This window comes from Cynara cardunculus, assembly GCF_001531365.2.
Source record: "Cynara cardunculus var. scolymus isolate 2C chromosome LG 10, CcrdV1, whole genome shotgun sequence".
NCBI lineage: Eukaryota > Viridiplantae > Streptophyta > Magnoliopsida > Asterales > Asteraceae > Cynara > Cynara cardunculus.
In genome coordinates, this window is record NC_037537.1 from 24444670 (window position 1) to 24516758 (window position 72089).

The 72089-nt window shown below is 35.2% G+C and overlaps 5 protein-coding genes across 12 annotated transcripts in view; 1 reads left to right on the forward strand and 4 right to left on the reverse strand.

Annotated features, from left to right (window-relative positions):
- Positions 1-5814: 5814 nt before the first annotated feature.
- On the forward strand, positions 5815-7044 carry LOC112519908 (LOB domain-containing protein 41-like). Its single transcript, XM_025128227.1, has 2 exons — positions 5815-6127; positions 6216-7044. Exons 1-2 carry the CDS (start codon positions 5938-5940, stop codon positions 6857-6859), a joined length of 834 nt encoding a protein of 277 aa, XP_024983995.1. The 5' UTR covers positions 5815-5937; the 3' UTR covers positions 6860-7044.
- Positions 7045-13021: 5977 nt separating this feature from the next.
- On the reverse strand, positions 13022-24300 carry LOC112519226 (RNA-binding KH domain-containing protein RCF3-like). The gene is made up of 8 exons (XM_025127233.1): positions 24165-24300; positions 18961-19594; positions 16781-17251; positions 15983-16228; positions 15673-15876; positions 15056-15252; positions 14871-14952; positions 13022-14552 (listed from the first exon to the last, which is right to left on the reverse strand). The coding sequence occupies exons 2-8, from the start codon at positions 19579-19581 to the stop codon at positions 14205-14207; spliced, it is 2169 nt and encodes a 722-aa protein (XP_024983001.1). The 5' UTR covers positions 19582-19594; positions 24165-24300; the 3' UTR covers positions 13022-14204.
- Positions 24301-31941: 7641 nt separating this feature from the next.
- On the reverse strand, positions 31942-37010 carry LOC112519448 (39S ribosomal protein L54, mitochondrial-like). Of its 2 annotated transcripts, none has more exons than XM_025127568.1 (2): positions 36837-37010; positions 31942-32643 (listed from the first exon to the last, which is right to left on the reverse strand). In XM_025127568.1, exon 2 carries the CDS (start codon positions 32632-32634, stop codon positions 32245-32247), a length of 390 nt encoding a protein of 129 aa, XP_024983336.1. In that variant the 5' UTR covers positions 32635-32643; positions 36837-37010; the 3' UTR covers positions 31942-32244. The 2 variants fall into 2 exon arrangements, with proteins under 2 accessions (XP_024983336.1, XP_024983338.1); XM_025127570.1 differs by lacking the exon at positions 36837-37010 and adding an exon at positions 36106-36190.
- Positions 37011-38883: 1873 nt separating this feature from the next.
- LOC112519850 (probable dolichyl pyrophosphate Man9GlcNAc2 alpha-1,3-glucosyltransferase) lies at positions 38884-45740 on the reverse strand. Of its 5 annotated transcripts, none has more exons than XM_025128157.1 (8): positions 45592-45725; positions 45444-45491; positions 44153-44608; positions 43714-43894; positions 43498-43605; positions 42453-42614; positions 41270-41522; positions 38884-39649 (listed from the first exon to the last, which is right to left on the reverse strand). In XM_025128157.1, exons 3-8 carry the CDS (start codon positions 44548-44550, stop codon positions 39201-39203), a joined length of 1551 nt encoding a protein of 516 aa, XP_024983925.1. In that variant the 5' UTR covers positions 44551-44608; positions 45444-45491; positions 45592-45725; the 3' UTR covers positions 38884-39200. The 5 variants fall into 5 exon arrangements, with proteins under 5 accessions (XP_024983925.1, XP_024983926.1, XP_024983924.1 ...); XM_025128158.1 differs by having other exon boundaries at positions 45444-45509; XM_025128156.1 differs by lacking the exon at positions 45444-45491 and having other exon boundaries at positions 45592-45740.
- Positions 45741-48025: 2285 nt separating this feature from the next.
- The window catches only part of LOC112519225 (protein SWEETIE), a 30760-nt gene continuing 6696 nt past the window's right edge, over positions 48026-72089 (reverse strand). For all 3 annotated transcript variants that reach the window (XM_025127230.1, XM_025127229.1, XM_025127231.1), the window contains 36 exons: positions 70813-70916; positions 67159-67291; positions 66984-67090; positions 66256-66366; positions 65993-66157; positions 65787-65873; positions 65529-65622; positions 64150-64218; positions 63938-64060; positions 63776-63844; positions 63566-63670; positions 63286-63374; positions 62356-62512; positions 61615-61764; positions 61424-61473; positions 61125-61224; positions 60990-61046; positions 60476-60543; positions 58560-58653; positions 57734-57924; positions 56085-56229; positions 55929-55997; positions 55265-55321; positions 55057-55143; positions 54852-54980; positions 54469-54669; positions 53887-54351; positions 53109-53174; positions 52673-52770; positions 52468-52564; positions 52194-52329; positions 51319-51629; positions 50242-50373; positions 49990-50154; positions 49508-49633; positions 48026-49137 (listed from right to left, as the gene is read on the reverse strand). In XM_025127230.1, the coding sequence (XP_024982998.1) occupies positions 48415-49137; positions 49508-49633; positions 49990-50154; positions 50242-50373; positions 51319-51629; positions 52194-52329; positions 52468-52564; positions 52673-52770; positions 53109-53174; positions 53887-54351; positions 54469-54669; positions 54852-54980; positions 55057-55143; positions 55265-55321; positions 55929-55997; positions 56085-56229; positions 57734-57924; positions 58560-58653; positions 60476-60543; positions 60990-61046; positions 61125-61224; positions 61424-61473; positions 61615-61764; positions 62356-62512; positions 63286-63374; positions 63566-63670; positions 63776-63844; positions 63938-64060; positions 64150-64218; positions 65529-65622; positions 65787-65873; positions 65993-66157; positions 66256-66366; positions 66984-67090; positions 67159-67291; positions 70813-70916 (5130 nt within the window). In that variant the 3' untranslated portion in view covers positions 48026-48414. The remainder of the gene's footprint in view (positions 49138-49507; positions 49634-49989; positions 50155-50241; positions 50374-51318; positions 51630-52193; positions 52330-52467; positions 52565-52672; positions 52771-53108; positions 53175-53886; positions 54352-54468; positions 54670-54851; positions 54981-55056; positions 55144-55264; positions 55322-55928; positions 55998-56084; positions 56230-57733; positions 57925-58559; positions 58654-60475; positions 60544-60989; positions 61047-61124; positions 61225-61423; positions 61474-61614; positions 61765-62355; positions 62513-63285; positions 63375-63565; positions 63671-63775; positions 63845-63937; positions 64061-64149; positions 64219-65528; positions 65623-65786; positions 65874-65992; positions 66158-66255; positions 66367-66983; positions 67091-67158; positions 67292-70812; positions 70917-72089) is intronic.

The window sequence follows — 72089 nt, forward strand, 5'->3', positions numbered from 1 at the left end:
AGTAGAGTTATAGCAGTAGGTGGTGGAACTTGATGATCGTGTGAGTTATAGCATGGGTTTCAAGCTATAAACCTTGGATGGTTGAACTTGATGATCGTAAAGCCATAGATATTATAGTTTCTAGTGAACAAGCATATCTAGGATCATTGAGAGTCCCTATGCAATAACCAGGACTGGTTAAACTTGATTACATTGATCCATAGTGGGATAATTAACGTTGATATGTGGCTTACTTTTGTGTTTGTCACATTCGATGTATATTGGTCTCCCCCGTCTTTGGAAGGTGTTATTACTAGATAACATGTTATTCATGTTTTCAGTGTCGTTTGGACATGAGCGTATTCAAAATTTATAGTTTTGGCATCTTGGAACTCATCTATGTTTTTGGTATTGGAATATTTAACCTTATTCACGTTTTGGGTGAATAATGAGTTTTCATTATGAAAATAATAGGTTTTGGAAAGGATGTTTCTTTTATACTAGATGCATTTCATTTTTGAAGTTGTGATTTGAAGAACATTCTTGTAGTTGTACCATTATATTAAAGATGAAAATTAAGCCTAACCCTTTTTATTTGTCGGCATGTGCATCAGGTCCTCATTGGGGAATGGAACTAGTGGCATTGCGAGTTGAGTGCTAGTTAGAAACACAAGAAAGAGTTATCTTTTCGAGGACGTCTTCTGTATAATAGAGATAATGGCTATCGTTCAGTTTTAGTAACATGTGTCCATAATGTAGACCTTATGTACGGTCTGGATTATTTGTTGATATTAAATTTAGATTTGTTATTTGAGGTAATCAAGTATTGATTTATAGGATAGTTTTGGTCTATTAAGTGATCTTTTATTAACAAGTTTAAAGTAGTAGTTCTTTCAGATTTGAGGTTGTTACACCTTACCGAAAATTCAAAGACTTTTCCTAAAATATGGTGAAACATATTTTGGATGAAATCATTATCAAATGAAATCTATTTCGGATGAAATATTTCTTAGATGAAAGCAGTGTTGGATGAAGCCATCATTTAATTTGATGGTTTCACTACTGAAATAAGTTTGGATGAAACCATTATTTTATTTGATGGTTTCATTACTCAAATGGATTCATTTGACGGTTTCATTATTGACAAAAACAATAATAAAAACAAATACCAATTCCATTATTGATGAAAACAATAATAAAACCAAATACCAATTCTAACTGCTCCCGATTTCATTATTGACGGAAACAATAATAATAAAAAAAATACCAATTCCAAGATTAAAGGGTTGCCTTAAAAACCATTATCAATATCCCAATATATCAGGTAGGTTAATTAGAAGATAAATATCTCAAACATGTCGTTAACAAGTAAAAACAATATCACCCTAAAAAATAAAAATAAAATAGGAAAACATTGAATAATTCGGTTTGGTTGAAAGAGGGTTGCAAAGTTTGTATGGATGTAAAGGTCTGTATTTGCTCTTTCATATATATATATATATATATATATATATATATGTGTGTGTGTGTGTGTGTGTGTGTGTGTGTGTGTGTGTGTGTGTGTAGGGGGCTAATAAAATGAGAACCAATTAATTTGTGGTAACTATGAAATCCTATGTGAGCCAATCATTTAAGATAGTATTTTTTCTTAAAATAAAATAGAAGGGTAAATTAGTAATTTTTGTTGATTATTCAATTTACTTTAACTAGTTTAATTGTTTTAATATATGTATACATACACACACAGACACACTGAGACCAAATCCGATGACCTTTTTCGGCACCCACAACCACTCTGGTGACCTCTACCGGTCATCTTGTCTGACCAAGACGTCGTCTCCGACGATCGACCACTAAACACCCACATGTGAGCATCCCTGACAGCTAGCCCCATCTTTGTCCCTGTGATCCCCTCACTACCTATCTCCTTTCCCTCATCCCTGCACTGACCACCATATTCATCGACACTTCCCTCGATCCCTCCCCCCAAACACCCTCATCGATCACCCTCCATCTGGGAGAACCCTCCACTCTGGTGGTCATCTCCATCTCAACCTTCTTCTCTAACCCAACCTCCAGACTTGCAACACACATACATACACTTCACACATACATATTGCATGCACACACTGCACATATATAACACACATTATGCACATTGTACACACACATACGTATACAACGTAGGTATCATAATGGTACCACAGTTAGTATCACAGTGGTCTCAAAGTTTACTTTGTATGTTTTGGGTTTCACATTGTATGTATTTTGGGTATCACATTGTGTATTTTGGGTATCACATTGTGTATTTTGGGTATCACATGGTGTTCTATAACATCCCCATAAAAAGAACCATATGGGTCTAACTTCAATTACCAAATAAGGAATGTTTGTAATTAACCCACCTTATAATCCACGTAGATGAAGATATGAAGATGAATAACAACTAATCCAGTTAAGTAATCACAGAATCAACTCCCTTATTTCCTTCTTCTTTTGGTTTTCTTTTCCTCGGGTTCAAAGAACACACACAGAGAAAATTCTCACCAACTTTCGTTTTTCATCATATACCATTCCAATGAGATGAACAAAATTATCTCATTATATTATGCTATTAAAGGAAAGAGGTGGTGGTATGATTCAAAACATTTAAGCATATTAACCATAATAACCCCTTAACTTACTACCACTTTTCAAAAACAACCCCGAGCTTTATAACCGATAAACCCATTTATCACAATACCTTTTTATTATTCAAGTTTCAAATGATGGGTCGTGGTTTAAAGGAAACATATTTGTTTTAACTGTTTTATGTTTTATATGATAAAACTGATTTAACTCACTAAGTGTTAAACCTAACACTTTTTCTTATCGACATGTATATCAGGTCATAGTAGAATCTGAGAGGAGTTTAGAGCTTTGTAGAGGATCGGGTAGGATGGTTGTACGGGCGTCATCCGGTTTTGAAGACTGCAAACTTAATGGTTTTAGTAACCCTGAAAATATTCTAATTCTGTTAAGGATTAGACTGCCCAGTTAGAACTCTGAAATGTTCTTGTTGTCTTTCTTATGCAAACTTTTAGCATTATGTTATTAAAGTTATTTTATTTTGATGAAATTTTGAAATTTTAAATTGTATGCTATTTTCAAATTTTAGGGGTGTTACATACGTCGTTTAAATGTAGAATTGGTATTTATAAAGATATTATATAGAAATGTTAAATTTTGTAAACAAGGAAAAATCCCCGATTCCCTGGTGAGACTAGGTAAGAAATCTTGTTCACCGATAGGGATGTGGATGGGGATTGTGATCCCTCGTATCCTCGATCTCATTGGCATCTCTAATAATAATATCTGATTGGTAAAACGACCTAATTTAATGGTTAATTGGGTGGTATCATATGTCAAACGTTAATTGGAGTAGAATGATTGTAAAAATCCAATATGCATATAATTATTGGATTGAATCAATTATGTCAAAAATACAGATCCAAACATATCCTATTGATGATCAGAGTAGATAAGTTCAATCAGTTGTATATTAGTATTGGTTGTTTATCAGAAGGATTTGATCAATTCAATATTGTGAATCAACTATTCAGACAGTTTATGATCCTTATCACAAATGAAAAGCGACAAGCTAGCTTATCTTTAATCAAATGATACAGTTTGATAATTCAGCTAATCAACAAATCACTTATGATCATTATCAGTGCGCACTTTATGATATTTGTCCTCGATATCCTGATTGCACACTCATCCCCTTTATGTTCAGTCGCTAAGTTATTGATTTTCCTGAATGTATGATAAAATAAATGTCAAAATCACATATTGTTCATTTAAGCATGCATGCATTTTTCATCATCATTCAACGAATGGACATAGAGACATCACTTTTGTTGTACATGAGTGACAAATCTTATCTCGATACATGTTTGTACTACCATATAAAACGTTACATATCAAACTACATTTACGTTACCCACATCTTAAGTGATTAGAACCAGTGTCAAAGTACATCATTTCACTACAACAAAATTGGGTTTATAGGACATCTTCAATCTCTAATTAATGTCCCAGTAGACCGCTTTATAGAAAACTTAACTTATAGGACCCAAATATAAAATGTCATATCTAAAGGTGTTGTAATAAGTTTATATGACGTTTTTGGGAGTCTTAATAAGTTTTTAGGACATTTTTAATATAAAGTGTCGCATTAGCAACTTTATATAACATTTTTTAGAAAGTGTCTTATAAACTCAATTTTTATAGGACATTTGTTTTTATAGAACAGTTTTTCAAATAATGTCTTATAAAGTTGCTAATGGTACGTTTTATATTAAAAGTGTCCTAAAAAACTTATTAAATAAAAAAAACATCATATAAACTTATTACAACGTCTTTAGATAAGACATTTTGTTTTTTTGGTCCTATAAACTCGATTTTGTTGTAGTGTTTACACAACAAACTCCATGTTCTTAAATCAAAAGTATACATATCTAATCGATCAGCATACAAAAAACAATCATGACATTCATATGACATACAATAGAGTGTTCTGTCTGAAGTAATATTCGACTAAAAACATGTTTTGTAACACATTTTGATTTTAATCCAAGATATAGCTTTCTTTAACTACTACAATTTTTTGACTTAATGCTATATTTCTTATAATAAAACTATACGGAGAGTAACATCCACGCGCTGGATCTGAAAGTGGAAGTTATATTTTACTAGTTTTGAAAAAGAGTGGACCCGGTGATGACGTGGAGTTTTCTAAATTCAAGAAGCATCAAGACCGACACCTAAAAATGTAGTTTCATTCCATGAATATGGAAAAAAAAACCTGGTTTTCCACACTAGGGGTGTTCAAAAAAACCGTTGGACCGCTCAAACCGGCCGAACCAAGTCAAACCGGACCGTTTTTGGCGGTTTGAGCGGTCTGGCGGTCCGGTCTGGTTTGGAAAATAACAAAACCGGGCGGTCCGGTCCGGTCTGCGGTTTGGAACATTTTTTGGGCGGTTTGGACCAAACCGACCGCCAAATATATATATATATATATACATATATTTATTTATTTAGCTATCTATTTGAATATTAGCAAACCCAACTTTTTTAACTTATTGACTATGACCCAAATATATCCCTAAGCCTAAGATCTAACATAATCAAAATCGACGACTAAAACCATTAAACCATTGAACATATCGACACATTTGATATTGACGGTCTCCAAATATTGAAATCCCTCAAGCAATCTATTGATCTTTCTAATCCATGATTTGATTTTGGCGCACATCATCAAGACATCAACCAAGTGATTCAACCAACTTAGATTTGGCTTCTATTTTGTTTGGTCAAGAACTCAAGACTCAAGAATTGAACCATTGAAGGTTGTGAGTAGAGTTGTAACTTTGTTAATTTGTTTGTTTTCTAATATGTTATATATTTATTTGTTTCTACTTTGAATTGCTTCGACTTTAAACTCAAGAGATGCTTAACTATTATATTTATTTGTTTGGATATTTTGTTTTGTTAAAATGGATATTTAATCTAAAATTCTAAATTATATATGTTTTTTTAAGTTTAATATTTAAAGTCCATTAAAGGCCCAAACCGCCTAAACCGGTCAGACCAGACCGCCTTTTCGTGGTCTGGTTTGACCGGTCTGGKCACTTGATGTCAAACCGCTCGGTTTGAAAATTTTATAAACCGCCATTATGATTTGGTTTGTGGTTTAAGGGGTTAAACCGCCCAAACCAGACCGCGAACACCCCTATTCCACACCTCCAATACCAGCCTTTTGAAACAGCTGCGGCCTCCCAAAACCCAGCGGCTCGCTTCCTCCACGTACCCCCATCAACCACCGCCAACCCAACTATAAATCCCACCATCCCTCTTCATCCATCTCTCTAATATCACTCCTTTCTCTCTCTAGACTCATAGATTCCATTAACAATGCGTATGAGTTGCAATGGCTGTCGAGTTCTCCGAAAGGGTTGCAGTGAAAACTGCAGCATCAGGCCTTGTTTGCAGTGGATCAAGTCGCCGGAATCTCAAGCTAACGCCACCGTGTTTCTTGCCAAGTTCTATGGACGTGCTGGACTCATGAACCTTATCAACGCCGGCCCTGAACACCTTCGTCCTGGTTAGTTTGTTTGTAATTTTATGTGAATCGAGTATGGTTTGAAAAAAAGATGGAGTTTTGATTGTTTTCCGGTGGTTATATACTACAGCGATATTCAGGTCACTTTTATACGAGGCTTGTGGTCGGATTGTGAACCCGATTTACGGGTCTGTTGGGTTGTTGTGGTCGGGGAGCTGGCAGCTTTGTCAGAATGCGGTGGAGGCGGTTCTTCAAGGTTCTCCGATTACCCAAATCGCGTCGGACACGGCGGAGACGAACAACGGACCGCCGTTGAAGGCGTATGACATCCGTCATATTATGAAGGACGAGAACTCCGGCGGATCAAACGAGCTTCACCGAGTCAGGACGCGTTGCCGGTTCAAGAGATCTGCGGCGAAAGGGAAAGCGAGCCGCGTCTGGATCGGGTCCAGCGAGGAGGAATCTGGTGTGATCGAGCATAACAACGACTTGTCGAGCCACGAGTCAGCCCTGAGCCATCAATCGGAGGCGGCGCATGCGGTGGAGGGCGAGAGCCGTGAGATAGTAGAGGAAAGCTTGGCTTCCGTCGAGACTCCACCGTCGAAGAAACATGTTGAAACTGAAGCCGAGAACATCGAACTAGAGCTGACCCTTGGCTACGAGCCGGTTGATAGGTCTAAAGGCAAAGAAGTAACTGTAAGTGCAGCTTTTGATAACTCCGGCACCGGAGTTGGCATCAGCAGTGTTGATCTGAGACTAGATTATCCGGCGTAATGGTATGATACTCCGGCGACTCAGTTTTGACGGTGAAGATGTAGGGTGGTCTTTTCTTTTAGTTTTTTAATTTTTCTTTTTGGCCTAATCAGGAAAGTTATGTACAATTGTGAATGGAAATGGGATGAAAAAGGTCAAAATAGGCCATGTTTGGTTGTTTCGTGTATCTTAAAATGGCTTTTTTTTGGGGGTATATATGTCTTTTTTTATAATTACAATTAATAATTTTCTAAATTTAAATCAACAATTTTGCTCTATTGGATACAATTTTCCTTTAGTTGGTTTTTTTTTATGTTAAAACATTTGGGGGTCAATTTGAGAAGAATGAAAATGGATTGGTTGTTTGGGATTGCTTATAAAAATAACTTATTGGTAATAAATATTTTTTAGTGTTTGGATAAACAGTTTATATCAGTGTCAAAATGGTAATGAATAGTTTTTGAAGAAGTTAAACTATTCTAATTTATAATAAGTTGATAAAGACTTTTTTTAAAAACACATAAGTTATTTCAAATAAGCAATCCCAAACACCCTTTAATATAAACTCAATTAATGTACAATAACGGTTTAAAAAATAGTAACGACAGTAGGGTAAGGATTATTCTATTATCGTATTTATTTAAAATAACAGATAATAAAATGGATAATTATCCATTTCATAGAACCCTCTTCCATATCAGTAACCTATCTATTGAAATAGTAGATAACAAAACGGATGATAGATAAATAGTAAAAATAGTCATTTTAACATATAGAAAATATTATTAAAACTTAAACATATAAATGAAACATAAATTTATAAATACATTATTTGTTTTATATAATGTAATATTCCAAAATAAAACATAAAAATTGAGAGAATACTTTTTGTTGTATTTATTTTTTAAACCCCGTATTATTTCTCATTTAATTATATCATGAACCCTTTATTTTAAAGATATAAAAAGGAAATTAAATTACACAATAACATATAACATACATAAAAACATTATCTATGATATATATACATATATACATATATAGAGAGAGAGAAAGAAAGCGTTTGGTTCAAATATTAATCAAAATTTTTGTGTTAACTTTGTTAACCAAACTCAACCAATAAAAATTTATTTTTTATCTAGGTTCATATTCATCTTATAATTTAATGACAAGGGTAAATATGTAATTTTAGTTTATATGTAACTCTCATATCATTAATTGGGAGTTACAAAATAAGAAAATATTATAATTGTTGTTAATTTACAATTGATCTTGATTTTCTATAATATTGATTTATTTATCTATAATGTTCTTGAATTTGTAATTGCTAAAGGAGACTCGATAGTACAGTTTTCGATATCGTTCAAGCTAATATGGATAAACTCATTGGAAAACAACTCGACAACAATGAGAAGATTATAATGGTTTACAACAACAATCGAACTTCGAGTTCCGGAAGTGAAGACAATAATCAAAGCGTTTGTATTGGTAATTGATTAATATGTTATTGTATTTGTTTTAATCGAAATTATGTTGATTATGACATTTTTGTGTTTTTTTATAGTTCATATTGTGTTGGTAGTTTTTTCTTTAATTATTACTACGAGCCCAATTCATATGATCAAATGGAAATAGTTCATTGTCAACTTAATTTGTTATGCAATCCAATTCTGATAATCATTCGGCTCCATCAACTACTTGTGATGTTTGMCCTGCCATAGACTGCAACTAGTGTTCATATACGTTCAGGTGTGTTTATATATATTCTACTAGGGACATGAATCAAGACATCTAATATTGAATTTTATAAATTTTGTTAATTTAATATTGATCTTGTTTTTTCATAATTTTAATTTTTCTATCTATAATGTTTTTGAATTTGTGATTGGTAGAAGAGACCTGGTAGTAAAAATTTTGGTATTGTTCAAGCTATTATGGATAAACTCATTGTTCATAATGAATGAACTATTGTTCACAAGTGTTCATATTGTGTTTATATGTACACTAGCTGCATATCTCAACATTGGTTTGCTCCTGAATGTGTTCATACTGAAGGAACTATTGTTCACAAGTTGTTCATATTGTGTTCATACATGTTTTTTTATTTATTTAATTTCGTGTAGCAACTATTCTTATTATGTTCATATTGTGTTCATACCTGTTTTTTTATTTATTTACTTTCGTGTAGCAATTATTCTTATTATGTTCATATTGTATTCACAAATGTTATACAGTCCAAGTTCATATATATGTCAATTTTTATTCGTATTTGACATAATGGTTCATATATATATATATATATATATATATATATATGTGTGTGTGTATGTCTTCATATGGTTCTTACATTAACAAAAATAATGAGATTTTTTGATTTTGTAACTCCTAATTAATTATATGGGAGTTACATAAAAAAGAAAATTATCTAAATACTTTTTTTCCTCTTTGTTCACATATTTTCTTTGAAATTGTAAATTTAAAAAATTAATTTTTTATCATTATTAATCACAACCGTTTATTGTAAGAATCAATGGCCAATATTGATTAACAAAGTTACCACAATAATCTTGGTTAACATTTGAACCAGCCCATATATATATATATATATATATATATATATTATATTAGGGTAATGGGTAAGTGAATAACGAAAAACCATTTATCCATACCTCCCTCACTAAAACATTGGGTAAACAGGTGATATATATAATATATATTGTATTGTATAGTTGCATAATATACACACAGAGAGAGAGATATCAAATAAAAATCAATTTTTCATTTGTGAACTAATGGACAAATCTTGGTCTTTTATCTCCACTTGATTCAATAAAATTTTAATTAAAATTATTTATTAAGGTAATTAGGAGTAAAAAAAAGAAATAATTATATGAATTTTCCTTTTATTCTTTAATTAAAAACTTTTACTCCCTTAATTTATAAATTAAATTATTTTAAAAATTACTAATATTTTATTAAACAAATTGATTCATTCTCTTTGATATAATATCTATCTCAATATAGATTTTTCGTTTTAACCCTTTTGTACTTGAAATGATATATATGTGTAATATTCAGTATTATGCTTAGGCACGTAAAATAGCTCGACACCATAAGTCGGTAACTCGACATCACATTTTTCAACGTCGTAAGGCATCACATTCTTCATCATCGTAACCCAACACTCATCGAGATCGATCGAGAACCTATCGAGACTAGAGGTGTGTAAAACCCGAATTATCCGACATCCGAACCCAAACCCAAACTGAAAATAAAGTATTTATGTAAAACCCGAATGTCCCGAAATTCGAAAATCCAAAAACCGATTTTTTGGAGAAAAATGGGGTTTGAGTTTTCACCACCCGATCCATCCGAACACCCGAATTATATATACATGTATATTTTAAATACTTTATAAATATACTTATTTATCTAATTACCTCTTGAAAAAATTTAAACATCTTAGTCATTCGTGTTTTTTTCTAATTTCTAAACATACTATTGATTTATCAATCCTTGATTGAGTTCATCGCCAAAATTGATTGGATATATATATATATATATATATATATATTGCATTATAACTAAACTCGAACCCGACTGACCTCAACCCGAAACCCGACCAACCCAAACCCGAAGAAAATCGAAATCCAAAATCCAAAAATTGGGGATCGATTTCCATATCCGAAATCCGATCAGATTTTGATTTTCCCACCCGAACTCGTCCGACCCGCCTGATACACACCCCTAATCGAGACCGATCGAGAACCTATTGGAACCGGTCGAAAATCCATTAACTGACTTGGTGTGTGTTTATGTGTGTTAAACCATAACCTACCACCTTCACTTCCATTGAGAATCTATCGGTTGATTTATTATGTGTTTCTCTGTGTAAAATCATAGTCTACCACTTTCAGCTTTTATCGAGACGGATCGGGAACCTATCCAGACCAATTAAGAACACATCAAGATTTATCGAGAACCCATTGGACCAATCGTCACCAATTAAGACTAACCGAGACAAATCAAGAACTCATCCATTGACTTCCTATGCGGTAAAATCATAGTCTACCACTTTCAGCTTTTATCGAGACGGATCGGGAACCTATCGAGACCAATTAAGAACACATCAAGATATATCGAGAACCCATCGGACCAATCATCACCAATTGAGACTAATCGAGAACCCATTGAGACCAATCGAGACTAATCAAGAACTCATCAATTCACTTCGTATGCGGTTGTGTATGTAAAATCATAGCGTAACTCCATTTTTTCATCAAGACCAATTGAGAACATATCGATTTTCATTTATTATGTGTTTGTTTTTGTAAAACCATAAGCTACCACTTCCAGCTTTTTGTCGAGATGGATTAGGAAGCCTATAGATACAGATCTGGAACTCATCGAGATCAATCGAGAACCCAATGAAGAATAAGAAAAAAAAAAAAGGTAAGAGTATATAGAGTTAGAACTATAGTATATTGATGATGAAGACTATATATATGCATGATGAAAATTATGGTAAAAATTGATATTCATGATAAATATCATAACCAATATAACTACTAGAAAATGATGAATATCATACTGATGTATGAATATTGAAGAGTTATTGAATACAAGTGAACACACACATATTAGAAGGGTACACGGACAATATAGCAAAATACATCTTGATTTTAATGTTTTTTCATATTCTTTGTCTCAGTCGATGTTATAATGTGGTTTTATATAGTTTTGAGAAAAAGATAATGTTTTCATTTTGGAATAAAATATAAATTGAAGATATCATAAAAAAATATCGATATTAATATCAAATTAACTATTTAAAATTTCTCGTTTTCTTTGTGTTTTTTGGTTTAACAATATAATTTTTTATAAAAATAATAATTAAGTATTTTGTTAGAACTCAATAATTACCCTAACCATATTTTACATTTTTTAAATTTATAGTGAGATGTTAATCATCCATTTAATTATGTTTATCAGCAATTAGTTACACGAATTCAAAGATGAGGCGCTAAAAAGTTGTACTTACGAATAATTTACTTGTAATCTCGAATTTTAAGTAATATGCATCAATAAACAATATTTCATGCATAAAAACAGTTTTTAATAATTTTTATCAAATGTATTATAATATATATTCATGATAAATATCTTATTGATATATGTGAGTAATTATATTTTGTTAGATTAATTTACAGACTTGGGGACACGGAGAGTTAGAGTTCCAAAATTTTGATTTTATATCAAATGTTTCAAAAGTATTACTCTTTTGCTGAACTTTTTATCAAAAGTATTACAAACAGTTTAATGATATTAAACGCATACAAGAGTTTTCTCAAGCCATTTTCATGTTTTTCATTTACAATTACCCGTTCACCTAACTTTGTTGATTGTGTGTGTTATGAGAATTTATATAATTGTATCGAGGGGTTTATTAGATTTATCAATAACCCCAAAAAAGTGATAAATATAGGGCTTGTTCTAATTGACAAAATGCACGTTATTGATTTTATTTGAGTGATTGAAGAATAAGACAATTTGCCCAACAATCATACTACACTCAATTTTTTTAAAAATTGGTGGCTTTTGCACTGCTTTTTCCCTCTAAACTGCGATACAAGAAATTGAAGCACTAAAAATTTTAACAGATGCAACCTATGATTTGGGACAACAGTTCAAGAAATTTTAACAATTCGAGGTTGCATAGGTAGTTCTTCAAAATATCATATAAATAGTTATACACAACTAAGTATAGTTCGAGATGGAAATTTTACCTGTTGGAGCAATCCCAATCCTAACAAGGCAGATATTCCATGTTTGACTGGTACTGGGGAGGGACGGGGATTTGTTTTCAAACCCGAAGCAAGGTCTCAGGGATAGCATTAACCTAAGCGGGGGCAGAATCAATGACCCAAGGTTTGGGAGTCAAGGAACTGGAAGACAGACACGCGATGGCCAAATCAAGGATTTGGGGCTTCTTGCTACGCTACTTCACTATAAAAATCCCCCACCCCTAAATTAATGACGATTCGTTGTGATTTTAATTTTAAAATACATTGTTTTTTACTAAACGGTACTCAACGGGTTCCTGAAACCACCATGGTCATAAGAACAACGTAAAGATCCGTATATTCGAACGTGATACATATACATATACATATACATATATATGCAATATAAGCAGACCACACATACATATATAATACATCACACAGAATACATCCTTTTAACCGTTAGAAAAAGTAAAACAAAAAAAAAAATCATTTTCAATAAAACTACATACATGGGCATATGGCCGGCTCCTTGTATAACCTTAAATGAGATTTTAATTAAATCTATGACATCCCGATGTGTATCAACCCATTTTTCTCGGTAACAAATCCAAATCCAAGAGGTAGAAGAAACGTTTAGAGCCTATTTACTATTATTTTTTACTGGGTAAAGAGGTACCGACCCGCAATCCACAATGTCATTGACCGAGAATTTTGTCCTCGTAAGGATCAAGAGCCTCACTTACTCGGTTAGCGCTTATCCAATTTGTGTTGGTAAACAACTCCATATTTTCTAGATGGAACTTAAGCACCCTAAACCGGGAAATCTTACAGCCCAACCCAGTAGGGTGTAGAGGTTTTTTATAATTTGAAAGCTTACATTCGATCCCGTTGATTCAATTTCTTGACAGAAAGAAGAAAAACCAACAGAGGTCATTAACCCTACTTTGAAGATCAAGGAATAAATCTCTCAATTTGGTTGTTTGCATACTTCTTGTTAAAGCCTGGTGTATGAAAACCTTACATCTACCTGAACTAGTCACCGTTTTGTTTCCATACTCGGGGGAGGGTCGTGACTCGGTCAAAAGATATCAAAACCTATACGGTGTCATTTATACTTATTTAGCCTGCTGCTAGCTGTGATGTTTTAGACATGATATTGTTTGATTGGTTTTGCTTACATTTTCCGTAAGCCCAAAATAAACCAAAGAGGCAAGACCATACGAGCCCATAGGAACCAAACCTATAGGACCAAGGTCAAAGCCCTCAACCCAACCCAGAACCTGACATTTTAAATTTTCATGAGCCAAGCATGTGGGTCATATTCAACCTAGGTTTGTTGGGGGAAATTCAACATGAAGGGAGTCCAAACCAATTCAGTAAGGCTGAAAATAAAGATCCTAACACTTGTCCAAGCAAAATAAGTCACTTGAGTTGTAGGCAACAAAAGGCTCAAGAATGTGTAACAATTATCTCTGGTCAGTCAACATTCTAAAGAGTCGAGTCGAGTCGAGTAGACAACAGTACTAGTCATCACATTGGGTGTCTCATAAAAAGGTGTGGTGAATCATGGTACAATAAAGCTACTGCCCGTACTGATATGAACCTTCTGGGTAGTGGCCTTGCTGAGGCTGAGGCTGAGGGGCATAGGGAGGGTTGGTGCTAGTGCCGGTGGTCGTGTTGGTGTTGTGATATGATGTGTGTGTAGAAGAGTTGATATCGGAGAAGGGACCTTGCTGAGTACCGTAGTTGTCATGGTAGGCGGCCTGAGCAGGAGGCCGGTTTTGTCCAATATATCCTTGGTAGCCCTCAACACCTTGGGAGGCAACGGCGGCAGCGGCGGCAGCACTCAAATGCTGCTGCATCTCACTAACAGCTTCCACAACAGCAGCTGCATATGGATCTTGGACTCTCTGCCTTGTTCCTGGAACCTATATATATACACATATATGTGTTTCACAACAATTCATAAATTTATCACCAATCTCAACTATGCCAGATAGATGTTTATCTGATTCTATTTTGAGCAACCATTGGAGGTGTACAAGCCAGCTTGTGTGTACCTCAAATAATCCCATGTGCTATCGAATAAAATAAGTTTTGATTCTTTACTAAAAACCATTTTTTTGGCGATCATATAACACCATTTTCTGGCAATAAAAAGAGTGACTTCACAGGGTAACCTTGATAGAGAAGATTTTTATGTTGCTGCTCATCACAGAAATAAGAAAGTGGAAAAACCAACTGACCTCGCTAGTGTTGTGAACTCCAGGTCCCATACCAGAAACCTGTCCACCGCTTGGCATTTTCCCGTCCACCGCACCTGGGTATCTGACAAAAAAACATAATGTTGTAACTAATGCATAACCAAAAGAAAAGTAATAAAGAATTCCATATATAGCAATATCAAATGACTAGTATATTGCTATATTACCCTGAGGCACGTGGAGGAACCGGGTAACCATGAGGTTCATATTCCCTTGGAGGGGCAGGATAGCCATGAGGTTCATAGTCCCTCGGAGGAGCTGGAAAGGTACGCTGCTCATGGTCTTTCGGAGGAGCAGGAAAGCCACGAGGGTCATAGTCCCTTGGAGGAGCTGGATAATTAGGTTCATACTCCCATCCACCACCCTTTAAGAATATAGACAATAATTTAGCAACATAAATGAAACAGCTCTCCAGAATCACAATAATTAAAGAAGAAATGATGATATTTTAGGAAAATGAGTATAATTGTTACAGTACTCCTAACCCCACAAGGTTCCGAGACGGAGCTGAACCTGAGTCTACAATAACAAGTACAAGTATACATTTAGCAAGTAAAGGTTATATACAGCATTTAAACCGCTGATTGAGTATAACCTTCGATAATTGGTCAAAGTCCAGCCGTGGAAACTCACCTTAATTTAGGACATTAGTTAAGCTATCAGAAATTTTAGCTGCAGATGTTCCTTACATTTGTGTTTCAATCAAGCTTGTCTAAAAAAACACCACACTTCCTATAATAAATCTTCTAGAAATAGAGAACTTTGATGTCCATATTAGACTAACCTTAAAAGGTTCATAGCCTCCTGAGCGACCACGTCTTATGGCACCAGAAGGGGATGGTCCTTCACCAGGTAAGTTTCCTCGCGGCCCAAATCCTGGACCTGGAGCAGTATCTGGCCCAGGTTTTGCATCTCGAAGAGCTCTTGCTCTGAATCTTGATGCAATCTCAGCCAAGGCATCTTTAGCGACACCGTAGCTCCCAGACACCTACAAAGTTCAGAACTGTTAATAATACTTGGCTTATTTGAGAAAATTGAAGAGAAAGGTACATGATATGATGCTATTGGTATCTCGATTCGTTCTTATAGATCACCTGCACAAGCTCTTCATCTTCACCAGCGCACTTGGGCTTTTCTTCCTTAGAGTACACACGGATGTCTGCTTTGGTTCTTCTCCTCATCTCATTGATTACTTGACCTCCTTGTCCAAGGATGCAACCAACCTTACTAGACGGAATGAGAAGTCTCGTAGTAATAACCCCTTTCTCGTTGTGGTCACTTGTTTTATCTTGAAGAAAAAGTATTGCATCAATTGTTCGTGACCTTGGGTTCCATAGAGCCTGAAATGATTTCAGCACAAAGATTAATTGCTGATTCATTTGCAGTGTTGAATTGACAAGAATGATTCACTCAGATGTAGATGCAACATAATTAGGGTGCATTTGGTACACAAATAGGACTGAACGGGCAAGAGTGAGGTAGGCAGGTGAAAGAATTGTTCAAGGTTTTAGATTTTTTTTTTAATTAACCTGGATATCCAACACGCTATGCGAGCCGACTAATCCCAGGGCGACCATCTGCTTTGCAGATAGCCCAGAGTCACCTCATTTGAACCTCCGAGGCCACAAGGGGATTTGTATTCCCCCTTGGATTTGAACCTGGGACCTCCAGGTACTTTTGACCTTTGGAGCCAAGCTCAAACCAATCAGGCACCACCCTTGTGGTTTAGGGTTTTAATTTAACATGGAGGGTTTAGTAATTTAACAACCCTATTTTTCGTTCCACCTATTTTGGTTGTCCTGTCCCAGTGGGACAAGTTTTTGTCCTATCCTGCCCCCATCTTGTCCCTCGTGCCAAAAACACCCTTAGAGTCGAGATCAAAGGTAACTGACCTCAATGGCAGATACACGAATCACTCGCTCATCCGACTCTACAGATGGATCATCCACATGTATGTTGGTCCCAGTCTCTTGTTGCAATTGCCTTACATTGCAGCCCCCCTTGCCAATCACCCCTCCAATTTTAGCTGCAGAGCAAAGAATTTTCATCGAAAACTCGGCTGGGATCTCCTCACCGTGTGCAGCAGCACGATCACCATCAAAACTATCACGACCGAATCTGGAGGGCTCATTACCATATCCCCCCATCCATGGAATCGGTGGTGCACCACGGGCATTTGAGCGACGCTCGGGCCGCATTAAATTTGGAGGCGGCATATTTTCCATGGGGGGACCAGGACGATATCCTTGGCCCCCAACAGGCATTATGAAACTTGATGGAGGTTTGTCCTTGCGTGGATTCTGATGCAACAATGTAGACACTTCATAGAGAGCTTGTCTTACAACAGATGGTTTGGCTGATATCTGCAAAATACTACAAGTGAGATAGATCCATACACTACAAACATGATAGAACAGATTTCTCCTGATTTATGTGTTATTTGATGGTTCATCAAAGGCTATGCCATGGATGAAATCTTATTCTGATAATCTGATGGCAGTGTCATATTTTCTTGGGCAAGAACAATTTATTTCATCATCTCTTCTACCAAGACAGAGTTTTTCCTTCTTTATAGTACAACAACTATTATATTCAGGCCAAGATACATACCTCTTGTAGACAAGGAAATCATGCTTCAGAAAAGCAAGACATTTTCTAGATGATTTTTGAGAGAAGTAATCCAGTGAAGTAAAACAATTCACTTCATTCAACTCAATAATCCTTCTACTGAGTCATGCCAAGTCACATAAAGATACTGGAAGCATAGTGGGGGAAATCCATGAAGCTTAAGAAAAAACAAAACAGATGCACTGTTTTGCTTTTTGCAACTATTTTAATTAACAAATTTGTCTACTGTTCAATCTTGTGAGGAGTATTTGTGACAATGAAAATGGAACAGAAAGAATACCAAAACCTTTAGCCACTAGTCAATTTAGCACACATGCAGAGTAGCTGTAGATTTGAATTGACATCATGATAATTGCAAAACAAACAATGGTCCCTTATCAGTTGATTCTATATAATCATGTAACAATCTGAATCTAACCCAATCAGATACATATGTACATACCATGACTTCAGAAGTCATATATATGTACATATGCCAACAGAGACACATACATGCAACTACACACACACAGAGCTATATATACACATCCCTACTCACAGTTGGAAAAGCACAAATCGTCAAATTGAACAAATATTTTTGAAAAGAACTCATAATATGATTGGGACAGAGCTTAATAAAACATATGATTCTTTACGCTGTGAACTGAACGTAATTTGTGCTGCTCAGTCCTTGATAAGTTCATATCATATAGTTGAAATGGTAACTTACTACACAAATCACTTCAAAAAATTTATGCATACGATGACACAACCTTCCTCCAATGTGAATCGTAGACCAGTACACTATGAGTCAAGTCTGGAATTTTTGCATTCTCAGGTTGTACCCAAAAGACAACTTGAACAGAATTCACAAAGGAAATATATATATATACACATATAACTCTAATCTGTTGTGTCCAATTGATTAAGTTCTCTAGGCCATAGTACATTTAGCAATTTGAACAAAACTTTACCTGATTCTTATAATTATAAATCATAGCTCAAGCCATCAGTAGTTTTCACAACCGTAAAAAATATAAAAAAAATTAAATGGCAGAAGCACAATTGCATCAAACAATAATGATTAGAAATGTGAGACTGAAACTGAAACAGCCAAAGGACACCATTAAGTAAACAAACATAATTACACTGCTATACTATCACGTAACAGAAGCATACAAAGTATATCTATTTGAGCAAGCCGAAAGGTAACTATTAACGTTTACAAATAGAGTTACCAAGAAAGAGCCTTTCTAACCAACACTACAAGACATAAAAGCTAAGCATGCAATTGTAATATGCTGTATGTACATAAGTACCATGAGATCCATGCTGATAATGCACCATAAAAATTTCTATATGTTGATTGCTAAACACCAGTATATAGAGTGTAAACCAAATATACTCGTCATGTGTCTAGGCAAAAATACAAATACATTATTGGCCAGAGAAGTTAGAGCATTACCTGCACCAACTCATCAGTGCTCATAGCACATGCCGGAAGTTGATCTGCAGGCAGAACACGTATGCTTGCACCAGTCTCACTCCGTAATCTCTGAATGACATCTCCTTTTTTTCCCAAAAGGCACCCAACTGTATTGTTTGGAACAAGCAGACGTGCAATTACCACAATTTCATTACCGTCACCATCCTCAGTTCCACCCACTATGTCTTCCTCAACAATCTTATCATGAACTTTTAAAAGAGCATCTTGGGCTGCACAATGCAGCTCAGTAACATTTTTCTCAGCACCCATGTCTTCATTATCATGATCATCACTGGTATTATTTTTTACTGCCTTCTTTGTAGAAGGACTATATACCATTATTACTCTTTCCTCTGAACCAGGAACTGAATCAGCAACTGTAATCTTAGCTTGGGTCTCCTCTCGCAAGGCTTTGACTATCCCACCACCTTTTCCAATTACACTACCAATTTTTTTAGACTGACATAGTATTCGGTAGACAGTCTCTGAAGCATGAGAGCTTTCTGAAGATGGTTCACTAAACTTCCCTCTTTTATTACCGCCCTTCTTAAAATGGGGGTTTGGGCGTTTCTTGAAGGAGGGCCGCCTATTCCCTTCCATATAGCCACAAAGTCTACAAATGAATCACAAAATTCAAACAAAAACTTTAAGTAACTAACATCAATTTCTTATAAGATAATATGGTAAGTCCGCTACTAGGCGCACAAACCAGATCCTAAGACTGGCTTGCTTGAAATGAAATTTCATAATATAGAACAGATCACAGCTACAATATACAAATGTCCACTCTAAAAGCTGTAAACAATCTATTTTCCCCAAAGTCCCATCAAAATCCTCCCCTCCCCTCCCCTCATTCTTATTAAAAGAGCAACGTTTAAACCAAAAATATTATGATTCTGCAAAGTGACTTGCTATAACTGAATGTAACTTTAACCGGAGTGTAGAGGAATTAATTGGAGTGCCTGAAGTTCTGAACTCATCTTATTCAGATCATGAGTTTCTCAACCTTACTATCACATTTACTGAGGGTGTCCTATTTAGCTTTCCACTAGATTGCAATGAAAGCTCTGCTGCTATTGTGTTACACTTGACTGATCAGATACATATATTTGTCTTGTCAGGGTGCGTTTGGTATGAAGACAGGAAGGGACAAGTCTGGATGGGCGAGAGTGAGATAGGCGGGTAAAAGAATTGTGGATGGTTTTAGGGGTTTAATCTTGTCACATCTACCTAATTTTTATTCCACCTATTTCTGTGGGGAAAAAAATTGCATTTTATCCCACTCAGTTTCTAACCTGTCCTAATATTGTCGCACAAGAAGTTTTTGTTCTACCCTGTCCCGCATATCAATCACACCCTAAAGAACCAAAATAAACCCAGTAAATCCTGTACAGAGATAGGGTCTGCCAGGTATGATATATATAGAGACTGCCTCTCAAGAGGTGGAAAGTTGTTTCCGTGAAGACGCCAGCTTGTAAAGCAAAAAAACATAAAAGAAACAAGCAGGCAAGATTTGCGAGAACGTGTGCAAGGAAGCAAAAAGTACAATAAAAAGAAAATGCACCTGGGACAGGCGTGAAGAAGATAGGTTAAACAAACAAGAAAACACAACGCACAGTACTTACAACTACTGGTACACGAAGAAGAGTTAAGACTAGTGTACAGCAAACAAGTCACGCAAGTAGATTCCACTGTACACAAGAAAGGTAGGAAAAATTAAGATTAGCTACACCTCTCCCTGCCTCACCCTCTGTCTTCTCCAAACTCCCCTCCTCCCGTTCATGCTACAAATCCCGAGCCACAGTCAGCCACCCTAGTCCTGTGTCTTCAAGACTCTTATCAAAACTCATGTACACTCCTTGGAAATGTCTAAAGCCGCCATGTCCATCATAAACTGCTCAAATATAACCTCTATGCCTTCAACTCAATAACAAGAGGCCCTCTAGTATTCAAAGTTTCAAATGAAGACAAGGGAACACCCTCATGAACTTTCAAAGAATAGTTCTCAGCAAGTTTTTTAAATGACATATACTCGTACGATTAAGAGTGAGTACAAACTACGGCTCACATTCAAAACCATATTTCACCTAATATGTCTTCTCTTAAGTAGAATTTCAAGCAAATACAAGGTAGTGCTTGTTGGATTTTGCAAAGGAGAACACTCAAAAATTGTTTTTATCGTGTCATAAACTTATGAGAGAATACTTGATTATGTACACTAAAAATTATTCATGTGAGCTTGACTATCATGACACGGGGGGGTGTAATTCATGGAGGTTTGGATAGAATGAACATTAATAGTGCATAGCCAGAGGCTTTTGATAGATGAGGTTTATTCTGTTATATTATGTTTGGTTTTGGTTTGAAAAAAGTACTTCCAATAAAGGAGAGAGGGAGGAAAGAAGGGAAGGGGAGAGAGAGGGAAGGAGAGATGGAAAGAACAAGAATTGCATGCAGGGGGATTGAGACAAAAGAGGGACAGAAATTGAAGCCAACTAATAATATAGTGAGTGACAAATGCATTAAAAAGGGAAGGGCGTAAAGACAATCTCATTGACAGGTCATGAATACAAATTAATGGGGATGCAGATACCAATAGACCCACAAGGAAAGAAATTCAAGATAGGGAAGGATGGATATGGAAGCGTAACTCAAGAAGAATCCACGTACATGATAACAAATGACAACTCCAGAGTGACAAACGGTGACACGAAAGTATAGGTCAAGAAAAATTAGCAATGGTGGTGTCCCCCTCGCAGGATTCAATCATCATAACAAAAGTAAGACTATGACTGGGGATTGCAAAAATTAAGCTACAAGAATAAGTGTTGTATGTTTTTTTAAAAGGTTCTGAACTCCGAATCTTATTTCAATTCTGATCGTTAAGAGGTAGATGTTGAAATCTGAAAATGAAATCGATAAGATTATTTGATTTTATAAACGTATAAATGTATGAATGTGTAAATGTTTTTTACATAATGGTATTGAATTTATAAAACCAACCATTCATTTTAACCAAAATGACCATCATCCATTTTTAACACATTAAAATCCAATAAAAATACATCAACTGATCCAAACACAATAGAATATATGAACAAAGTCACGTAACAACTAAAATCAATCTTTGTTTTGTATTAATTTTGCCACAACAAAAACATTCATGGCTTCAAATGAAAACTGAAGTTATAAATCAAATATACATGGCTTCAAACAAAAAGGGAAGACAAATGAAAAACAATCCCCATGAGTTATCCAACAAAAATATCATGGCTTGAAACAAAACTGGAAGATAAATCAATCAAACATCCATGGCATCAAACAAAAATGGAAGGCAAATAAATCAAACATCCATTGCTTCAAAGAAAAATGGAAGACAAATAAATAAAGCGTCATTGCTTAAGTTGTGACTTTTTAAGGTTAAAAACTAATAGCCAAAAAGAATCTTGAAAAATATTCAAACATAAACAATATACTCATGGATTGAAGTTGATATAAGTGGCTGGTTTGGAAGCAGATGAAATCGAATGCAGAAGAAGGCCAAAACAATCAAATGAAATCGAACGCAGAATCATACTAAAACAATCGATTCAAAATCGAATGCAAAAGCACACCAAAACAATCATCGGATTAGCAGCGCATACGAAGTTAAATGCAGAAAATTTACAAAATCAAACATATACCTATAGTGCTAAGAACAGTGGTGAACACGAGCGATTGAGTATAGAGGAGCGATTGAGAGCGATTAACAATTGAGGACAAGGACGAGGATACGTGAGCGATAAATATATGTTGGAGCCTGGGAGGAGAGCAATTAGTGTTCCATTTTTCTCTTAGGGAAACAACTCTAAGAGGCTTAATAAGAGGATAGGTTTCCCTCTTGTCCAATAAGAGAACGGTAAGATGTTTTACCCTCTTGTAAAAAAACAGTTTGACGACTCTAACCTTTTATTCGGTCAGACATACATGGTGAGTAAGAGGTTTTTTACAAAAAAACAAACACCATGTAAACCAAATTTGCTAAAAAATAAATTATTAGGAACTAGATCAATGCGAGGTTTCTTAATGAAATACTCTATGAATTAGTTCCTCCCTACTAGCGAATCTCCCATATATCTAAATATTAGATTCCTATATTTCCAACTATTTTTGTATTAAATTCCTCATGTTACAATCTCTCTAAAATATAACATTTTTCTGACTAATAAAATCTTCAGATTACGTCTGGTTTCTTATTATTTCATTACTATTCCCATTTTGTAACCTTTTGCTAAAGAAAGACTATCATCACCCACCTCTCATAATCTTTCAATCCTAAAGCCTCTCGCAGGATTTGATTGTTTCTTTTTAAGAGGTTCTGCAGTATAAAGTCTTATTTCACTTCTGAGTGATAAAAGATGGTGTTGAAGTCTGAAAGCGAAATTACTAAGACTTTTTCTTTTTTGTAAATTGATAAATGTTTGAATGTGTGTAATTGCCTTTTTTTACCCCTCAGAGTATTATGATGCTGAATTTATAAAACTAGCAATTCATTTTAACCAAAAGGTATCATCGTCCATCTTGAACTCATTAAAATTCTATTAAAATGCATCAATTGATTCCAACACAATAGAAGATATGAACAAAGTCTCATTGCAACTAAAATCAATAGTCTATTTGTATTTATTTTGCCGCAAGCCCGCAACAAAAACATTCATGGCTTCAAACGAAAATGAAAGTTATCAATCATGCATTCATGGCTTTAAACAAATATAGAATACAAACGAAAAGCAATCCCCATGAGTTACCCAACAAAAACATTCATGGATGAAACAGAACTGGAAGACAAATTCAATCAAACATCCATGCTTCAAACAAAAATGGAAGACAAATAAATCAAACGTTCATTGCTTTAAGCTGTGATCTTTTCAAGTTTAAAAACTAATAGTTATAAAGAAGCTTGAGAAAGATTCAAACATAAACAATATACTCATGGATTGAAGTAGATGCAAATGACTGGTTTGGGACACAGATGAAATCGAATGCAGAAGCAATTGAAATCGAAGCAAAACGGTCGAATGCAAACGCAAACCAAAACAATTGAAAGAAATCAAATGCAGAAGTAGACCGAATCAATCATCAAAACAGCGGCGCACACGAAGTCGAAAGCAGAAGATGCAGAAAATTTAAAAAATTGAATATACCTGTAGTGCGAAGAACAGTGGCGCACACGAGATCTATGGAGCGATTGAGAGCGATTAGCGATTGAGGACGAGAATACAGAAGCGATTTAGATTTATTGGCGTCGGGGGAAGAGAGCAATTAGGGTTCCATTTTTTCTTTTAGGGAAACAAGAGGACCGTAAGATGTTTTTTTAACCTCTTATAAAAAAAAGTCTGAAAACTTTAAGAGGTTTTTCAGAAAGAAAAAAAAAACAAACACCGTCTGAACCAAAATTTACTAGAAATTAAACGAAATGTTATTAATATTGATGTTATTAAACACTTACTTGGTAAGTGTTTGACGCATAAATTTCATCATTGAATGAACATGAGAATAGTCAAGAATCTTACTATGTAAGAGTGATAAGAATGATGGAGAGTCTTACCCGGTAAGTGAGGATGACGACTCTTACCCAAATAAGCGTTTACCTAGTAAATTGTTGCATTCGATATGCTTTGATATACCAAAATTGTACGCATTTAAATAAATTGTAGTGTTGATTCCTATTGGTAAGCGCTTACCGGATAAGAATTTGAGTAAACGGCCCCTAAATAATCAAGAATTATAATATTCCTTGACAATTTGACATCCATCTTATTAGTAATTACAAAGTCTAAACCACAAGGGTGGTGCCTGATTGTTTGAGCTTGGCTCCAAAGGTCAAAAGTACCAGGAGATCCAAGGTTCAAATCCAAGGAGGAATAAAAATCCCCTTGTGGTCACAGAGGTTCAAATGCGGTGACTCCGGGCTATCTGCAAAGCAGATGATCTCCCTGGGATTAGTCGGCTCGCTTAACGGATTGGATATCCAGGTTAATCAAAAAAAATTAACAAAGTCAATTGGTCATCAGTCAAAATGTACATGAAATAGAAAAAAAATTATAAGTTCTCGATTAATAGGAAAAAAGTTTCCTTACATTGGTGTTATTGAAGGCGGGTTTTGTATAGGGATGGTTGGAGTTGTCAGTAATCAACTTTTAATATATCTATAAGTATCGATTTTGTACTCTAAGTTATCGATTAATGTTATTCAGGGTCGGCCTTGGCCATGTGCAGCCCATGCGGTCGCACAGGGGATCAAAGCCTAAAGGGATATCAAGTTGTCATCTATTACTAGTTTTGGGTGTAATAATTTGAGAATTGGAAAACTGAGCTTTAACTATAAAAACAGGCCCAAGGGGTAGTATTGATGAATACTGAATGCACATCGTGAACAGGTTAACGCAATCATTCCAACAACTCAATCTAGTTTTTATTGTTCTTCAAAGTTCGACTATTTCGATTTAACAATCATGGAGTTCTCTTTCCAGCCGATTAATAGTCATAAAATTAGATTCAAGAAATAAAAAATTTATACTGTTGATTGAACTTACCGAGTTGTTGTATAAGTTATATTATGATTTATGAATCTTTAAATCTTTTTGCAAAAAAAAATCTAAATTTCTAACTGATTATTATAAAATTGGGTCATGCGGTTGTGTGTGTTACTGACCTACTAGACTAAGGCTAAGGGGTTTTTGTCATTTTGATAATGAGTTTTCCTCTTACATATTGAAAGTAACATAGATTATGAACATAGATTACGCATTATGAATTTTACAATTTCCTATTGTTCTTTTGATTTTTATTTACTTTGAGGTTTGGTATCAACGCATTAGATTCAGGGGCTGTTTGATTGATTTTTTATTAAGTTTTATATGGATAACGTTGTATGTATGAATTAATATGTTTGTATAAATTATAAAAGTTTTTGTTTGAGATAGTTTTTTCACATATATAAGGAGCATCTTTTTAGTTGGAAGGGACATGTTTAAAAAAAGTTGGCTTTTTATATAAAACTCCCCCTAGAAGCTTACTGATTAATGAGAATTACAGATTATTTCTCTCTATTTTATTGTTGTTTTATTTCATTTATACTATAAAACGTTATCAGCGCGTATAATCTATGAATATTCTCAAATCTCCCATCAATTAAACCATGTATGTTTTTTGTTCTTTTACATTTTAACTATCAAGACTTAGGGGTTGTTTACCCAAATACTTACCCGATAAGTCCTTATCTATAGGAGTCAACACTATAATTTATTTTGATGAGTAAGATTTTTGTACATCAAAACGTATTGAATGCAACAATTTACCGGGTAAGCGCTTACCTGGGTAAGTCGTAATCTTCACTTACCGGGTAAGACTCTCCATCCTTCCCATCGCTTTTACTCGGTAAATTGTTGCATTCAATACGTTTTATCATAACCCTAATATGTTATCGTTTTCATTTAAAGTATTTACTTATTAGTTATTTGATTGTGTGGCCATACTTTGTTATGAAAAAGAAATCGTTTTTTTTTTTTTTTGCAATAACCATATTCAAATGAATACTATGGGTTTAATTTTTAGAATTGTTTTCTACATTCTTGCAGATAAGATTTACTTTAAATATATAATTATTTACTATAAGAGTACTCGTGTAATGCAACGAGATACATCATTTTATTATTTGTTTCGATCGATGTTATAATACGATTTTATGTGTTTTTAATAAAGCAATAATGATTATATTTTTTTAATAAAATATAAATTTAAAAAAAAAAGATATCAATGTTAATATTAATATTAAATGAACTATTTAAAAGTTCTGATTTTTTATGTAATTTCTTTAATTTATTWTTTTWWTTATAATTTAATTTAAGTTTAATAACGAAATAATTTATTTTTGGTTTAATAATATAACATTTTATAAAGATAATAATTAAGTATTCTGTTATAACTCAATGATTATCCTAATTATATTTTAAATTTTTTATATTAAAAATGATATGTTTATCTTGTATTTGATTATGTTTATCTGCATTTAGTTACACGAATTCAAATATCGAGCTTTAGTAAGTTGTACTTACGCATAATCTGCTTGTAATATTGAGTTTTAAGTAATATGCATTAATAAACAGTACTTTACGCATAAAAAGTGGTTTTTAAGAATTTTTGTCAAATGCTTTATAATATAGTATAGATTATAGATATCAACTATTGTTTTCTAGTCATGTTATTTATATGTATTCATAATGAATAATGCATGTGTTTATGTATTTAGAATATAAAAGGAAATTATGTGGCATTTATTATTTTTATAGCAAATTATATGTAATAAAATATTTAATTGCTATTGTCATATATCAATCTAAATTTGTTCATTTGATTACATTTTGAAACCCTATTATATTTTAATTAATTATGATATAAGCTTTGATAATGATGGACTCACTGCTATTTACTGTTCTGTTAATATATGTTTTGAACCAAAGTTTTGATAATGGTGGACTTCCAACCCCATACATTTGGGTTTTTTTTGTCAAAAGCTCTCAAATTACAATTAAGAAACTAACAGTTTAAATTTGACTTTATGTCAAAACCAACAGTTATTTGGCCTCATAGTAAAATATCTCAAAACACCATTATTATATTGTAGTTGGCTTCATATGTCAAACTCATATTTCTTTTGACCTCGTGTCAAAAGCTCCAAAAATGTCATGATGTTATTAAATTATCCGCATTCGATCTCATCTCTTGGTCTCATGTCAAAGTCATTCATATTATCTATGTATTTTATAAATGATTAATCACAAGATATTGAAAGGATTTTGTCAAATGGATGTAAATAGCCCAGGTTTGTAGGGATTTAAGTAATCCATGTGGTTCCTCAGCTACCTGGAAATCCAATAGATTGAGTGATTTATCTATCAAACTGGAATATTGATGAAGTATTATCAATAAAACGGTAAACATACAAAAATCCAATATTGTTATGATAATGAAATTTCACGTGCGTCATAATTTTTCTTCTTATGAACGAAAAAATTCCATATATTATCCTTTATTTATGTAAATGGTTGCAACAGTTCATCTGAGATTCGATGTCGTAAACTCAAAAGAACTTGAGTACATAGATGAATATCCAATGAAAAGATTATTTTTGTCGAAAAGGTACAATAATATACCTAAAACCATCAAAAATCTATTGACCCTAAAAATCAATTGTTAAGATACAAGTAAATTCCTTGAGATTTTTGAGATTGTGCATCAGTCACAACCTTCATAGGTAATATCATTAACTATAATCTCCCAAGATTGTGGGATGTCCTGAAAGCGAGAATCGAGAATATTCATGGAGATGTACTTTCCAAACTAATTATACAGTGGAATGAAACTCATTTAATCAACTACAAAAAGGTAACTAATTTTCAACAAAGAAATGTTGTCACAAAAAGCGTCTTAATCTTTGTGACAAACAACTCACAAGATGGCATGATGTATAACATTATTTTCATCTTTCATAAGTCGGTAAATATTAACGAATTAATATAAACTGGAGTATAACTTTTAGACAAACTCGTCAATCTACTGCAAGTGGTTGAGAGATATAACATGGTTCATTCGAATAACAACGCTAGACATGTTGGGACCAAGAAAATTCCCAAGGTCAATGATGAAAGTGTTAAAGGTGAAAACAACTCAGAAGGATAGCGAGTTAAAGACAATCTTTTACACGTGACATTTATACACCATATGGACGAGACCGTAGAAAGAATCAGGGTCATGGCAAGAGTCAGAAAGAATATTCCAATCCTCGGAGCAAAGATGCAACTACTGCCCATAAGATAATGGACAATAAAAAAATGTACTAATAATCGCTCATATCAAAAAAGAAAACAAGTTGAAAATTAACTATATCATATTAATCTAAGAAAACAAGTTGAAAATTAACTATATCATATTAACTATAATGATCCATGTCTTGCAAAATACACATCGACACATTTTCTTTCGAGTGAAATACAAAATGAGACAATTAACAAAATTGCAACTGTTGACTTCTATAGCACAAGAAGTAACATACCATCATAATATGTTATCTCGAATACTTACAACTTTTGTAAACCTTGATCCTTAGCTAAGACAAGAATGAGACCATCTTAAAAGCTAAGGATAATACAAAATATTTCATTCTTACAATAAATACAAGATGATATTTATGGGCATAAACATCCAGAATGCGGGCTATTAGATTATTCTATGGTTTTGGTTGACACATCGACACGATGGATGCATGTCGCACTATTGTCCACACGAATGCATTCGCAAAACCTCTAGTATAAATTATACGTTTGAGGGCTCACCGCTCTGATTATCCTATCAAGTCTATACAACTTGATAATGCTAGATAATTTACATCGTAAGTATTCGATGATTATTGCATGTCTATTGGGATCGATGTTGAGCAACTCATACCCCATGTGCATATACAAAATGGTCTTGCATAAGCTACTATCAAAATGATACAAATAATAGCCACTAGCCAAGGCATTGGTTATGCGCACCAATTTACCGACTTCTGCATGAGACTATGCAATATTACATGCAATAGTATTTATTCGTTTTAGACCCACTGCTAGTCAACCATTTTCTGCGTACCAGTTGATAACTGGATATGCGTATGATATTTCACATTTACGCATATTTGGTTGTACATTATACGTGCCAATTACGTCCCCACAACGCACTAAAATGGGACCTCAAAGACGATTAAGTATATATGTTGGATATGAATCCCCAACAACTATCCGTTATTTAGAACCCTTGACTGGTGATCTATTTACTGCAAGATTTGTGGATTGTCACTTTGATGAGACAGTCTTTCCGTCGTTAGGGGGAGATAGGAAAAAAGATTTTCCAAGGGAACGATAGGAATTGTCATGGAATGTTCCTACTTTGTCTTATTTTGATTCCCGCACTTCATAATGTGAAAGTGAAGTGAAACAAATACTAAATCTTCAAATGAATCAGACTCGATAGCTGATACTTTTAATGTTATTCAAGGAGTGACATAATCACATATACCAAATGCGAATATACCCGCAAGGTTAAAAGTCCACAAACGCCGCTGGAAAGTGCGTTGCAATCACACTTGGTGGAGGTGTGGTTGAGGCCATGACTCCCAAAAGGAAATAGGGGAAGTTACTTGGTTCGATAGATACTCATCTAAAGGAAAATAAGAGTAAGACACAACCATTTATCATTAATACATAAACCTATCATGATATTGTCTTTGATTAACTACTATGTCTACAAATCATTAGTGGAGGACGCTCCGAAGCTAATATTGCTTCCAGAGATCAAATAAATCTCAAATGAATTATGAGTACATATGAGTCGATGGACAGATCATACATACTCATTGATGATATATCATATATGTTGTGGCTTATAAGATGATAGAGCATGATGACATTGAATCATGATCAGTTGAAAAATGTCTACGAAAAGCAAATGTGACCTAAATGAAAAGAAACAATACAGGAATATTATACTACTTGACAAATGAACGGGTATTTGGTCTAGTAGTGCTAACCCACTAAGTATAAAGCCTGCAGAACATAGATAAATAATTTGTTAGAAAGCGTAATGAGAATAATTAAGTGATAATGTATAAGGATCTCCACCTACACACACATATTATATATATATATATATATATATAGAGAGAGAGAGAGAGAGAGATAAAAAGACCCATTCTTTTGTTAACCAAAGAAATTGTACAAAACTTTATTAACCAGAACATTTTTGTTTTTTCTCTATTGATACCACATTTCTTAAATATCTCAATCACTTAATTATTATATTTCTTATTAATTTCTCATTCATTTCATTGAAATTTTTGCTTTCACCAATGAACTTGTTTAAAACCTCATTAATTATTTCATTTACTTTCTGGTTTTATCTGTAAATTTGATAATTTTTTTTTGAAATAATCAAAGTTCATATACAAAACAACATTATGAACTTTAGACAAAAATAATTATTTTTCACCTATGAACACTACAAAAATCATTATTTCACTTACGAACTTTCTGATTTCACATATGAACATTAAACAAAAATCATGATTTCACCTCAAAACTTTCTGGTTTCACCAATGAACTTTGATTATCTGATTTCAACCATGACCTTTAAACAAAAATCATTATTTCACTTTAAGATTTCATTTTTAAACAAAAATCAGTTATATATTATTATCGATTATCTCCCAAAAATAAAAACAATTTATTCTAAAAATGTGTTCCATTTAATACCATTTAATTTAATAGGGAAAGTGTCCACATAAACCTTTCAAAGACATTATTAGACCATCATGCAATTATTCACCCAAAGAAGTGAATAAATGGAAAAAACATCTTTATAAGTAATCGAGACAATTGCTAGGAAAGTAAGTACCGGGTAAGCGCTTATCAAGTAACATTACCTCACCGGATGAATATGGTAAGGACCAAGAGTCTTACCCGGTAAGTGAGAACGACGACTCTTACCACGGTAAACGCTTACCATGTAAATTGTTGCATACAATGTCATTTTGGTAGACTAAATCTTACTCGGTAAGTAAATAATAGTGTTAAATTTTACCGGTAAGCACTTACCGAATAACTATTTGGTAAATGGCCCCTAAGCCCAGAAGATCAGGCCTGCGGGCTTATACATTACAAGGAGCTGTCAAGATGAAGTCGATGCTATCGAGGATCCATAAACGCAAAAGTTCCCATTAAACCGTACTTCGTTTCTAGAAACATGGGCACTTTTAGGAAGCATATACGGTGATCTTTACGATATATCTAACCGTATAAGCCTTTAGTATCGATGTGGTAGAATGCCACATCCATCATTTTCCTTTTCTCTTTCTTATTCACGAGATATTATACAAACCAAACCAAACCAAACAAACCCAGTATACATCTCCGCCCAAAATTCCAAAATATCATTCACAGATAAATTGCAAGCTTAGATAACTCAACATATACCGAAATCTAAGACCACCTAAATCTTCTAGCAATCAAATCCTGAATTTGCACAAATCAAAAGCTTTATCTTGTTCTGAATTGCATTATTTTTTAAATAAGAAAGGACTAGACCTTTTGGATGTAGGCAGACATTACCTCTGTGTTAGTTTATATTATGATATGCAATACTCATCAATGACATAAGCAACGGCTAAAAACGAAACCTGGAAGACTCGAATCAGTTCTTGGCCCTGGTAGAGTTGTTTTCTTTGATCCTTGATCGGTTATCAAGCTTCACAAAGCGTTTCAGATCTTCGTAAGGCAAAGTTTCTATATTTTTCCTTCTAAGCTCACTCAGCGCTGGTTTTTTGTCAAGGAGGTGAAACAGCCACTCGGGATATTCTGAATCAGCCAGTATTTTAGGATCTGTACCTTCTTTAAGGATATTGGCCCCGACAACTGTGGTGGACTTCACTTCTTTGCTTAGCGAAGATTGTTTTGGAGCATCAGCAGCTCCTCCACCTTTGCCTTTCTTCGATTTACCTCCAACGGCAAATGTTCTACAATTTCCTAACCCACCCTTAAACGCACCAAGGTTTCTCAATAATTTGACGCAGTTCATCGCCATGCCAGTTTCCTAAAAGATTGAAAAAGTATATAAATTGTGAAACATTTGGCAAAAACTCCTAAAAAGAACTTATTAAGCATCAAGTAGCGTTTATTAATGCAAATATTTCAAATTCAAGGTTACAAGCTATTATAGCCTACATTGGACTTCTTAAAACTAACTCATAACCAAACCTCTAAACTCTATAGATTTAACTTTTTTAATATAAAGCATCTTAAATATAATTACATATTTATAATTAAACAAATTATATAAAAAAACAAGTATTTTCTTCTCTTTCAATTTGATACCCACATCAATATATATATATATATATATGTATATATATATATGTGTGTATATATATATGTGTATATATATATGTGTGTATATATATATATGTGTATATATATATGTGTGTATATATATATATGTGTATATATATATATATATATATGTATAGGGGCAGGTTCAAATGAGAAGCTAGAACATTTTGCGAGAAGGTGAGAGTTTCAATATCATATATGATTACACGCACGATATACAAGGTTAATCATATATAATTAAACACATGTTGCATTGACAACATGTAGACCCTTAATCATATATGATTAACCACACGCAAAGGAGTGTGATCTTATATGATAGTGAAACTTCTTGCCTTCTCGCATGATCCTTCCCCTCTCTCTCTCTACACACACACACACACACACACACACACACATATATATATATATATATATATATATATACTTTTTTGAGTTTTTTCAAATTTAACCCAGTTTTCAAAATTTCAGTCATATTCATACTAATATCTATTACATATTATGAAGCACTTACAACTTAATAACTGCATACACAACTTTTAGAACTCTGTGTTTCCACAAAACTAACTATCAAACACAAAATAAACATTGAACCCTCTCACTCTCACAAAACCACACAAAACCATAAAATAAAATTGAGATGGACAGAGATTAGAATGTAACACGAATCATGAATTGAGCATTCGAGCTCTCAGCTTTGGAAAGAAGATGCATTGCACAAATATGCTTCTAGTACATCTTAAATTCTATTCAAAATCGATGCGGCTAATAAAGATCGATGCACCATATAACCTATTTCTTTATCTCTTTTTGGGTGTGGAAGAATGATTAGAAAGCTTCCCCTCCCTCTAACCTTTGCAAAGCTGCAGGGGGGTTTGGCCATAGACTCGGACTAATATGAGAACATGTGAAGAAATATTGGCAATTTGTGATGCAACCAGTCATGGACAAACTAAAAGTTTCAGTTTCACCTAATAATACTCATGCAACAGATGGAAGGACAGCAAACATCCAAATTCTGTTGATCTGTTTGGTTTGCCAATTGAAAGGAATTCAATTCCACCAGTAGGAAATGTTAATAATAACTCTTTGATTGATACTCAATAAGTGGTATCTATTGGTCTAACCCTCTAAAAAGTTGATAGAGTGCAACTGAATCTCCATTCTCGTGTAAGGGGTTGTTTACGTCTTTGTGAACATCTTACCAGTAAGAGGCTCTTACCCAGGTAAGAGATGGAAGAAAGTGACATTTCTCTTTCTTTCTTTCTTTATTTCTTTTGCCACCCTTTTTATGTGCACCAGGCTATAAAAGATGATTCAACAGAAATAACAAATGCTTTGTGCATTAATATAATAGATTTAACTAATTCTTAGAGGAATGCAAATAGATATTCAAGTGTCTTTTCTAGGGTGCTTCTAGTTGTCAAGCCTGTTTCTCTAAGAAAGATTATCATGGCTACTTTTAGAATGAATCAGTTTTCAGTTACAGGCTGACATACATAGATGCATAAAAAGGAACATGTTTAGACGGCTTATAAACATGTGCATTTTGCTTCTAATCCATCCTTATGTCATCATCTAATAACCCACCACGAGTTTTTAGCAACTCACACCAAGGTGTTGTTTGTTTCTTAAAAGGTATTGAAATCAGAAGTCTTGTTACACTTCTGATTGATAAGAAGTGCTGCTACAATCTGAAAGCAAAATCAATAAGATTGTTTGTTTTTGTTAACCAATAAACGTCTAGTGCGAAGAACAGTGATGCACACGAGCGATTGAGTATAGAGGAGCAATTGTAAGCAATTAACGATTGAGGACAAGGACGAGGATACAGGAGCGATTAATATATGTTGGCGCCAGGGAGGATATGATTTGGTAAGGTAATATGATTTGGTAAGTGCTTACTTGGGTAAGCGTTTGGTAAACTCCCCCTTACTCTCTTGTGCAAAAACAGTTTCACAGCTTTTAACCTTTTATTCAGTCAGACATACATAGTAAGAGGTTTTTTACAAAAAAACAAACACCATGTAAACCAAATTTGCTAAAAAATAAATTATTAGGAACTAGATCAAATGCGAGGTTTCCTAATGAAATACTCCATGAATTAGTTCCTCCCTACTAACAAATATCCCATATATCTAAATATTAGATTCCTATATTTCCAACTATTTTTGTATTAAATTCCTCATGTACAATCTCTCTAAAATATAACATTTTTCCGACCAATAAAATCTTCAGATTATGTCTGGTTTCCTATTATCTCATTACTATTCCCATCTGTAACCTTTTTGCTAAGAAAAGACTATCATCACCCACCTCTCATATTCTTTCAATCCTACCGCCTCTTGCAGGATTCGATTGTTTCTTTTTAAGAGGTTCTGCACTATGAAGTCTTATTTCACTTCTGATTGTTCTGAAAGCGAAATTACTATAACTTTTTCTTTCTTTTTGTAAATTGATAAATGTTTGAATGTGTGTAATTGCCTTTTTTTACCTCTCAGAGTATTATGATGCTGAATTTATAAAACTAGTAATTAATTTTAACCAAAACGTATCATCGTCCATTTTGAACACATTGAAATTCAATTAAAATGCATCAATTGATTCCAACACAATAGACAATATGAACAAAGTCTCGTTGCAGCTAAAATCAGTCGTTGTTTTGCATTTATTTTGCCGAATCCCGCAACAAAAACATTCATGGCTTCAAACGAAAGTGAAAGTTATAAATCATGCATTCATGACTCCAAACAAAAAAGGAAGACAAATGAAAACCAATCCCCATGAGTTACCCAACAAAAATATTCATGCTTGAAACAGAACGGGAAGACAAATGAATCAAACATCCATCGCTTCAAACAAAAATGGAAGACAAATATATCAAACGTTCATTGCTTTAAGTTGTGATCTTTCTAAGGTTAAAAACTAATGGCTATAAGGAATCTTGAGAAAGATTCAAACATAAACAATATACTCATGGACTGGCTTGGACACAGATGAAATCGAATGCAGAAGAAAACGAAATGAAACAAAACAGTTGAATGAAAACGCAAACCAAACAATTGAAAGAAATCAAATGCAGAAGTAGACCGAATCAATCATCAAAACAGCGGTGCACACAAAGTCGAAAGCAGAAGATGCAGAAAATTTAAGAAATTGAATATACCTGTAGTTCGAATAACAGTGGGACACACGAGATCTGTGGAGCGATGAGAGCGATTACCGATTAAGGGCGAGAATACAGAAGTAATTGAGATTTATTGGCGTCGGAGGGGGGGGGGGGTATTAGGGTTCCATTTTCTCTTTTAGGTACACAGACTAGAGGGAGTAATTGTCTGTCACATTTTTTGTACGTTTTGGACAGGACAAAACTGTTAAAATGACTATATTACCCCTAAATGTTGTAGGGTTTTGGGGGGGGGGTGTGGAGCCATTAGGGTTCCATTTTCTTTTTTAGGTACACAGACTAGAGGGATTAATTGTCTGTCACATGTTTGGTACGATTAGGACAGGACAAGACAAAACTGTTAAAATAACTATATTACCCCTAAATGCTGTAGGGTTTACCATTAGGGCATGTTTATGTTTATCTGATCATTTCAGACATATCTATTAACTAAAAATTGAGTTGCATTAGAACCAAATGCAACTTATGACAGAAATGTTGTACCAGGAAATGAATACAGGAAGCTTATGCTTATGCTTCGTCTACCCAAACTGAGTTGCATTAGAACCAAATTTATCTTACATTTCATTATAACAAAAACATAATAATACCAAGAAATTTGTGTTATTAAGCCATTTGGTGAAGAAACAATTGCAGAGGAGGCGATAAACAGAAACAAAGCAAAATCGTGCGCAGCAAAAAAACGAGAGGGAGAAATCGAGAAATCAAACCGATTGCAGAGGAGGCGATGGAGGCCGGTGGAAAAAGCCGATGTGGAAGAGGCGATGTGGAGGAGGATGTGAAGAGGTTGTGGAAGAGACGATGACGAAAGGACGATGATGGAAGAGACGATGTGAAGAGGGGCTGTGCTAATTAGGTTTTCCAATTTGAAACAAGGGTAACACAAGTGGACGGTAACATGTTTTTACCCTCTTATAAAAAAAAGTCTAAATGAAATGTGATGGAATTAGAACGTATCAACGGAGTGTTTGGTTAATGGAATTTGAAAAAAAATTGAAATAAAATATGATATAATTTGATCATGTGTTTGGTTGGTAAGAATTGGAATGAAATATTTGAAAAGAATTAGAAAAATCGTCTTTGTTTGGACCCTCGCCCACACTCTACCAATTAGTCTGTCACTACTGTCGTCATAACTGTCACCCGCCCTCACCCTTATCCAAACCCTGTTGCACCACTCAACCCCGTCCTCACCACCCCTGCCCCACCCCTACTCCATAGGTGAGGGTTGTTGGGGGCAGACAGGGTGGGGGTGATTTGGAGTGGGGAAATGGGTAGCAGGGTCCTTTTCTCAAAATATGTTTATTAGTAGTTTAATGAAACTCACAATTTATTTAATTAGCTGTATTTGATTGTTTGTTAGTGACTTAATAATATAGAAATTGACTTATTCAATAACATTTTAGATAAAACTTTATGCAACAAATCATATTCTTTTCAAACATGTCTCTTCCAATCAAAAAATATGTTTCCTTCTATATGTGGAAAGCTCAAAGCAAAACATTCTCAATTTATACAGACAAACTAATCCACACGGATATCTTTATCCATACAAGGACTTAATGAAAAATTAACCAAACAACCCATTATTATATAACTGAGATTATACGACTAATAATCACATATTTTTTAAAAAACCAGAAACTGTATATATTAAAATTTGTGTCAGCGATGCTTTTGTAACGATTAAACGAAGCGAACCTAAATCAAATTGACCCAACTCAAAAATAAGGATTTGAAATTGATGATAAAATATACGATGACCTTACCTCTCTAGAATCTAGTTTATCAACTAATAACAAAAAATGGAATCATAGTTAAATATTTATTGAAATAAAAGGAGGGAAAAAAACGTTGTTTTTATTATTATTTCAGTTATCTTAAATTATGCGTCTATTTTTAAGAAGTAAATGCATAATTACAATTTTACCTTTAACTATAACGTAAACACATTATTATTCTCTTTATTATGGGTAAAATTATCATTTAAGCATTGTTTGACAAACATAAGCTAACTTATTTTTTCCGGTACATGTTTAGATAGAGATAAACTAGCTTATTCTTTAGGTACACAGTACACTAGTTGAAGTAGTTTATGAGGAACTTTTTATCATTTTTTTTCAAGTATAACTCTCATTAATATTTATTAATATTAACTATAAATAAATATTAAATAAAAATTAATTGTTACTAATGTTAATAAATAGTAATTGAAAATTATTAATTAATTATTAGTATTCTTTTAAGAGTTATTAACAAAATTTGTTCATCATCTAACAAGTAACTTATCAACCATCAACTAGTTTTTACCAAACATGACCTTAATTGATTAAAAAATATATAAAAATTACATATTTATAAAATTACGTGTCTTTTATATTATTATAGGATGAAGGATTAACCATGTAGAATCCATTAACTTGTAGAGCTACCAACATATTATAGGTTTGGTCGTTGCAACCTTCGCAATGCATGAAAACATTAAACACACTCGTTAATCGTTATGCGTTCAAGTACGCTCTTTGCTCCAGCCTCAATCTCGGTCCTAATCAAGTTTGGTTTCTGATTCGAACCCGTTTTGGCTAATCACTCAACTCAGCTAGCTTTACTCATCTAAATTCGTATTCTTCTCGTCACATCGTAAATGATGCTCAATAGAGCGATCCATAAGAAAACGTGTAATTAGTAAAAGAGCAATACCTGAGACCAAAACCGAGAGCCGATAAGATCAACCACTACATCATCCAAGATCGAAAGCCCTTGCAACAATTGAAAACTGACGTTAAACGGTACAACAGAATACCAAGCATTCCCTGCTCCTTTCGATCCAAAAACAAGTATTATAAAAAGTACAGTGTAATTAAAAAATAACATACAAGTGATTTTTTTGACCTTCTGCTGTTACCAAAAAATGAAAAAAAATCAAAGGCATTCGAACTTGCAACCTATAATGCTACATGAAATGACCCTGCCAATAGACTGCAACCACTTTTTGTTAACTGCACATCAAATTAAAGCGGTGAAACAGGCGCCCCTCCCCTTCTTAAATCCGCCCCTGGTTGAACTTAAAAATATCAAAGCTGCTTCTTTTGAATTCCGATTGGTGACTGCTGATTCGACAAGATCCACTGCTTTCGATTTGAGTAGACGGCAACCAAAACAAATTGAGAGAAGCAAAGAAGCATGATGATGGCTTCAAAGAGAAAAGGGTATTTCTTAGGAGGGTTTATGGTTAGGTAAATGATGTGGAGAGCAAGAGATAAGAGAAGAACAAAAGCAATCAGAAATGATGTCAAACGAGATGAAGAACGAGTATTTGGTGCGTCGGGTTTTCCATTGGGGGCATAGTAAACGGAGATGAAGATACCATAAAGAGCGATGTATGGAAGAACCAATTTGTCACGTGTTAAGAGTGGGAACATAGAGAGCAAGGCGAACTGTGTTAGCCACTGAAAAAGGAACGGTTCTTCTACGGCTAAAATGGTTGCTGGCAAGAGCGGCAATAGAATAGATTTCTCGTGTACTGTAATTTTCAAAATAAATCACAAAGATCATATTTCAGGCAAGTATAAAGAATACTGTTAGCAAGCGAACATAAACATGTAATACATATGGGGTAAGTAGCATTTTTTGTATTATGTACACATAACATACGACTATCGGGTTCCAAATTTGGTAATGGTTATGTTATCCACGTTTGATATATATATATATATATATGTGTGTGTGTGTGTGTGTACATATATATATATATGAATTTGTATTCAGCTCCAAAGTTGGAGATTGTTGTATTTGATTCAACTAAAAAACTGATTATATTCAAATGACTATACAGGAATTAGTATGCAAGGATAACATGGTATGTATATACATAATATAAATATTAATCATGTATATATAATATGATAAATATCATATGATAATATCCAACATACCCTATGCATCTAATTAGTTATATGAACTACTAATGTAAATACAAGTTATCCGAACAAAACTAACCTGGTAAATCGCACTCGTGCACAAGGCCATCCCAGAAATTTTGGGGCCCAAATCTACCTGTGCTTAGGGTGTAAACTATAGCCGAAATTGTTTAGGTTCAAATTATTAATTGTTTGGTTTAAGGTTCAAATTATCAATGGTTTAGGCTCAGTTTCAAATTGTTAATCGTTTAGGTTTAGCCTGTAACATCTCATGCCAACCGTACAAGATATTGTCCGCTTTGTCCGCACACTTAGACTCACGGTTTTAAAGCGCGTTTGATAGAGGAGGTATCAAGTCCCTTACAAGGCAACTTTTTCCCTCCGCAACCAATGTGGGATCTTAAAATCCACCCCCTTGGGAGCCTAGAGTCCTCGGTGGCACACCAGTCTGGCTCTGATACCATCTGTAACATCTTAAGTCAACCGTACCAGATGTTGTCCATTTTGTCCTACACCTAAGCTTACGGTTTTAAAACGCGCCTGATAGAGGAGGTATCAAGTCTTTTATAAGGCAACCTTTGTTTCCCTGCCCAACCAATGTGGGATCTTACAAAGCCCATTTTTGTTCTTAACATATATTCTCTGTTATCTCAGTTATGCAATGTAATCAAAAAAATTGGATGTAGCAGGGCCTACAAAAAGATTGGAACATCTCTGCTTGTGGAAAAGTTGTCTATATAATGTAAATAGAATTTATCGACACAATGAGTTATCTCATTTTTTGCTAAATAAATTACCAACGAACCCATAATAATCTCACTCGAATTTTGCTAAATATGCTGACTTTTTATTTTTGTTCAAAGATATGATTGCTGTTTTTAATACGGTGAATTTTTTAGCTTTATAACTAGAAGTTTGTCTTTATGTTGATTTTCTTTATTTAAATGAAATCGAGTTACATATGACTAATCAAATTCAAGGATACCACATTTTGGTATCCATTTTGAATTCAGATGCCTACGTTGGGGCCGTGACGTGGTGTGGAAAGTCCTCTTCCTTAACCATAATTCATCGTGTGGGATATCTCTAGTACTAATTTTTTTTATGTAAATATGTATGTGTATATATATATATATATATATGCATACATACATATGCAAAAAATAATTACATAATAAAATAAAGCCTGAATGATGAAAAGGGAAAGAAAACGCTTGACATACCTTGAAATGAAAACAAATAGAATGAGAAAGCACTATTAAGCAGTCCATAGAGGAAAGCTCGGTTACTTGGAGCCCGTATCTGCAGAAACATGGAAGGCAGACATGAAGAAACAGTCATGGTAAGACTTAAGAGTTTCAGTGATTGTGTGGTGAATAATCGCTTCCACTTTATGAGGACTGAAGTTGTGCACCAAAAGTTAGCCACATAGTCCTCGTATATTCCCCTCTCAAAAGGGGCTAGGCGGGATAGAACCTGCAAGGAGCATCTCAATATCAAATAACCAATATGGGAATTTTAGCCTCATCAAAGTATGCAATAGATATCAGAGAGTCATTAGTCCAGTACCCAGGTTAACGGTAGAGCCAACCTCCCAGGAGGTCAAGGGTACAAACCTCACCAAAGGTGGAGTGTGTGTGAGTATTTGCTGTATATAAATACTATATACTTCAAAAAAAAGTACGCAATACAGTTGAAGCATAATGATCATACATTTGTATCCCATAATGGGTCCCACAAGCAGAGGGCAACATAACAATTAAATAATGAAGGATTGATCTCCTAAAGTGGATAGAAATTCACAGCTCCCATATGAACTAGGAGGCTGGTAAGTAAAATACTCCCACCGTCCCAAAATAAGTCCCCACATTTCTATTTTAGCTTGTCCCAATATAAGCAGCCACTTTCAAAAGTAGGTGCCTACTTTCCAATCTTACCCTTAATTATGAGATGGAAAAATTCATTGTTCACTTTCAAAGTAAGTTTCCAATTTCCCATTTTACCCTCAATTATGAGATGGAGAAAGCTTCTCTCTCTATTATCAAGGGTAAAGGTGTCATTTAGTTATTTAAAAAAGGTGTAATAATTGCACATTCCTAGAACCGTTTGCCATTTTCATTGTGGATATCTATTTTGGACGGAGGGAGTACTAAAACTGTATGCCTTTTTCAGTGTGGACATTTATTTTGGGCTGGAGGGAGTAATGAATATATAGTACAAGGTTTTGTAAAAATTCAAACAGGGTAAATTCATTAGAAGCATAATTAAGAATGTCAAAATGTGGACTCACAGAAGTTCATCACAAGTTATTATGCATGTTAAATACCATATTGGAACGGAAGGAGCCATAACAAGAATAGCAATTCAGAATGAACAGACAAGCAGAGTATTAGACATTGCTTATACCTCCAAAATTGCAACTCTGGAGTGAAGATATGGCCACCAAACAAGAGCAAATGTTCCTACAACAACCATGCCCAACTTTGATACCTCGAAAAGTGGATTTTGACGCTTTAAGCATTTGCCCAATAGATGGCTGAAAAATGCAGGCACGAAATAAGCACTCATCTGCACAAAAGATACAACATCCACTATAAATGATGAGCTGGTATAAGCCATATGACAAGTATTTTTCCTTTGAGAGGGGGTTATTAGGATGTAGTGAGAACAAAAGCATAATCTACAGCGGATCAGAACTATAACCCCATCACAAACTAGAAAGCAACTGACCAACAGCCACGACTCACAAAGGATATGAAATATATTAGTTTAAAAGGAAGAAGCCCAGTTAGAAAGCAAAAATGGATTAGGGACATTGAGCATTTTATTTGAATTTGCAAGCCTGCAATAGATTGACGAGTAACCTTTTATAACACTATCAAAGGCTGTGCTTGCTCTTCTATATCTTCTACTTCTGTCCTAACATCAGTTGAGATAGAAAGCTTCTGCACATTTCTGCAAGAATGCCTCATTATAATTCGCAAATCAACCTCACTATGTTGAACCCTTCAACAAAATCATGCTCATTGATTCACTCCACCTTTTAGACAATCATTTGTAAAATAATATATCCACACTGCCAACATATAGTTTACATGCTCATCCATTCCCTTTATAGTTTGACAAGGCTGTTGCCCCTCCAATCTTATAGAGATACAGCAACCTTTCATCCAGATCCTCCCTTCTTCGTGCTGCTTTGCCTCTTAGGAGGCTTGACCTTGTACACAATCACTTTAAAAAATCCAGTTCAATTTATAAGAATGTACACAAGGATTAACGAAGTCCTCACAGACTGATTGTATTGTTGGCACCTCCCCAAAATCTGGGATTAAGATGATAAAAAAATCATATAACAAGCCCTATTGGTCTGGATTCACTAGCACATTTTAACACAAACGTATCAAAACACGGTATGGTTATACTGATATGACTCATATGAGATGAAAAGCACCTGCTTGTGATTGAGAGCAAGACTGAACAAGAATGAAGCCACGAGATCTTTGTCATGAAGTATAGCCGAAACAGCTCCAAGGGTAAGTCCTAAGCTTATGCAGTTGTACTGCAATTCAAATAAAATTATTTGATAAAAAGAGGCATCAGTTTAGAACGTAAAATGAGCATATAACTTCACTAAACAATGGCAGTAACAGAAATGATTTGTACATGCCTGAAAATGACCATGATCAATAAGGATGAGGCATGGGTTAAGTAAAATCATTGCAACATGCCACGCTAAGTTACTTTTATGCCGTCTCCATTGGTCTGCATAGACTAGAATTAACCATAGAACTGCAGGAAAGAATATGAGGACATCAGAGGTTAAAACTGTCCACCTCATTAGCAGTTTTCTGCAGGAAGAAGATACAGGAGAAGTTGGAAACTTGTGGGCAATGATTCAGTTAGATATCAATACATAATAACATGGTTATGCTTCCTTGAAGTGTCAATGAAGCATAACTATGTCAATGCTAACACATTGAAATGCTTGTAAATTTCAACTGTGTTAGTTATGCTTCCTTGGCACCAATCGATGGTGTAAAGTCAATGAAACATAACTAGACTGAGTGAAAACTACAAAAATTTATCAAGAACGAAAAATAACCCACCCAATATATGACTCATGGCCTCGTGAAGTATAAAGTGAAACCGACTCTGGATGGAAGAATCTCAGCACAAGACCATGAATATAACTCTGATAGGCAGTAAGCGGTGGGTAGTCAAGTCCCCAGTAACTAAGATCATTAGTAGTGCTGTTGTGATACCATTCATTGACCGGAAGATTGGTTGTGATCTCCATCCAATGTCTCTGTGCTTCAAAATCTCCATACTTGGGTGGATCACCCGCTCCAGAATACGGATGCAAGGATACAGCAACTCGAACAAGAATTGCAAATAGACTAATGCAAATGAATGGAGCCGAAATACCCTTGTGGATCAACCATCCCCAAGCACTATTGTCATTAACATCTCCTTTCACTGCCTTTGTTACCCTTGACTTTTCCATCTCTTTATCTCCAACTCTTATGCAATAGTGAATTTTCTTAGAAGAACCTGCTTCAAGACTGAACCCCATCACAACATCAAAAGCATGGCAATGATTTTCCAATCCATTATTCCAAAGATACAGAGAGGGAATCCCCAAATATCATGTGAAATCTAGTGCTTGGCATACGCCATATCAGTCATAGAGTTGATGTTGTAGAATAGTCTTAAAGCAATGAAGATGGAATGCAATGTAAGCAGACAATAGACTCTAACTTGCTGTCCACAAATCTACTCCGAAAACTAAAAGAACGTATTGTTTGTCATGTTTGGTTTGTGATGTCTATAGTTGCCAGAACCGTCAAAAAAAGATGTATTATATTAAAATACAATCAGTTCAAATGGCTCTTTCCACCCCTAACAAGTCCATATGAACTACTTTTGAGAAAGGCTACGTTTCTGATCATAATACAATATTGATAAACATTAAATGCTTCATGCTGCCAAAGATACAAACATACGTACAGTTAACTCGGTTTTTGTACTGAGGTTTATATTAGTATTTAAAAGTGTCTTATGTGGCGTTAGAACTACTTTAGCTTATATCACTTCCATCTACACGTAGTGACCGCAGGGTTCTTACAAATTCAACAATTTTCTTAGCACGATGTTTTGCAATTCAAAATCTTTCTACTAAACCGCAAGATGACAAACTCTGAATAGAAGAGAGAGCATATTTAGCTTAACTATCGCTAATTCTCACATTTTCTTCCTGCATTGTTGAATTCAAACTAAAAACAAAGAACAAAACAGTCCTTACCAACAAATAAATTCATCACCGCAAATAGTACATACCCTAAAAGCAGGTCCAAATATTAAAACATCTAACACACACAAAGAGCTACAGTATCTCACCAAAATGTGAAATCACGAGTAGTTGCACTTTGTACTTGAAAACTAGATCTGAACACACAAAACAATCTACAGATCACGAGTGATAAAGAAACACAATATATGTATGATCTATGTATCATGCTAACACCAAAAAATCAAGATGAGATACCTGTTAAGAATGCATGAGTGGTAAACGCAACCTTAACCTCCGGAAGTAGAAGCAAGGCGCAGATGAATAGAGAGGCAAGAAGGGCTTCGGAGGTGGAGAGGAGATATGAAATCCAGACCGGAGACGGAAGAAGCTGACGGCGATCGCCTTAGGGTTTCCGAAATTATCAATTTTACTCCGATTAGTAAATTCAATCAAGTATCAAAGGTTTCAAAATAACCACCAATGTTTGTAATAATTATGCGTGGTACACTCAAGTTTTTCTTTTTCTCACTCAGCCACAAAAAGTTTTCCAGAGGTTCAGAATTCAGAACCATATTTTGGTGGAGTGATTTAAAAGTATATTAAAAATTATATTCTTTAAAAAATATTATTTGTTATTACATATTTTTTCTTTTCAATATTGTTGTATTTGTTGTTATCATATGATATCATTATGTTTACAATTGGATCATATAAATTCGAATAAATTTTCTATATTTTGTGATTACAAGATATGATAATTGTTTTTTCGAATTTAAACTCTATTGACAATAACTATTTATACGTGATTGATCATTATGTTAATTTTTGACTACAAAAAAAATCCTACTGACTGAAATTCCTTTGGTGTGGGATGAAAAAGATAAGAGTCGAAGAAAACTTGGAAGATTTTAAATAAATATGGCCACTCTTTCAAATATGTCAAAAGGTGATTTCTTTTTTAAAGTAATGCATTATGATATATGTTATTATGTATATGTGTTCATAGTTTTACAAGAAATCTTTGTTCATTAAGTGTTACATGTAAGGGGCTGTTTGCTTACCTGGTAAGTGTTTACCTATAGGAGTCAACATTATAATTTTACCTTGATGTGTAAGATTTTAATACATCAAAACATATCGAATGCAACAATTTACCGGGTAAGCACTTACCTGGGTAAAAGTCGTCATCTTCACTTACCGGGTAAGACTCTACATCCTTCTCATCGCTCTTACCCAGTAAGATTCTTGTCCCTTGTCATGTTCATCCGATGAAGAAATTTATCCGGTAAGCAATTACCAAGCAAGCATTTAGTAAACGGCCCCTAAGGTTTCAAAATATATGAATGTGTCGGTATATAGTATGGATCAACAAGAGATCTGTTATGAGGGGTATAAAGGTTGCTACAAATCCTTTGACGAACAAATCAAATATAATGTCTCCACCGAAATATATACATTTCTAACATATTTCATAATCATATCGATTAAATAAACTCAAAACCAATTTTTAAAAACTAAATTGAAGATAATGATTATCCGTGCACTCAAATATATCATTGTTAAAAATGCGTATGAACTTGCATAATCAATGTAAACAAAATCTGTATTTTTCCTAAACTAAAATTTGATCATCGATAACGCAGAGTACTAACACACCAGTTGTTATAAAAATGAATTTGCTTTTTTTTTCACTCATAAATTGGTGAATATTTTAAAATGCATATTTTCATTGAATTTCATATTTTAATGAGTATAATTTCATATTTTGAAAATGCGTATTTAAGAGTATAATATGAAAATACTCGTTTTTTATACAATTTGTCCAACTTGATATTGGCAAAACATATACAGTTTGGTTTTTCTTTCTACAAAATTTTAGGATATGTTTGTTAGCAGCTTAATAAGACTTGCAACTTGTTCGTTCAACAATATGACTGTTTGGTAGTTACTTGATGAAACAAAAAGTGGCTTATTTAGGGGCCGTTTACTCAAATCCTTACCCGGTAAGCACTTATCTATAAGAGTCAACACCATAATTTATTTTTCTTGATAAGATTGTAGTGTATTAAAATGATATAGTATGCAACAATTAACCTAGTAAGCGCTTATCCGGGTCGTCACTCTCACTTACTGGGTAAGACTCTCAATCCTTTCACCACTCTTACCGGGTAAAACTCTCCTATCCTTTTACCGCTCTAACTGGGTAAGATTCTAAACCCTTACCATGTTCATCCGGTAAAGAAAATTATTTGGTAAGCACTTACTACATAAGCGTTTAGTAAACGGTCGCCGTTTATCTAAATGTTTACCCGGTAAGCACTTACTGTTAGAAGTAACACTATAATTTATTTTACTGGGTAAGATTTGTAGTACATTAAAATGGTAGCATATACAACAATTTACCCGGTAAGCACTTACGTGGGTAAGGGTCATCACTCTCACTTACCAACTAAGACTCTTCATCTTTATTATTACACTTACCGGGTAAGATTTTTAACTCTTATCATGTTCATCAGATAAGGAAAATTATTCGGTAAGCGCTTACCAGATAAACGTTTAGTAAACAGCCCTAGATGCTGCTGTCGAAATCCGTTGGATTACTTCTATGATTACGATTAGATGTGGTCTTATTCCATTTACTGTTCATATGAAATCATTCTATTCCAGACATAATAAATAAAAAGCTAGTGACACAACATTTCCAATACCCATAAAAGCAAAAGCTGCAAGTCAAGAAAAACATCAAAATCCACACTTATAAAAGCTAACCTCAAATGATACTTCTAATCATATGTGAATAAATACACCTATTGCAACAAGATCTCCTGTTCACTTCTGGTCTAATATCTCTCAACTCATTTTACTTTTAAACGAGTCCAACTCAGTGACTCGGTATGGGTCCAACTCATGCCCTAAATTGTCTTTCAATACATAAAAATAGAACAAGGTTGGCCCACAAGAAGCAATGTAACACCAGATCCACGTTCGCACTGGATTTCCGGTTTAACTGGCGGTTGGCGGTGTCTGGTGGCAGGGTTACTTGACGGCAGTTTCCGGCATCGTCTTTCTTTCGTCATGTTATATCGAGGTTCTATCTTCAGCCTTGTCAAGGCGGGGATCACCAGAGAGATTCTCGTCTTGTTCACGTCCATCTTTCTCGGATGCATTACTATGAGTCAAGCATTTTTCTTCATTACCAGATTGAGAAGCAGATGACAATTTCAGGCTCTCCAGATCTGTATCGGTTTGCTCTTTACTTCTTTGGCTTAACATACCTCCATCAGTTTCCTCTTGATCTCCATGTTCCAGTTTATCATCTCCAGTAGATCGGTCGGAATCATCACCCTGATGATTTTCAATACTCTCTGCGGGAATTTCCTTGCGTTCTTCACCTTCATTCTCGCCAACATTATCTTGGAAATCATACATTTGAAGTTTGCCAGCTTCTGTGAATGTAGTTTCCTCTTCCCCTTCTTCATTTTCACTCTTGCTTTTAATGATGGAAATTGTGTTCTCTTTGTCTTCTGAACTTAAATCTTCGGTAGATTTAGGTTCGTTGGTTGAGGAGGCCGCCGGAAAAGACTGGAAATTATCCCAATCGTCTTCCTCATCCTCATCCTCATCCTCTTCCTCTTCCTGTTCGTCGTTAGAACGGTCATCATCATTTGTGGGGGCTGATGGAGGTGAAATTTGGGGTCGGGTTTCTTCTGTTTGTGATGGCATCTTGATCACCAATGGTGGCATCGAGGATTTAGTCGGGATCGAAATCTGACCTTGTGTTACGGAAGCACGGATTATATCCTGATTGTGTACAAAAATTGGTTGTCAGGATGGAATTACCAAAGCAGTCAGGCCATTTTTGGTAGCTTATTTTATGAGCTTATTGAAAAAGCCCTCCTTGGTTAGGCATCGAAATAAGCTAGCTGATAAACTAGATTTTCAATAAGCTACTTCAAATAGGAGCTTTTTTTCAATTATGCCCCTTATATTTTTACAATTAATTTTTCAACATGTCTTTTTAGGTCACATTACATTGTCAGCTAGCTTATCAGCAGTTTGCCAAACATAGCCTTTACACTAAAACCATGATCTTAAAAAGCCTAGTCACAAAGAGCAGACAGAATGGGACGGAAAATTTGTTGTGATAAATACAGTACACAAAAAGAATCACCTGAAGTTTCTGCCTCCGGGTAAAAGGCATCGATAATAACGCATCCTTGAAATAGACTGCAGACGTTTGACTTTGAGCAAGTTGAGAAACAAGCCTTATGGATGCAGTTCTCAATTCTTTGACATCCTGTCATTAAAAATGCGTCGAGGATCAGTGAAACAAAAAGCTGAAAACTTAAGGCAACAAAGAGGAAGACAAAATCAATTACTCCCTCCTTCCCAAAATAAATGTCCACGATAGAAAAAGCGCACAATTTGGAAATGGGTAATTATTACACTTTTTAAATAACTAAATGGCAATTGTACCCTTAAATAATAGAGAGAGTAATGAATTTCTGCATCTCCTAACTAAGGGTAAAATTGGAAAATAGGTACTTTTGAAAGTGGTCACTTATTTCGAGCCAAACAAAAATAAAGAAGTGGACATTTATTTTGGGACAAAGTATATGGGTTAGAAAGTTCGATAATGACAATTGATATCACCTGAGAGAAATCATTCTCTGAAGCTAATAAAACCATGACAATTGCTTCAAGAAGCAGGCTCATTAGACTTCTCTGAGATTCCGCAGCTTTAGAGGTTGTATGCAAAAGCATCAAGATCTTCAAACAATCTCCAGCAACGGTCACTGCTTCCCGTTTAACGGGTTTCTGTCATAAATAACAATAGCATGTCCTTCAGAATGATGAAAATTAGACCGTTCGCAAATGTGAAGGGACTTTCGACCTAAATAATACCTTCAATGCTAGCTTGATGATCCCAAAAATATCATTAAGAAGCTCCCCGATAAAGAATACTAGGAATGTGTTGCTTTCAGCATTGGAGTCCCGTATTGCACCTGTTAGTGTCTGCAAGCCAATTGACTGAACCTGCACACATTGAATCAAAATATCAAATAAAAATCAAACAAACGCAGTATATCCCTCTTGATCAAAGGGTCATTGGCCAGCGGTAACCAGGGTTACCAATAGAGCCTAGCCTCCCAAGAGGTCAAGGGTTCAAGCCTCACCAAAGGTGAGGAGTGTGTATAAGTATTTGCCATATATAATATGTATACTTAAAAGAAGTAGGGAGGGGGGGCTGTATGAATCGGTGATTTGACAGCAAAAGCAATAAAAAATGCAATATATAATATTATCTCCAAAGCAGGGTTTCTCTGAATTTAAAAGTTATCACTTAGTAAGTTTCCAGGCTCAATCCAATTAAGTCCATCATTGAGTTTGGAACCCTGAACAGACTACAAGTGATAACAGACTTGTCATCCACCCTAGGGCTTTAAACGAACCGAACGTTCAGCGAACCGTTCGGCGGGAAGTTCGTTTATGTTCATTTATTTAATAAATAAATGAATATGAACAAATTTTTTTGTTCGTTTAGTTAAACGAACGAACATGAACAAGAGTCTCATTCGTTCATTTATGCTCGTGAACGTTTGTTCATTTACCGTTCGTTTATATATTAAATTTAATATATAGTCTTTTGTTTATTTACTTTGAATTCAAATAATATTTATTTATGTTCGTTTAGCCCGTTCGTTTAGCATGTTAACGAACGAACATAAACGAACACGAACACACCTTATTTCTAAACGAACGAACACGAACACAAAGATTTTCGTTCGTTTACCGTTCGTGTTTGTTCGTTTGTCAGGTTAAGTTAAACGAACGAACATGAACAAACCTCCGTTTGTGTTTGTTCGGTTCGTTTACAGCCCTATTCCACCCTAAAGGGTAGAGCGGTTGTTTCAATGAATCGGTATCAGATATTTGTGATTTTAAATACAAGGACCAGTAGCGAGTGTTGCAGGTTTTTACCTGTATGTATCGATCATTAAGAACCTCATGGAAAGAATTTCTGCAATGGCATAGCATGCCATAAAATATGGGTTTACTCTCTTCATTCTCACTAATAAGTTCGATTTCATAAGTTAATTTAGCAAATGTAATAATTTGCTCAAGAGAGAAAGCAAGCTTCTTTTGTGGCAGTTTAGATGAGTTTGTCATCTTATCCTCCAACAAATGGATGCTTTTGATACAGTCGTTGGTTAGATTGACATTCACATTCAGGCAAGCTCCACTTATTGTCCTCAAATAGCAAAGAGCGTCTTCATCCACTGTAGATTTTTCTGCCAGAAAATACTAAAGTCAACTATCTACTTTTGTCATTCATAGATAAAATGATACACTGTAGTAAATTACTCCGCCCGTCCCAAAATAAGTATCCATATTTCTACTTTGGTTTGTCACAAAATAAGTGTCTACTTTCCAATTCTACCCTTAATTATGAGATGGGAAATTCAGTACTCCCTCTATTTATTAAGGGTAAATTGTCAAGTGTAATAATTATAAATTTTATAAAGCTATGTGCCTTTTTATTGTGGACATTTATTTTGGAATGGAGAGAGTATCAAAATTGTATACTTTCATGCCTTGAGAACCTGTTTTACGTAATTATTAACATAGTAAAGCTTCAAAAGATGGTTGTGGATATCACCCAAGTACATTTCACTAAACTTGAGAGCCCCTTGATACTTTTGAAAGAAAAATGGGTACGTAAGAGTTTCGGAAAAAATGAAAACCGATTTGAGCTTATATTGAAGTTTGGAACACATTTTTTTAGATATCTGGGATGCAAACCCACCTATGCATTCTGAAATAATGGTGGGAGAAACAGAATGCTTAAGACTCACCATTAACATGCTTTTTCAGCATGATGACCTGAGATTGAACATGGTCAACAGGTTTCGACAAGCATACTTCATTTGATGCTTCTCCAATGCACTTATATCCAATAATGAGAAATGCTAATGCTAATTGTAGTTGCTTCTGCACAGACAAAGAGAAGAATACACTTCAATCGACCACAGACAATAAATAACATGAATGAAAATATGCAGTACAATTACGGAAATCTTACAAGAGAAAATTTTATATTTAAAACCTAAAGCAAATAACATGAGTTACCTTGGGTTCTAGCCGCATCAAAAGATTTGTTGCTGCAGTAAGAGACTCGGATATTTTATCCTCCCAGTTTGAGTGACTGGATGGTGTTACATCGGCACTAACACAAAGCAATTACATGAAAAGAAAGGTGATCTTCGGTTAAAAATTCGATTACATAAATAGTCTTGAAATAGGCACAGGCCCAAGAGATCATTTTTTGAGTTACCTTTGTAAGAACTTGAAAATGAAGGACAAACAAAGTTCAGCTGCCTGATATGCAAAATCTTCAGTTTCGAGAAATTCTTTAGGGCAGTTGTGAACAATCTGTAGAAGAAGCACCATGGAAGAAACTTTCACTCCAGTACAAGTATGCAGCTGACTTAACAAATTTGAAATTACTAATCCAAGGCATTTCAATTTTTTTTATAAAAGTAAAGCTAAAGATCTGAATTCCAAGCAGCAAAAATAGAACAGAAGATAAGAACTAATATGAAATAACACTCATGATGGATGTCCTTATGCAGGCAGAGTAAAGACGGGATGCTAAAGCAAGTAATAAGAATAAGATTTTGCACATGCATCATGTGGCAACCATATCACCGTTCAAAAAGGCATGAAATCTGACACAAATACTAGAGATTGGAGCTTTTGCTGATATTTACCTGTGATAGAACTGAGATCGCATGACTATCCAATATATCCTCCATAAAGATGTAGTATGAAAAAACCTACATCCATGAAGTTTAACATTGATCAGAAGTGTATGGGAGGGTGGTAAATACTGGTATTGGGAAGTCAATGGGGAGTAATAAACAAAGATCACTAAGAATGTCAATGGACAACAATGTTCAAAGAGTACCATAAGGCACATATTTAATAAATGTGTAATTATTACACGTTTTAATTAACTAAATGCCATATCACCCCTTTATAATAGAGGGAGTAATGAATTTCTCCGTCTCATAATTAAGGTAGAATTGGAAAATAGGCACTTATTTTTGAAAATGGACCGTTACTTTGGAACAAATTAAAATAGAAATGTGGACACTTATTCTGGGAGGAGGGAGTATTTGACAGCATGGAGTCACTCTTGATGTAGATGAAAATAAAATTCAGTACTTATCCTTGGTAACCGGTTGACATGTTTCCCCTTGAGAATCCCTATTGAGGTTTATGGGCATATATTCCATGTATATGTTATTAGGAATTTGAATGATTCAACATGGACCTTACAAGTGCCTCATTCTTCATCTTGGATGTGACACAAGTTTCCGAAACCAACAATTGCAAAAACATAAAACTGTGTCAACTATACCTAAGTTGAAGACTGCGTCTCATGGCTTGTTACAAATGCACGAACTCAAACAACTGATGGCATCAATACTAGACAAACAGATGACAGAAGACTGCATAAAGCTATATATAACAAAACAAAATTACCTGCAGCAGTTCGCGACACAGATCGATAGTAAGAAATCCTGTCGCAAAGAACTTTTCTGCAGAAAGAAACCCAAATACTGGTAAAATAATTTCGTAGAATTTCATGGCTATTGACTGTCTGTCGGCAACTGCGGAGTCACTGCCAAAGTTGGATGTTACATAATCCAGTGGGATAATGGTTTTATCAGGAGTAGCATATTGTCCCTGGAAGAGAACAAGTAAAGAGAAGCTCCACAGAAACTGATAGTCTTGCTGTTTCAGTTCCACCATATCGTATCCAGAGAAAAAGGCACTTTTGGATGTATTTTCTGCTGTTCTGGGAGATTCATTCACATCCCCATCCCCATCCACTGGAACTGCATCAAGGGAAACTGCTTGCAAGATAAACGGCCAAGACTCTTCTAAACATTGCTTCAACTTTTTAGAAACCAGCGGGGATTGAATTCCTTCAAGAAACGGTTTCCACTGTAGGAAGAAAACATGTCTATAAGATCCCATCCACAGAGAAACATTATGCTTCCAAGCATGATGTTCGTGCAGTTGATTCAAAAACCAAAAAGTATATAAACTTATTTAGCTTACATTTATATGAGGGCGTGTGCGGAAGCAGACATAACTGTAATCCTTCAGCAGAGAGAGCCAGTACTTGCCCAAGGTATTTGAATTTTTTGAGAATAACGGTAATAGTGCTAGAAACTCCTCTGGGATGCTGTGCTGTCTCCTCAAGAATGCATATGTGTAACATTTTAGAGAGGCATGGGCAGTTAGAAGTCGTATCTTGATCTAGAAAAAGAAGAAAGAATTAGTACAAGTTTCATCTGGAACATCTATACAAGGAAAGAATATTGAAAGACTAGAGTCTGGAACTAAACAAGAAAGCATATTGCAGAAACAAGAACAAGAAAAGATATTGCAGAAACAAATTCCCTCTGGAAAGATAAATGTAATTGGATGAAAAGATCTACCTTACATGAAACCCATTCAGCAAATGATGGATAATAAAGGTCTTTAAAATCCTCAAGGGGTTGTGAAATCAGTGCAAATATCCGTTTAACTGCCAATTGATCACCACTGATCATACCGCTTGTCAATATCTGAAAAAAGTATCTATCATTTACCATGAACACCCCTTATCATATAATGCAATAGAATAATGTCTGTGTCTTGAACCTTAGAAGCCAGCTGTAGGCCTGCTTCCAATAGAATAGGTCCAGAGGATGTGTCCAGTGCTGTACGAACAGCAGAAACAAGTTGCGCCTGAAATTTTAAGTGACGTTTGGCTTTATTGGCGTAGAAAATTATCGACCACGGCATGACATTAAAAGCAAACGGCAACGGATTTAAACATTTAAAATTTTAACTGTATTCATCCCTGTACCTGGTTCTGTTCCAACAATAGATGTCCAGGAAGCTCAGGGTCTGGTACCTTGCCGAACTGCAAATCATATATAATAGAAGTTTTTAAAGCCAAGTAGTTATTAATTTGAGAATTTTATGTGTGAAACTAAGTGATGCAGGGATGACATAAAAAGCATAGCCACAGAGAACTAGATGAAATGTCTTCAACAATAGTATATCATAGGTCACGTGACAATCCTGACGCTTGAGAGGTGGGCCACAGGTCAGAAAGACTTCAAGCAAAGCATGAGCTCATGGACTCTACTTTCCTTATCCCCCTTCAGGACTTTCCAGATCCAAAAAACAAAAACATGGGACAAGTTCTATTTTTACTGAACTTGTAACACTTGCTAAAGCCTTCATCCCTTGCTTCTAGTCTTATATGTCATTTAAAAGACGATGATATCTAACATTTACATCAGGGAAGGATGAAGATCCTAGTCCTAGCAGATTATGCGAGAGGGACGCTGAAATATGTCTTTAATTGTTACTTCACCCCTTTTTGTAAAATATTTACCCCATAAGGAAGCAGACATACGTACAAATATAAGAAGAAACAAAGAAATGGTTCTTCTGTGTTATGTCATTAAAGAAATACAAAGGTCTGCATTACCAGAAAATTTATTTAGGTCACAGATAAATACCTTGTCCAGAATAGTACTTAGGAGTCCCACACCAATCGGCCGCATGTTTTCAAATTGAATTGTGCTTATCTATGAGTAACATTAAAACATTAATATCGGCAACAGGTGGTACGAATGCATCCACATGATATTGTATAAACTGGTTATATTCATCACCTGATAAGCAAGAGATATCAACTCTTGAACCTGGAGGACCAACCAGTCACCAGATACCAGCTGTTTGGCTGGCTGGCTTCTCGCCAATGATAGGTCAAAGTGAGCCGTATTTTGTCCAACAGCATCTGGTACATGACTCAAGCACCTGATTTCAAATTGATACTTAGTTTGAACCAATCCTAAATCAAAGTCCAAACAGTAGATCCAACAATGATGCAGATGCCCAAGTTCCAAGATAAGAAAAAGGGAAGCACACTTACTACCCTCCCAGTAGAATAAATGCAATATGTAGGCAACACCATCTCAATTTCATATGAGTTCAGAATATATCTGTTGTTACATCAATGTTTTAAGGAGTCACAACTCAGGTTGTAAAATGCAAGCTAAAGTATTCTTAAGTGGTTATCTAATTATCTCCTTTTCCAAAAGAAGTGGTTATCTAATTATTTTATGAGTTATGACAGCATCTATATATATTGACTTCATTCGGGAAAAAGATAACTTGTAACCTGTACTAAGGAGAATGATATATTGTAACCAAGTACCTCTAGAGATGCTAAAAGTAACATAATTTGCGAAAAGCATATTTATAGAATCCATCAAGGGTGACCAAAATTGTCCCAACGACTAAAAATGATACCATAATGAAACAGAAATTCAACCAAAGAAATACCAGTCATGTGGGTGTTTAAATTATGCCAAGTGTCAATTAGAAGGATTTTTGGGAGAGTAATTAAGAAGATAATAGCATTACTCGAATCCAAAAAAAAATGCATGACAACATTCAATAATTCAAAGAGGGGAAATCTTGTTTTCATGTACTGTATCGTACATTAGTATTTTAAAGCAAGCATACATCATACAAGAAAATACAATAAATAATATATTTTCAATTGAAAGTTGAATGATGAGCATTAACAAGCCAATATGTTTCCAAAGGAAATGCTAAGTAATTGCCCTATTTTCTTGAATTAAATGAAGTTATTTCAAAGCATATGGGATATATAAGCTATTCCATTTCCACAGCCCCATCTTATTCAATTCTTGGTGGTCCTTATCATCTCTATTCAAAGATAAATATAGTCTATCATTCAATATCTATTAGTAATTTCAATCAAGAATCCACAGATAATCTTCCTCTAATGCTATTTTTTTCTTTTTCTTTAATTAGGATAATTGCACATGGAATTTGTAGGTGCAAAACTGCAGTCGTCCAGTAACATAAATATAGAAATCCCGCACCAAAACCATGTGGTATATCACATGATGTGGATAGCGAAAAAGAGGCCACATACAATGCACATAAATGTTCAAGCCTAAAGAGAGGTGCTATGCGATGATAAATTCAGAAATAATACCTAAATTGAGCCTATCAACACATAGATTCAAAATGTTTTGTATTAAATGTTGTCGCTTGACTATAACTGTGACTAGTTATCTACAAAAAGCTAGGACAATTGACTGATTACAATGGTTGACCAAGATGACAAGTATCCTAAAGTGAGATCACATAGTGAACATGGGACCTTACACATATGACAAGTAAAAGCATTTTAATGAACAAAAGATGCATGAGAAAGAAACCAAACAGGAAGCATAAACATGTTTAACACTTGTTAATTAGCATAGGTAAGAGCAGGGTGACGTACTCTGCAGCAAATACTCTTGTTCGATATCTGAGGTGCTTGTCTCTGGCAGAATTGACGCCAGGTGATCCTTGAGAGCTAGAAACCATGTTCTCGTCATCTTCTCCGTAAGATGTGTCCCCATCAGGACCACTAATAGGATCATCATCCGATTCCTTGTTGGTTCTGGTATTTCCACTTGATGTAGCAAGAACCTAGATGAATATTTCAACATTTAAGTTGTCAAGAAAATTTTGGCCTTTGGCCATACTCCCTATTGCCACTATGCTTTACAAAAGAAAAACCAGAAAAAAGAAAAAAGTGCACAGTGCATAATGAAAATGATGCAAACTAAATCCTTAGTTTTTTACTTTTGTTAGATGTCTATATTATCCTTAGGTTTGTTGTATACATTATAAGAAAAAAGGACTACAGTCCCAATATGGGAACAAGTAACCAAGCCAAACCAAGTGTACCTGGTATATCCCACTTGGAAGTAGGGTATGGGCAGGGTAGGATGTAGGCAGTCCATTCCTCTAGCCCTAGGAATAAAGGGGATGTTTCCGTGATAACCCCCGGCTTGTGATGAAGTTTTGGGAAGATATAGGAGAAGTGTATACAAATCTAAGAGTGTGTCCTTATGCAAAGTGAATACAAAGAGCACGGTTCTAATGGCATGAGTCTGAATTTTAGGTTGCAACAAGAAAAAGTTCAGGTAAGATTTAATGCGGAGATCAACTGCAGCAGCTCTGTATGTTACCCAAGTTGCGACTCTACCTACAACCCCATTATGATTTTCAGATCTAAAACAACAAATATGAAGAGAGAGAGAGAGAGAGAGAGAGAATACCAAGTTACGGCATATCGATAGCCACCTAGATGGAAATGATGGGCATGATGCATAGAGCAGCCGTATAATTGTAGTTTGCACCAAACTCCCAATCCTAAGGAAACAAGAAGAAATCTTTATGTAGGAGGCACTAAAAAAGAAATATACAGCACATCTGCAGAAAGATTGGAATGCTAGTATGTCTAAAGAAATCTTGAGGACTGTCTATAGATACTTCAGTTGGAAGGCTCAACAGGGGTTTATTTAAGGAACATCATAGAACATATTTGATTACCAAACTAAAAGAATGCCGCCCCAGTGGAGTTGAACATTTGCTACAATGATATGGAGCAGTAAATCAAACAAACTAGTAATAAAATAAGTTAACAAACAAGTAAATGGTCTATATTCGAGAGATAGGCCAACTCTCCTAGATATCAGTCTACTTCCGAAAGGTAGACAAACTCTCCTGATTCACTTAGTTACTCTAACATTAGTAATCAAAATAAGCTTGCCCAGACCATTTCCCAACCCCTCTATTTATAAACTATTTTATCTAAATACCAAAACTACCCTTCACTAACTAATTTAGGTCTAACAACTATTAACTATATGGAATGTTACCTATCTCACATACTTGAAACAGAAACACGGGAAGAAGGCATAAGAAAGTATAGTGTTATAACAGATGGACACATGAGCAGATAGCAAAATATCAAATTTAAAAAGACTGAAGTAATCTGGTATGCAGCTGCCAATGTCTCCATTATAGCCCATGCCAGTGTCTTCTCAATTATCATATACAGCCAGTCAGGTTCACCACTAAGGTCCAGACAGTAGCAATAATGCCATGGGGATGCCAAAGCTGATGTTGAGTGGTCAAAAATAAAATCATAGAGTTAATGGAATCAAAAGAGGAAGGGGTGATGCTTGCCTTGTCAGACTCCAAAAATGCTGAAATTTAATTCATCTTTAGTCATGGCATTTTTTGGACAAAATCCGATAAAGATGATTCAAGCTTTATAATGATGGTCATGCTATTGGTAATGTGTGCATTACATATGGCTTTTCTTAGGGGACTATGATGGTTCTGTAATTTTTGCTTTTTTGGAGTATTGTGGTGTTGGCTCCAAAAATATAGGGAAAGTTAAGCCATTCTTATTGTTATTAGAATAGCTAAAATGAAGTTTTTATAGTTCCCCTTTGAGAGTGATTCTCTTCTCTCTGTCAACTCTCTCAAAGATACTTGAAATCCTCCACGGAAATACAAATCTATGTATGGAAAATCCAAAATATTTTCAAGAGCCACTGAGAATTTTCACATCTGTAGACAAAGCAATAAACATAGCTGTCGATGCTCAAGTTGCTGAAGGATGCAAACACAAAGAAATGAGAACTCACATCAAATCTCGACACCTCCCAGATCATACCAGAGTAATCATCAACGAAGATGAGAAATAGAATACCTTTCAGAACTCCTTGATTAAGTAGTTCTAAATTGATGTTATCCATAACATTTTCTCTATTTGCAAGTGGCTGCTGTCATTTTTTACCCTTTTTTTCTTTTTCTCTTTTTGACAAGGTTGTCTAACATGCCTTGTATTGTATACATTGGCTTCTATTGTTATTGAAATTCAGGGTTATGCTATACAATGCCCTAATAACTTCTGTTTTTATAATTCCCTTATTGGATAATAACACCCAAGGGCTAGTATCTTAAAGCGGTCCACACCATTACTGTATCATTGTTCCTCAAACACTTGATGATGCAAATCAATACAAACAGAACATCTAAAGCAAATAAACCAGAGTTTTACAATGATAAACAGGTCCAACGAGAAAGAAAAAGTCCATACAGTAATGTGATCCATAGATCCATTTATCCATTAAACCTGCTAATGAACTAAAAGGACATGTAGGAATGAGAGGATGCATACTCCGTATCAGTTTCCTCATCTAGCATGTGGAACAAGTTCTCTTCTATTTGTTCATCAATAATGGAATCCTGCAAGCAGCCCCATTAATAACAGACATGATCAGCAAATGAGAACAATTTAATGATTCTAAATTTAGGCGGTAATAAAAATAAGTGAAGATCCCTAACGAGAAGCTGCATGCTCACATTTAGAACTAGTACTGAAACAGTAGATAAGGAACCACCCATTACAATCAAATCAAGGAGGGGAATTGCTTCTTTCAGCGAAAATCCGCATAGCTTCATTCTCGGAACTTTTACGTGGCCATGTAAGATATGCTTATCATAATTTAGTAATTTTATTGTGAAAAACCGATGATTATGCAAACAAGCTTGCATATAAAAAAAAGACAGGTGACTGATGTAAACACTGTAGATGAGCAACTATATAACACCATAGATTGAGAAGCAAGCTCAATGGGATCTTTTCACATAAGGGTGGAGAAGAAAAAGGATAGCATGAAAGTGTTACTTACTGGGTCCTTCTCAATGAGATGTCGTAGAGTGGACACAGCAAGATGTCTCAAAGTTGGCTGTTGCAAAGGAGAAATTGTTTCAGGACCAAAAAAGCATATTAAAGAAGTACTTCAACGGGCAACAGCAATAATTACCTGTCTTGACGGAAGAGTTGAGAGGAGAACTTTCACATGAGAATGAACTGTAACAGCTTGGGGAGCAAAGAGTACAAGTTGTTGGGTAAAGCGAACACTCCTGCCAAGTTGACAAAATAATACACCAATAAAAGGTCTAGAACCCAGTAGACAAAATAATACGCCAATAAAAGGGGGAAAAACTAGAAACCATTACAACTAGTAGATCAAGTACACACTGGAAACCGGTAAGAATAAGTTATTGTGTACAATCACATTTCTAAACAATACACCTGCTATTAAAAAGTAAAGTTCCTTACTCAAGAAGTGTTGCTGTTTCTTGCTGAGAGCTTATCTCCGCAATGACAGACTGTACAAATCAAACAATTAACTGCTGCACATAACATCAGGAATATATATTTTCTGGACCATACTATTGAATTAAAGCAAAAGCAATACCACATGAGTGATGATTGTAGTTTCAAAGAGATGAAAAACTATGAAAAACAACCTTGCAACGGGAAAAGAATATACTTCCGGGGTGAAGTTCAGGACCAAGAACAGCAACTATAGCATTTATGAGGCGACCTACTCCTTGTTGAAGCATCACCCATCCATTCTCCTCGGACAAAAGGATATCCATTGCAAGGCCGAGTGTTGCCTGCAAAGATATAACAATAAATGAAAAAATTTGGTCCATTATAGAGAAACCAGGAATCCAAGCAGTTGTTCTGCAATACCACTACATATAGCTAGAAACACGGTAGAAGCTCCAAGTCCGAATCTCCAATCACAAGACTAAACTAGAAAAATTGAAGAATATGCAGATAGATTAAATATAAACTTAACATAATGATGTAGCAAAATGGGTAAGTAGTCATTAGGAGCCACACTGTTGTATGTTTTCTATCCCTCACATCAACCACAACAGCTTGTTGATTAAGGAAGCAAAATCCAGACAAATGTTGAGCAATATATATAGTGAAGTCCATGTCCCATATTAGATGGAATGTTTAAAATAAGGAGCAGCCCACATTTTCCATCTGGTGGTGCAATTTAAATGAATAGTTTCTAAACAGCAAAGCCAAAGGGAAGCTTTCACCGGTAATTTTTCCTTTAGAAACATTTTTTGCCTTCTATACAGCAAGACTAAAGGGGAAAAATATCATTTGTTTAGGCATTTAAAAGCTCTTACTTATTTTTATATTAGAGAGAACAGTGAAAATAAGCAAAATCATAGAAGGACAGGTACCTGAACTTGTGATACATATGACAAGCCAGCAGCTTCTATGGTTAGAAGAAGTCCATGCAAAGACCATACTTGTAAGCTAGCTATTGAACTCTTAGCTAATGAAGAGATAGAGTTCACAGTAGACGGTACTAAACTTGATAATGCCATTCCTCCTGCGCTGCAGAGAACACGACAATGATGAAATCTTTTGCTTCCAGGAACAGCCAAGAACATAAATTCAATATGATACATATTTTGAATGATGATCAGGCTCTCAAGTATTATTGACCTACTCATCATCAAGGCGACTTGTTAAGCCGGCCTTCTTTAATGCTTTAACGGGAAAAAATAAGAACTAAATTAGGAGAAAGAAATTAAGTTCACTTAGAAAGAAAAGGCACAAAAGACCTGAGATGGTAACATCCTCCAGGAACAGATGTGACATCAGAACATACAATTTTACCCCCATCAGGATCTGAGTGCATCTATAAGACTATATCTAATCATTTTTAGAGAACATAATGTACCTAGAAACACATTTGGCCATACAACTAAAAACATCTTGGAGATTGATCTACTGGAGAACAGAGTTGAACATTAGATTGCAGCCTCCTGTCTACCAGGGAACTCATCCATTTATTACCTCCTCAAAGCAGATATGACACACAGAACTGCCAAACTCCTCCGCTAAACTAACACTTAAATCTTTATCTAATTCTTCTGATGCTTCAAAGTAAAAAACATCTTTTCTAATTTGACGATGTCAGGAGTTAAACATAACCGAGAACGTATACCAGACTTAGGAACCCTGAGGGGAGGGATTCGAGATCGTCAAAAAAAGGATCTTATACATGTTCTCTGAGCACCAAAGGGAAAAGATAGAATAGGAGAAGAAAATACATGCAAACAATGAAAATGATGCAAATGCTTTTCCAGAGAAGTAACAAATACCTGCGATGAATGCAACCGAGAGCGAGAGCAATTGATCCGGCATAGTGGGGATCTATTTGCCCAGTTACATCATTAAGCAGTGATCTAGTCTGTTTGAAACAAAATAATACACGGATCAGAAAATAGATCATGCCACATGCAAGCAAACAACATGCAGGGAAGAGAACTAGTATCATAAGGTAGGGTAATAGGAAAGCATCAATGAGATTTTTAACATGCAAAAAATGAAATAAATAACAACAAAAATCTGCAAAAACTATTAAGTATCATGAAAACCGACCAATCTGGCAGTAAACATATCATTTCCGAGGCGAGCTAGTAGCCCAAGCCCTTCTGATGATGCCCTGCGTTGTGATTCACATATGCCACCCTCAGCTAGAATACTCTGTCACAGATAAAAGTCATATTTTAACCAATTAAAAGTGCAAAGCGCAAGCTTCTGGAGCTATCATGAGGTAAGCAGGTAAATGAAAAATGACACCATAAAAACCTGAAAGATCCCCTGTGCTGCATTTAATATCTCCATTTCTAGTGGTTGTGACCGTAATGTAAGTAAGGCCTAAAATTATGGCATAATGAACCCATGTTAGACCTGTTTAAATTGCTTCAGCTATGTTGTATGCTGTTAATGAACCAAAGAGAGCATTAGCACCTTTAATCCAGAAAGTAATCCCACGCATATATTTGTGACACGGGTTGCATGCAAAGCCTGTTTCTTTCCGACTTTTAGACACTGTTCAAGTGTGCTAAGGAGTGTTAACATCCCACTGCTATCCTGGGTAATTTACAGATGAAGTTAAAAATTAAATCTACGAATCAGATAGCCATTAGTTGGAACAAGAAAACACACAAAGAAAACACTACCTGAGTAGCAAACATGACTCCGAAGCAAAGGAGCATTTGGTTCACCAACATCTTGCTAATAGTCTCTGGCTGCATATTCAACCAATACCGGTAACAAAGACAAGTTTGTTAGAGGATATGTTTACTAATTCAAAACTAAAATTAAGATAGAGTGACAGACAAATTGGAGACAAATTGGAGACAAATGCAGTTGCCCAAGAAGCTACATACTCAGAAAATGAACTTATAGAGTGGAAAGATCTAGAGGTCCAAGAAGACCAACTACGGAGCAATTATTAAATGTCATGTAAGATAGAGAGCTCACTTCAGCTGAATCTTAATACATGGTTTCATGTAGGCTTTCCATTGCATAACAATGTTGATGTACATACAAGGCTTACAGAAAAGCGAACACAATTAAATTACAAATAAATATATCAAAAACATTTATGGTAATTTGTTGGTGATTTGTGTCATCAAGATTTTGATGTAACTGTGATTTACTTGAGATCGATTAAGAGGCAAACATACAGGAGTTACGAGGTGCGGAGTGCACACTTACAAATGTTGCCCCTATTACCTTAGATCGCCATAAAGCGGGGTCAAGGGGTTGAGCCCCTTGGCGGTGATCCCGCTGTTCAGACTTGTATCTAAATTCTAAAGACTTGGAAATTTTATTAAGTCAGAACTGTGAAACAATGCATACGAAGTTCTGGACCTGCGTGTTCAGACTTAGAAATCTGACAAATCTCAAATCTGGTCCAGAGATAGCTCTGGTCGTGCTAGCCATCTCTGGTTGATCTTCAGCCTATCGCTGAACATGTGTGCTCAGAGATGGCTCCTATCTCTGGTTGGTCTTCGCCCTTCGGCCTATCGCTGAACGACCGTGTTCAGAGATGGCTCCTATCTCTGATTGGTCTTCAGCCTACCACTGAACGTGTGTATCCAGAGATGGCTCCTATATCTGGTCGAGTATATCCAGAGCTCTGGACCTGCATGTTTCAGAACTCAGATTCGGTTGTAACTACTCTTTGACCTTATCCATTAACTGTTATAACCCTTAAACCACCAATAACCGTCGATTTCTCATTTAAATATGTAAAACGAGAATCTGGGTATACGTCTCAATTTTCACAGCCTTTGAAATGTAGAGAAAAACTTAAGAATTATCCCAATACGAAATTTGTGAACCCAAGGCTAATAGGGTCGAATTATTGTATTTGGAAAGTGCTTTCCCACACAATTCTTGAGTTTATCCAGTCCCTTTATCTTCTCCTAAGCACAGTTCCTAACAAATTGAACATAATGGTGTAGCCAGCAGATGAAACAAGATTGAAATTTTTTATGGCTTTTTCCCTTTGGATTGGATCAATAAAAATAACAGAGGATACCCCTTCTACCTGAGGGAAACTGGGGAGCTCGTTCTCCCATACACAAGGCAAAACACCATCTTTTCCACCCTGAAATGCCCGAAGTTCATCTTCAAACCAATCCCTATGCGCCAACAAGAACAAAAATACATTCACAGTTTTCAAGGACATAAGAGTTTGCACAAATGTTGCAAAAAAGTGGAAATCATGGATTCTGGCTGAAATTAGAATAAAAATCACTCAATAGTGAATATGTAATGAGAATGCAACTTTAGAAGAGGTAAATACCTTCCAGGAATCCAAGGACCTAACCAAGCATCTCTGCTGTCAAGAAGTATCCTCAAGTAGGAGCTTTCTTCGTACTTGGAAGCATCTCTGTTCCCAAATCCAGCATAAAAGGCCAAAGACATATACTTCATAAAATTGCAATGAAATCCAGCATGACATGAAACATATAAAGTCAAAGGATTAATGACAGAAATGAACCTTTTTACCTGAAGGGACTTGTACATATTTGAATAATTTCAGGGTGATCACTCTTGTATGCCCTTGGATCAGAAAGAGACTGATAAGCCATCAATGTTCTGCTGATGAAAATGTCCATAGAAGGCTTCGCATCAACCGCCTTGGTTGCTAAGGAGGAAATATATGATAATGCCCTGTTTCTCATCATACATTGCATTTGAAGAATCAGCAAAAACTACATGTACGCGTTGAACATAAACAAGGCATCAGTGCTCTTTAATTCTAACCGTACCGATTAAGGTATAATAGCACTGGTTGGAGCAAGATCCCCTTGTTCACAGCATCATGGGAAACAAAGCATTTTATAAATGCGTTTAGTGCATCAACTGCAGCAGCCCACACACTAAAAAAGAACATGAGTAACTAAATCAACTTCATTTACAAGGGTTGATCTAAACAAGATGACGTTTATATCTTGGAAGCTTCTACTATCATACAACCAGAGGAGTAGTTGATCCAAACTTCATTGCATGTCTCATTATCTGTATCTCCACATGAAGCATACATGCATTCTCAGAATTATTTCTACAGAACCATGAATGTAAACACAACTTCGCTGCATGTTGTATCCTTATAATATAGTAAAAAATGAAGTGTTGGAGAAAGAATTGTAAGCATATACTAGATGTTTCAATGACTGAAGTGCAAAGTTTAGACAACAGTAACAGAACAAGGCATCTTATTTATTTGAGTACAATGGCAAGTAATGGAACATGTCTTAACTCAGCTCCTACCAACAACTTGAAAATTAAAACATTTTCCAGCAATTCGTAGCAATATTAACAACTTGAAAATTAAAACATTCCATGACTGGAATCAGCTCAAGCAAGTCAAAGTTACATACTAAGAGTTCATCATCAAAAGCTAGAGGGTAGTTGAAGCTTACAGGTGGACATAAATAACTGCTACCAACAGACATAATTCCACCATGAAAGGGCATAATCGATGAAGTGGACTAACCTTATTCTAGAAGACAGATCCTCTGTTGAATCTACTTGATACTCTTGGCCTCGACTAAAGAGGTCAGCCCATAAAGAAAGAATATCAAACACCTGGTCTTCCATCTCCTGCACAATTCATGCAGCACCTATAAGAATCAAGAACCACTATAGTATCAAAGAACAAAAACGCTTACCTCCTTCGGCATGGAAGACAGTAAGGATGATAGAAGTAACCATCCAGCTTCTTTTTCAACTGTGGCGACCACAGGATTCCGACTAGCTTCTGTAAGCATTTTCCTAGCAACATCAAGCATTGTTCTGGGCAATCTATGCACAAAAACAAACAAACACGACTGTTTATTACCACTTATGCATTACAAAATGTCAATCAAGAAAATAAAAGAACAAAATCAAGTCCATAGAGTATGCAGAAAGGGTTCTTCAAGATTAGGACCATGTGCTCGGTTAATGTTCCTATTGCCTCGCCAAACACAAGTTCCAACCCTCTGGCTTGTAAGGTCAGACTCAGCTCCATATAATTACAGTAACCTATTCTTCTGAATTCAAGCTTTGATGAAATCCCAAATACTACAAGATCTCAGCACTCTAGATTCAATAATCGTATGAGACTATGAGAGTAATCCTTGTCAGGAAGTACTCTTTCATATGTTAAGTCCTCCATCTTACAGACATGTGCATCACCCCTAAATAATTCATCTCCCTCATCATGACACCCACAAATGAATCATCTCCCTAATTATGATGAGTATAGATCAGCCATGTGCGAACTGATATTAATTATAAAAATGAGGGTTCTAGTGTTGTTTTTGTTAAGAGGGAAGATCACGATGCATATAGTACATCATGGTCAAATAAAGAAAAAAAGAGAACATCAAACAGTATTAAATCAAATCATCCCTAGGCCATGCCTAAATCATATGATTAATTCACTGCTAAATATACCTAACGCCTCTCTTCAAGTTGGAGCAAATACACCAAACATGCCCAGCTTGTCGCATATGGGTGAATTTCAGATCCCCATAGAGTTTTTGTCAAGTAGTCAGCAAGCTAATCTTTGAAGAAAACCCAAACAGGCTCAGTAGATGGGCGTCCGCAAGAAGTCCCCACCACCCAATGGATGGTAATCAACCCCAATGTTTTTGGTCCATTCATGGAAGATCTCATTATTGGATATGTGCATAGCAAACATGTTCTCACAATGTACCAACTTAGTTGAAGAATCTCCAAACTCCTTTATGAGGCATTGTTTGGATATTCGGAAATCTGGCGCCCATGACCTGAGTAGAGAAGGTCCTTCCCTTGAGCTCCTATGAGATATATCAAAATTTGAATTACAGCAGTCTATGATTAGTTTGTGGAGAGAACATGAACCAGCTTACCACACTCACTAATAAGTTAATGCCTAGGTCTTATGACTATGAGATAATTCAACTTCCCTGCCCATCACCTAGTCTTCTAGAAACTCTCCTTTGTATGGATAAAGTTTGATAATCAGAATCATCGCAAACCAAGTACATACTTTGACAAAAAAAAAAAAGATCCTAGGCTTTGACCTTGAAAGTCCTTGATCAGAAATTCTATTTTGAGTAAATATTTGAGAGTGGTAAATATAAATATTTTGAGAATAGTAAATATCTGAAACGACTAATTCGTCTACATAGAACACCAAACCCAGTTTTTTGGCATGCTTTTGTTGGAAAAATGTTGAATGATCATACTCACTTTGAGTCATCCCAAAAGGTCTCTAAAGTCTAAAGAATCAAAAAGAATATACTTGAAGAATTTCCTATAAACCATTAAGAAATCATATCAATTGACATACTTGGGATGAATCCTAAACCATAAACCCCCTCCACTATAATTGCATTAAGAAATACATTCTTGATATCAAACTAATGCAGTGGCAATGACACATGCAAGCATAGGTTAATAACACCAATTGATGTATTTTTGCCCCATGAGTGAAGGTCCCATCATAATCTTTACTATAGAAATAACAATACTCTTTGGCTATTGATCAGGCTTTATAATGTGCAAGAGTACCATCAGGCTTTAGGTTACAGTGTACACTCACTTGCAACCAATTGTATCCTTCTCACGTTCCATTCTTCCATAGATCACACAGTTCCTCGTTTATTGCCTCCTTCCATCCTAGATGAGCTAGACTAGAGCCTTATTAACACCCCAAGCAATATATTAACTATGCATGGACCATGGTTATTGGTTAGGTGAAAGGCGTAATGGCACAAAGAGAGATTAGTCTAACAACAGTTAACGGTAACAAAGTACCATAATATAGCAATAGGCTTACCAACACAAGTACGTTTTTCTGTGTGATAGGCTATGGGAAGCTCGGGGGAGTTTCAGAAGTATAAGACACAGTAAGAGTAGAGTAGCGGGGTCCACAGTGTCTCGAATGGACACTATGCTATTATGGGTTATATCAGTGTATCTCCGCCTTCATGCATATACCTCTTGACGTACATAATGCGCTGAAACTAAATTTACTTCTATTGTAAGAAAGTGGTCCCGACCAATGAGATAAAACTCATAATAACCAATAAAGTAACAAAGTAACTGGAAAGCCAATCTCACATACATTACAGCTTACCTTTCTACTATCTATCTGTCTCACTTCCTATAGCTGTGATTTCTATTTATTCTTCACTTTAGCATACTTATCCAGCATAAAGCCATAGAGAGACCTTCTGAGAGTTTCTTTGAGTTCAAGAAGCTGAAAGAGATACACAGCCTGTTCATTATCTTCTTAAAATCACCTTTAAACCATGTACACACTAGTATGACACATACTTTATCCCTCTCCAAACAACCCTTATAAGCAAGCGTCAAAGAACCTCTAAACATAATTACAGAATTAAGATGAATAGCAAGTTTTAGAAATATTCACCATCTTCTGCATTAGTACTTCATGAAACAAGCTACAAGGTCAGCAATCAAGCAGAATGCTAGAATGATATTAAAGTCATATAGCATCACCTAAGGAAGCTGGCAACCGCATTTACAAATATAATAGGCACCATGACTCTCAAGCTGTGGCACATTCCAAAGGAGTCGCCTAGCCACATAAGATAATGGCACGCACCATGAACCCAAAGGCTGATACAACTTTAAGATCTTGACTTGTTTTAACAGAACAAATACCTAAAACAGTCGGCCTTTTAGGTCTATCGTGCAGGGAGCCCATAAATCTTTTTATTGAATATTAGAGCGTATAATAAGCAGACAAGCTACTTGCTTCTGCAAATCTGTGAACAGCTCATGTAGCTAGGGTAGCTGAAGCATCTTTGCAAATGTTCTTGCGACACTCTTCCATCTCTTCTGTAAGATTTTTTGCAGCAAGTTTTCTTTGATTCAAGTGATTCAACTTGCTTGCTTACTTGTATAGGCTTCACTTTTCTTTTCGGTTTGCTTTAATATAGTAGGATAAAAAAATCCTAACTGGGTGATGGTTATTTCTATTTAATGACTATTACTGTGTGGTTGCCAATTATGAAAGGCTATACCTCTGTATATTGACTTGGTCATTGTTTTGTGATGTTTGGTGCTAATAGCTATAAATACTAGCTAATGGTTTACTGATTAGTTATTTCACTGTAAATAGATATTATAATGTCCTTGCGTATTTTTAAAGGTTGCGAAAGATAGCATATGCTGCATGTCATAGCTCGCTTTCAAGTTGGCACCATGCCTGCACTTTGCACTGTGACTACCATGAATATGATATGATAACCATGATATAGGCAATCTCTAAGATACAACTTGTAATTCTTGGGCAAGAAAATATAATGTTGCAAAGTGGGTGTTACCTGGCTGGATAGCCAAGAGGTAGCTTTGGGGAAACAGATGCAAGTGCAGCCAAAACTGTAGCTTGTCCACTTAAGGAATCGAGCTCAATCTTCAAATTGTCTCCCTATATACGATTATGAGAGAACAATTAATAAACAAATATTAGAGAATTAAACAAGTATAATGATACTAGAAATACAACTTCTTGCAGACCAATACACATGCCTTTTCTTACAATACAGGCCTCTTGGTATTTCGAATCAAAATTAAGGGCACATCCTAAGCAGAAAACTGAAGTAGGTGATGCATCAAATTTTACATGCAACTCCAACTTACTACAATGTTTTCACTAGCAAAGAGTTGATGAATACCAAGATGTGGAGCATGCACAAATGCGCAAAAATGATGGTTTCACAGTAAACAAGTGGGTGTTATTTATCTTGATAATATATAATATATACAATATTTTTGTTCAAACTACCATTAACAAGTCTCACTCAAACTTCCAAATGATATTATTGTATGCCTAAAGACAAGCTATCGCGATCTTTGACAATGTTATGATCAGCCCTATTACAGGAATATAATAACACTTGAGCATTGGATAGGGGATTTGGGTAGGTAGCATGTGGACAGTTGGTACCATGGCTATATATACCTATCTTCCCGTATGTAAGCATGCTATGAATATTTTTTCCCCTCCAAATCTCCTCCGCAATTCTTTCACTCTATTTTTCTCCCTCTATCTCCACAGATTCTATCTATCTACCATCTCTCAACTACGGTGAATTGCAACCAAAGATGGGGAACTGATCGATTACTGAAATGTGTAAACACCAATAATGCTGCCAAATGTTGTAAGAAATTATCCACCAGATAATATCTTCAAAATGACCCCTTCAAGACCAACAAAACAAAGAAATGTCTACATCCCCCTCCCCTCCCCCGCGCCCTGCGCGGGCTGGAGAGGGGGGCACGGACGCTAAAAAAAAAAGAACATACATACATTGCAGGGACATCCACAATAACATGCTTTGAGAGGAGAGATAATACACATACATTGCAGTAATCTCGGTGTAGCATATACAAGTAAATCAGATGACCATATTCAGACAGAAGTTAAGGTTGAAGGGATCAAAAGAATGACACAATTTAGAATAGGCAGCTAGAACTTAAATAGAAAGTCTTGACCAAGTAACAAGACAAAACATACATTTTCATCAAATACGGAAAAGACCAACCAACCAAACAGTATCCCAGTGAACAAATTCAGATAAGGTTAAAGAAAATAATTGAT

Bases quoted from the DNA above. Each gene is read 5' to 3' on its own strand.
- LOC112519908 (XM_025128227.1), top strand. From the start codon at position 5,938: ATGCGTATGAGTTGCAATGGCTGTCGAGTTCTCCGAAAGGGTTGCAGT. The intron at 6,128-6,215 runs GTTAGTTTGTTT...TATATACTACAG, and splicing joins CCCTGAACACCTTCGTCCTG to CGATATTCAGGTCACTTTTA.
- LOC112519226 (XM_025127233.1), bottom strand. From the start codon at position 19,581: ATGGAAGGGAATAGGCGGCCCTCCTTCAAGAAACGCCCAAACCCCCAT. The intron at 16,229-16,780 runs GTCAGTTACCTT...AAATCATTTCAG, and splicing joins TTCGTGTATCTGCCATTGAG to GCTCTATGGAACCCAAGGTC. The intron at 15,877-15,982 runs GTGATCTATAAG...TGAACTTTGTAG, and splicing joins AAGATGAAGAGCTTGTGCAG to GTGTCTGGGAGCTACGGTGT.
- LOC112519448 (XM_025127568.1), bottom strand. From the start codon at position 32,634: ATGGCGATGAACTGCGTCAAATTATTGAGAAACCTTGGTGCGTTTAAG.
- LOC112519850 (XM_025128155.1), bottom strand. From the start codon at position 44,619: ATGGGGTTCAGTCTTGAAGCAGGTTCTTCTAAGAAAATTCACTATTGC. The intron at 43,606-43,713 runs GCATGTACAAAT...TTTGAATTGCAG, and splicing joins TTGATCATGGTCATTTTCAG to TACAACTGCATAAGCTTAGG. The intron at 39,650-41,269 runs GTATGTCAAGCG...TGAAAATTACAG, and splicing joins CTATTTGTTTTCATTTCAAG to TACACGAGAAATCTATTCTA.